The sequence below is a fragment of the Leishmania panamensis genome (genome assembly GCF_000755165.1).
Source record: "Leishmania panamensis strain MHOM/PA/94/PSC-1 chromosome 6 sequence".
NCBI classification, from domain to species: Eukaryota; Euglenozoa; class Kinetoplastea; order Trypanosomatida; family Trypanosomatidae; genus Leishmania; species Leishmania panamensis.
Window position 1 is genome coordinate 318,466 of NC_025885.1, and position 67,578 is coordinate 386,043.

General features: G+C 61.9%; 13 protein-coding genes across 13 annotated transcripts in view; all 13 read left to right on the forward strand.

Moving 5' to 3' along the window:
* Positions 1 to 2,297: 2,297 nt before the first annotated feature.
* Positions 2,298 to 6,272, forward strand: LPMP_060760 (hypothetical protein; the record flags this gene model as incomplete). The annotated part of the gene is made up of 1 exon (XM_010705655.1): positions 2,298 to 6,272. The coding sequence occupies one exon, from the start codon at positions 2,298 to 2,300 to the stop codon at positions 6,270 to 6,272; it is 3,975 nt and encodes a 1,324-aa protein (XP_010703957.1).
* Positions 6,273 to 9,014: 2,742 nt separating this feature from the next.
* Positions 9,015 to 18,992, forward strand: LPMP_060770 (hypothetical protein; the record flags this gene model as incomplete). The annotated part of the gene is made up of 1 exon (XM_010705656.1): positions 9,015 to 18,992. One exon carries the CDS (start codon positions 9,015 to 9,017, stop codon positions 18,990 to 18,992), a length of 9,978 nt encoding a protein of 3,325 aa, XP_010703958.1.
* A 635-nt stretch (positions 18,993 to 19,627) lies between these two features.
* Positions 19,628 to 20,860, forward strand: LPMP_060780 (Qb-SNARE protein, putative; the record flags this gene model as incomplete). The annotated part of the gene is made up of 1 exon (XM_010705657.1): positions 19,628 to 20,860. The coding sequence occupies one exon, from the start codon at positions 19,628 to 19,630 to the stop codon at positions 20,858 to 20,860; it is 1,233 nt and encodes a 410-aa protein (XP_010703959.1).
* Positions 20,861 to 22,561: 1,701 nt separating this feature from the next.
* LPMP_060790 (lipin, putative) lies at positions 22,562 to 26,791 on the forward strand (the record flags this gene model as incomplete). Its single annotated transcript, XM_010705658.1, has 1 exon — positions 22,562 to 26,791. One exon carries the CDS (start codon positions 22,562 to 22,564, stop codon positions 26,789 to 26,791), a length of 4,230 nt encoding a protein of 1,409 aa, XP_010703960.1.
* Positions 26,792 to 27,894: 1,103 nt separating this feature from the next.
* Positions 27,895 to 28,611, forward strand: LPMP_060800 (hypothetical protein; the record flags this gene model as incomplete). Its single annotated transcript, XM_010705659.1, has 1 exon — positions 27,895 to 28,611. The coding sequence occupies one exon, from the start codon at positions 27,895 to 27,897 to the stop codon at positions 28,609 to 28,611; it is 717 nt and encodes a 238-aa protein (XP_010703961.1).
* A 2,353-nt stretch (positions 28,612 to 30,964) lies between these two features.
* Positions 30,965 to 41,713, forward strand: LPMP_060810 (hypothetical protein; the record flags this gene model as incomplete). The annotated part of the gene is made up of 1 exon (XM_010705660.1): positions 30,965 to 41,713. One exon carries the CDS (start codon positions 30,965 to 30,967, stop codon positions 41,711 to 41,713), a length of 10,749 nt encoding a protein of 3,582 aa, XP_010703962.1.
* Positions 41,714 to 43,017: 1,304 nt separating this feature from the next.
* Positions 43,018 to 44,583, forward strand: DHFR-TS (dihydrofolate reductase-thymidylate synthase; the record flags this gene model as incomplete). The annotated part of the gene is made up of 1 exon (XM_010705661.1): positions 43,018 to 44,583. The coding sequence occupies one exon, from the start codon at positions 43,018 to 43,020 to the stop codon at positions 44,581 to 44,583; it is 1,566 nt and encodes a 521-aa protein (XP_010703963.1).
* Positions 44,584 to 46,396: 1,813 nt separating this feature from the next.
* PRMT7 (arginine N-methyltransferase, type III, putative) lies at positions 46,397 to 47,674 on the forward strand (the record flags this gene model as incomplete). The annotated part of the gene is made up of 1 exon (XM_010705662.1): positions 46,397 to 47,674. The coding sequence occupies one exon, from the start codon at positions 46,397 to 46,399 to the stop codon at positions 47,672 to 47,674; it is 1,278 nt and encodes a 425-aa protein (XP_010703964.1).
* Positions 47,675 to 49,761: 2,087 nt separating this feature from the next.
* On the forward strand, positions 49,762 to 51,012 carry LPMP_060840 (acyl-coenzyme a dehydrogenase, putative; the record flags this gene model as incomplete). Its single annotated transcript, XM_010705663.1, has 1 exon — positions 49,762 to 51,012. One exon carries the CDS (start codon positions 49,762 to 49,764, stop codon positions 51,010 to 51,012), a length of 1,251 nt encoding a protein of 416 aa, XP_010703965.1.
* Positions 51,013 to 53,526: 2,514 nt separating this feature from the next.
* Positions 53,527 to 55,779, forward strand: LPMP_060850 (hypothetical protein; the record flags this gene model as incomplete). The annotated part of the gene is made up of 1 exon (XM_010705664.1): positions 53,527 to 55,779. One exon carries the CDS (start codon positions 53,527 to 53,529, stop codon positions 55,777 to 55,779), a length of 2,253 nt encoding a protein of 750 aa, XP_010703966.1.
* Positions 55,780 to 56,532: 753 nt separating this feature from the next.
* LPMP_060860 (acyl-coenzyme a dehydrogenase, putative) lies at positions 56,533 to 57,783 on the forward strand (the record flags this gene model as incomplete). The annotated part of the gene is made up of 1 exon (XM_010705665.1): positions 56,533 to 57,783. One exon carries the CDS (start codon positions 56,533 to 56,535, stop codon positions 57,781 to 57,783), a length of 1,251 nt encoding a protein of 416 aa, XP_010703967.1.
* A 2,421-nt stretch (positions 57,784 to 60,204) lies between these two features.
* LPMP_060870 (protein phosphatase, putative) lies at positions 60,205 to 66,573 on the forward strand (the record flags this gene model as incomplete). Its single annotated transcript, XM_010705666.1, has 1 exon — positions 60,205 to 66,573. The coding sequence occupies one exon, from the start codon at positions 60,205 to 60,207 to the stop codon at positions 66,571 to 66,573; it is 6,369 nt and encodes a 2,122-aa protein (XP_010703968.1).
* A 961-nt stretch (positions 66,574 to 67,534) lies between these two features.
* The window catches only part of LPMP_060880 (aminoacyl-tRNA hydrolase, putative), a gene marked incomplete at both ends in the record, with an annotated part of 663 nt that continues 619 nt past the window's right edge, over positions 67,535 to 67,578 (forward strand). The window contains one exon of the mRNA XM_010705667.1: positions 67,535 to 67,578. This exon is cut by the window's right edge and continues 619 nt beyond it. Within this exon, the coding sequence (XP_010703969.1) occupies positions 67,535 to 67,578 (44 nt within the window).

The following is a 67,578-nucleotide window of genomic DNA, read 5'->3' on the forward strand; positions in this document are numbered from 1 at the left end:
CCAACACGCCTTATGACGACTGTGCTGCCGTCCTGATTCCCCCCCTCTATCGTCATCACTGTCTTTTGAGTCTTGCGGGGGCACCCAATCCGCAATTTCCTTTGTTTCTGTTGCCGAGGGCTCTGTGCTCTCTCTCTCTCGCTCCCTCTCCCCCTCTCCCCCTCTCCCCCTTCCTACTCTTGCACACCATATTCCAGCCGCCCATGTATGTCTGCCTCCTTTGTTTCTTGCCCTTCCCTCCCTCCCCCCTGAGCGTATGTATCTATCTATATATATCTCCATCTCCCCCCCTCTCTCTCTCTCTCTCTCTGCACTGGTGCCACTGTTTCCCTTCGGCGGTGCGTTGCACCATCGCTGAAGCCGCCGCCGCTGCTGCTGCTGATGACGACGACGTGCACACCTGAAGAGGCTACAGGAAGACGTAAAGCGCCACAATAAAATTCATTAGCTGCGTAGAAATCAGCGGGAAACTTCTCAACTCGCTGCAGTGATGGTGTGCAGCGACGCTTGATGGAGGGATGCGATGACTGTTGTCTGTGTGTCAAGTACCCATGCTCATGGACAGACGCGCGTCTGCGAGGCGAGGGGATTCTCAGACAACGTGCGGCGCCTCTTCCCTCCTCCTCCTTCGCATGGCTGCTCTCTGTTCTGCGCTCACCCAGCACTGGAAGTTTGCGCAGAGCGCCTTCCCGCACTGGACAGCAAGGGGGGAGGGTGGGGGGGGGCGAGGTGAGACAGGTTATGCCTGCGTGTACTCGCGGTTGTGTCTGTCTGTCTGTGCTGTTGGCTGATGTTGGGTGTCTCTCTCAGCTGTCGTCGTGCTCTTCTCCCTTTTTGCTCTTATTGTCATTTGTTTTGCGCGCGTGTGTGTGTGTGTGTGCGCTCAAGTCACCCGATATTTCCTCCGTCCCTCCGTCCACTGTGGGTGGGTGGTGTGGGTGTGAACGGCACTCACCAGCATTGCCTGCTTTGCTCTCGTCTTCATCGCTTTTGCCTTCTTCGTCCCTCGTGTGCCGTTACGAGAGAGAGAGAGAGAGGCCCATTCCCTCCTCTCTTTCCACTCGTCTTTGTATGCGCTGAGGATCCTGCCAGCCTTGGTGGTGCTTGCGACAGCCCCCACACGTGCACCCACACGCTCAGGCGCGCACGCCATGACAGGTGTTTCTGTTTAGGGGCTCGCATGCCTGTGAACTTCTCTCTCATTCACCTGAACATCATCTGTGCCCCCCCCCCCCCCCCCCCCCCCCCAGCCCCACGCATGACTCATCCACCATCTCTGCTTCTCACTCTCATCCTTTGCCGCTATGCAAACGTGCAGGCACATTGCCGCTGCTGCTGATAACTAACCGCAGCACACTCTGCCAGTGCTGGCACTCGACCCCACCTTCGTGCAACGAGGAATTGCCATGGCAACGATCGCGTCAAAGGCCGCCGCAGTGACGGGTGCCGCGGGACTAGGGACATGCATGGATTCGGAGTTGCTTGCCCTGGAGTCGCCCACGAGGGCGAATCAGCGAGGGCTCAAGTGTCTCGACAGGAGCTCTGCAGCGACGGTTGCAGCTGCAGCTGCGGAGACGGCGAAGCTCAGCACCTCCGCGTCGGCCATGGAGTCTTTTGGCGAGACTGCTCTCACCTATCTGGGGAGTAACGACGCAGCGCCACCAGCGCTGGCGCAGGCATTATCATCGAGGGCGGCGCGGCAGTTTGCTTCCTGGGCCGTCGCTGCTGGGAGCAAATCAGCGGTGTTGCTAGCCGCCGCCCCAATCCTGCCAGATGATGTGGTGGCAACGAAGTCAGCGCATGACCTTCCTACCGAAGAAGGCGTGCGGCGACTAGCCATAGGCAGCAGTGGTGTGCAGGAGGATGACACCGCCGCCAGTGGTGGCGGGTTCCGCTCTTGCACCAGCTCTGTGGTGATCGTGGAGGCCACTCCGGATAACCAGCCGGTCTCTGCGCTGAGAACCCTGAGCACTGCCGCCTCAAAGTTTTGCTTACCCGGTGAGTCCCCGCAGCGTACACCACCATCGCGGGCGCAGGAGCTCCATTCGAGGCACTCGAAACTGCCATCTTCTTGCCTGTTGACGCCACCTATCCAGTCGCCACAAGAGGTGTCGTGTCTCTCCGGTAGCGGCGGCTGTGTCAGCTTCAGCCCAGGGGGCGCATCGGACAGCACGGGTTCCACAGCGGCGGCCACCTCGGCGCTGAATAACACCACACCAAACATCTTTCCCGCCTCACACTGGATCCAGGCTACACTGGACCTCACTGCAACGCACCCTCGTGGCGACAAGGAGACGATGGTTACATTTCTGCCGCCTTCACAATCAGTGACGTTGAAATTTCGCAAAGACGCGCTTGCGGCGCAGACGGCCGTGTCACTGCACGAACGCCGCGTCGCTGCGGTGCTCCACTCCCAAAAAGAGATGCGCGAGTTTACAGCGATTATGCGGCGCGTGGAGGCGAAGGGCGGCGCCAACGCGTCCCGTCAGCGGCAGAAGCGACAGATTGGAAGTGTCGCTGCTGCCGCTAACGGCACCGTGGCGGCTGGAAGGGTGGGCAGCAGGGCAAACAATAATAGACGGCGGCAACTACATCCCCCCAGTCGCCGCGAAACAGGCGGTAGTGTCAAGTGTGATGCTTTATTACATGAGAGCGCGTCCCATCGGAGTAATTCACCCTATGGAAACAGCAGCACGACCAGCCGTCCATCAGGGCAGCTGCCACTGCCTGGCAGGGCTGAGGTTGGCGGCTGCGGCCGCTCCAGCATGGACAGCGCGGAGTCATATACAGAGGAGGTAAGCTTCTCCAGCGTCTTTTCCGAGATGCCTGAGCTCGACGGCGACGGGAGTCCTGATGCCACTGCCAGCTCCCAACTTCACCGCACTGGTGGTCCAACGTCTGTGCAGTCTAAGCAGCGTTGCGGACATCTCCCCGGAGGGGGCGGCGCCACGGCAGTCGCACAGTCAAAAATGTCAGCGGCGGCTGACAACATGGCCCGCCTGGCGCTCTACAAGCTGCGCGACCGGACAGCGCGTGGGTTGATTACACTGCAGCACCAGCGCGTGGCACACATGCGCGCTGGGACGCCGGTGCTCGAGCGCCAGATGCAAGCGAGTCGGCAACGCCTGCTGCACGCCTACAGGGCTGGCGCAGGCAAAGGCAGAGGCGCCGGTGCGCAGACGCGTGCTGCGCTCCATGAGGCAATTAGGGATGCCGCAGCCGCGGAGGACAGGCTGGTGGACACGACTGCACTGCCCGATGAGGCACTGGTGCACTTTCAGATCCCGATGCCTGACGATCTGGCGGAGCTGAAGGTCTCGTGGCGCGGCATCCCCGACGCTGTCGGTAGCGACGACGACAGCGATAATGGCGACTCGTTGAACGCAAGGCAGTTGTCGTTGAATATGAAGTGTGTGACGCAGCTACCAAAGGTGGGCGGCGAGGCAGACAGGAGGGGAAAAGACAGCGTCGGCTGCCCTCGTATCGGCATCCATAGCGGTGGCAGTAGTGGTGGTGGCGGTCGCCAAGGCACTGACTCGCGTTGTGTCGGCGCTGAGACCCCCGTTGTGCCGATCGCGGCACCGGATCAACGTGCCAAGTCCCTGACTTCCACCTCTTCTCTGCTCAGCAACGGCACCTTGCGCCCCGCCAATGCTCACACGTCGGCGTCCGATTTGTATCTTGGAAGCGACGAGTTGAGTCTTCCGCCGGTGGCTGACAGCGCCACATGCTTCACGGCGGGGGCGTCCGTGGCTGCTGCCGCGCTGGAGGCTGCGGCGGAGGCCAAAGACGAGCAGCGCCTGCGCAACGAGCTGCAACGACGCCTGGCGCAGGCAAACGAGTCCACAGTTTACGGTCTGGACGGCGCCCTGCGTGGCACGCGAGACGGCTGCCCATTCAGGACTGCGAGAGGGGCGGCGGCAGCTGCTACAATACACTCCAGCGTCGCCGGTGGAGGTGCTGACGCAGCCCCGCACAGCGCACGGAAGGTAAAGCTGAATCGGCATCGCCTGGGAGAGAGTGCTGCTCCCCCGAATCTGCAACCGCCGGCGCGGCTAGCTGCAGGGCAGAGCATGCCTGGGCAAGTCCCGCTCGTCCGAGAGACATGCAACGTCGGCGTCAGTGTCCCTGCGTCCGTGGCAGTTGCCGGCGTGCAGGAGCGGCGCACCGATCTATCCTTCGTTCTCCCTGACCCCGGAGGTCACCCGCAGCAGCTGAAGCACCAAGGCGGTGTCCAGCTCGGGAGTGGCCCGGCAACCTTGCTGAGCACGCAGAACGGTATCGTTGCTGCGCTACTCTCCACGTCCCTTCCACCTCTCGGAGGCAGCACAACGCCGGCTACGCAATCGCGCGCTGTGGTGGCACAGTCCACCTCTCCTGTAGCGTCTGCGCTCGGCGCGCAGGCATCCGCAGGTGGCCTTGCCGTTGCCGCCGCACTGTTGCCGCAGCCCCGTCGCCCCCGACGCAACAGCAGCTTCCTGAAGCGGAAGAAGCGGCATCGGCGCAAGCCGCTGACAGCTGCCATCGGGGTCGGCGAGCATGCATCGGCGCTACTCCAGCAGGAGTTGCTGGTTACGAGGTGGTGGGAGCTGGCGGCGGACCAGGAGCCCAGTCACGACATCGAGTGTACCTGTGCCACGCTGCAGCGACTGCGCCCGCTGCGGGACCAGCTCATGGAGCGCGACATGTGCGCGGGTACGAGGTCCCCACGCGTGGCGAAGCGTGGCGCTGAAGGACCAGAGCATCCTTTACTGCTGATGCGCGACCCTGTGCTGGGATCGCGGCCGGCGACGCCACCAGACACGGCACTCGCGACGCCCATGCCGTTGCCGAACGTGCCCTTGAATGCATCAGTCAGCAGCACCGCTGTGACTGGCACAATGACAGCGCCATCGCCACCGCCACGGCGCACTGAGGCGGACGCTGCCGTTGTGCGTTCGCACCTGGCAAAGGCGTTGCTGCGCCGACAACGCCAGCTGATCTACAACGAGGCAGTGCGGCTGGACACGACGAACCGGCTGGAGGCCCACGCCGCTTATCTTGATGCCCTTACTCAACTCGCTCACAAGCACGTGTCCGCTGTGTCGTGGCCTGCGGTGTCGGCCCTAATGGACGAGCTACGGAAGCGACTACAGCGCGAGGCGCAGCTGACGACTGGTGCCCCGGCTGCCACAGGGGATGGCGCAGCTAGCGAACTGGCGGCGCAGGCAACCGTGGCGCCCCCCAGCTCATTCTCCACAGCGTCCTCACTGTCAACGACTTCTGTGGTACTCCAAGCGACCACGCCAGCGCTGCCGCCGCCGCCGCCGTCCGCGCAACAGTATGGTGGCCTTCAGCAGCTCATCGCCACCCACTTCGGCGTACTCGAGCTGACGCAGTGGGCAGTGCAGGAGTTGTTGCAGCACCTTGCCGCGCTGTATCGCATCCCCTTGTCTCTCCTGCACGAGTGGATTGCGGAGCAGCAGCGGTGCTACTCACGATCTTACAACTACGAGGAGCGCTTTCTCGCTGTCGATCGCACCATTGTTGGGCGCGCGGTAACAAGCGACACGGTGCTGCGGCTCACGCTGCACCGCTGCTGGCGACCACCACTGGCACCGCTTCAAGGCCCGTCCAGAGCTGCAGGTAGCGAGGCCATGGTCTACGTCAGCCATTACCAGCAGGAGCAACAACCTGTTGGGCAGGGAGAGGGCCTCTACTACATTCGAGTACGGTCAGCAGTACAGTCAGTGGCGTCCACAGCGGTCCCGCTGAGTTCGACGGCAGCGACATCAATCTCGGGGACGGCTACGTCTATGCGGGACTTTCCGGCGTCATTCAGCGAAGGCGTTCACGTGTTAGCAATGGGCTCGCTCTCCGCGATAGCCTCCGAGGCTACCATGCTGCAGTCCTCATCGTCCGCAAAAGTTCTCAACTTCTTCGGTCAGACCTTGATTGTGCACCTGATCTCCACCGGCGTTACCGCCTCCGGCCGCTCAAAGGGTCCTGAGTGCCGCACCGCGACTAAAAGAGCGACCGGATACCACAGCGATGGCAGCGGCGTCAAGGACACTAACGCCGAGGTGGACGACTCTGTATTGGCAGTCGAGCTAATGCAGGCAGGGGCCACCTCCCCTCTGGCGTGCGGCAAGCTTGACCTGTACAGGCTCGGTTACAACACGGGCAGCACCAACCATGGCGGCGGTCGGGTGTGTGGGCAAAACATACAGATCACACTGAGACGCAAAGGCTACCGAAGTGCGGAGCTGAAGGCGACGCTGGAGATACTATGAGCTGGCCGTACTGGCGTGCGTGTCTCTGTGCGCATGCACCGGATCGCCTCGGTGCTGTCACTGCACGCCTCATCTCTTCCCTTTTCGTTTTCTGTTACTCTCTGTGCGTGTGTCTCTGCTTGTAGGTAAATGAGTTGCGCTATCGATGTAGAGGGTGAGGTGGACCAACTTACACCCCACGCACGCACACGCAGCGACTTCCCCTTCTTACCTTTTCCTCTATCTCTCCCCCTACATGGGACTTGAACACCGTCTGTACTCCCCCTCTCCCTCTCTCTTTACAGTTCCCCTCCAAGTTGGTGTTGGTGTCCGACAGAAGCGAAGGGTGAGGGGGGGAGGCAGACAGATGCGATTGGCGAAGGAAAGCGAAGGGAGAGAGGAGGAGAGAGGTAGCCAGGCGGACGTCGCCCCTCTCCTCCTCTCTCCCACCAATGGCCTTTTGTACGGTAAACACTTACGCAGGCAGCGGCGCACGAGACGCGTGTCGGCCCCCCCCCCTCGCATTGCCCGACGTTGATGTAGATATTTGTCCTCAATCGACTCTCTCGTTTACTTATTTATCCCCCGCCCTCCTTCCCGCCTCCACGCCGGTGTGCACTTCGCCTTCTGCTCCCTCTCGCTCATACCATAGCCACTGCTGCGTTGGGTAGTGGTGGGGGTGCGTCGGCCTTTGCATTTTTGGCGTGTGCTCGATGATCTCACAATGTATAGGCCTGATGTGCCAGGCCGTCTCCTCCTCTCCTTCCCCTCCTCCTCGTTTTTCCCCCCTCCCCTTTCTCTCGTCTCGCTGGAGCGTTCGCGTGTGTGCGTGTGTGTGTGAATACTCATCAATCAAACTGAAAGGGCGAGACCGGGGACAACATTTCAGACAAGACCACGCAAGAGAGAGGGAGAGGGAGAGAGAAAGAAGAGGATGCATACGGGGGGAGCGGCGGCAGCGGCGAGGTGTGTGTGTGTGTGTTGAGATCCTCCCATGTGCTTGTGTACGCAACCCCGCCGCCGTGGTGCGCCCTTGCCCCTGCTGCCTCTTCATCCCTCCCATCCACCCACCCTCCCTCTCTCTCTGTTTTTCCTCACCCTCGCTGCCTCTGCTCACCCCTCTTGCCTCCCTTTTCTCGTCTCGCGACACACCCGCCCCGTCCTCTCTACACATTCATCACGCGTGCCGCTCTCCACCACCACCACCACCACCTCCTCCCCCTCCTCCCCATCAACGCCCATCGCGGCGACGCAAAGCAACAGTGAAAAACAAACATTCCCCACCCCACCCCACCCCCTTACTAACAGCGCCACCACCGACACGATCGTCTGTGTGTAGTCTCTTTTCTCTTTGTGTGCCGCTCGTTGACGCGCTCGGCTGGCCTCCACCTCCCAATGCGCCACTAAAGCGTACGCCTAACGTAGCGCCAAGAAACGAACGTGTAAGTGCCGCATAAAAGGAGGCGGAGAGGAGGTGCACAGCCATGCGCATGACTGACGAGCACAGCAACACAGGTGTACATACAACCCATCATCTTGTCAGTCCTGCCGCGCAGGGTTGGGGAGAGTGGCACGAGCGGGTGGCGGCTTACCGTGACGGAGGTGCTTGGCGCTGTCGTTGGGTCGACTCTCCTCGCGCGTCGGTGCCTTTTCCCTTTTCCCGTTGTTACCCCTCACTCGCGTGCACGCAGCGTGTCGTGCTGTGTGTGAGCGCGTGAGTGACTGGTTGGCGCGACACTCCTTTACCCACCACCTCACCCCACTCCCTCCCTCCCCTTCCCTTCCCTTCACACTTCGCCTTCATCTTTGCTTTCTCTCTGCCCAACCCCCTGTGCGCTTTTTGGTGCGCCTTCTTAGTAGCGGACTCGCGGCACTGGGCAGCGGGGGAGGAGCGTAAAAGGGGGTCAAGAGGGAGAGGAGGAGGGTAGCGGAATGCAGCGTCGTGCTTCGCGCCGTGGCCATGCCGAGCCAGGGCTCTCGCCAGTGTCTTGGTTGTGTAGGACACGTTGCACTTTTCCCTACGCGTCATCTCTGGTGGCGCAGGGCGTGCTGGTCTGTTGCACTGCTGCCGCTTTGCCAGAGAAGACCCCGCAACGGGCAGACGCAGCGGCGCAGGCGAGATGTTGTGCCCTTAGCCGAGGCCGAAGCGTTACCACAGTGCCACGGCAATCGAGCTTTCCACTTTCCAATCGGTGGCGGCAGCCCTTCCGGCTCGTTGGTGCCGTGTACCTCGTCACCCAGCAGAGCACACTGCACACTGCGTCGTCGCCGCCGGCGTTTGCTGAGCTCACACCACCGGGCTGCAACGGCAGTGACAGCCATTTTTCTGCGCCGATCACACCAGCAGCAGCAGCGGAAGCGGGCTCGACGCCGAGGGGAGTGGGTCCCCGCAAGCGACAGGCAAAGCGAGCGGTAGCAAGCAGTGCGGCTGTCGAGACCAGCGCCGAACAACGAGAGGAGAAGGGCAATTCACAGGGTCGTCAGCTGAGTGACGCCAGTGGCGAACACCGCCGGCCTACAGACCAGTCCCTGTCCGCTGCCGCACCCTTACAGCGGGTGTCCCAGTCAGCGGGGAAACGCGAATCGGCCTCGGACTCTGAGTTTAACGTTCTTGAAGCCCTCCGCCTTCCTGCCCCACCGACGCGAGACACTGCCACACCGGAGTCCATTTGCAGCTACCTCCTTACTCTTCGCCGCGTAGTTAGTGTGAACCGCACCGGTACACATCTCGTGAGTATAACGGGTCGAGCTGCTCTGGTGTTTATGCGTCAAATCCTGCCGTCGCTAATGACAATGCCGCCGGTGCCGGAGGCGGATCTGCTGACGGGGGCCATGGCGGCAACAGCAGCTCCTGCTGGGGTGACATCGATAACAGTATCAGGGAGCGACGCCACAGTCAAGCGAAGTGACCCGGAATCGGGGGCGGACAGTCAAAGTGCCGACACTGCGCGCGGAATCCGCCACGCGGCGACGTTCGCCCACCCTTCTTTCCCTCCTCAATCTCTGCCGCGTGCGTCTCGTCAAAGCACGCACGAGGCGTCTCCGGTCAGTGCAGATGTGCCCAAGTGGTACAGGGTGTGCGGCACGGGGACCGTGCCGTGGACGGAGCCGCTTGCGGAGGCAGTGCTACTGATGTGCAACAGGCTTAATGTCGAGGTGCGTCACCTGTGGATTGCGCGAGCGGCGCTGCTCTACCTTGCGTCCGTAGAAGGGAAGGACTGCGCCGATGCCCGGCAACCGCTGCCCACGACGTTGGGCGCCACCCCGAGCAGCCTCACGCGCACGCTAGCGAGTGCCCTTAAGGACAAGGCACAGCTAGCGCTCGCGCTGATGAGGACGCTGGACCGGAATCGTCGGCAGAGTCGCCTGACACGCGAGGTGCTGCGGCCGGTGGCAATGCGGTCCGCCCTGCGCTTACGCGCAAAGCAAAATGGCGCGGCATCTGCTGGCGGACTCGGTGGCTGTGATGGTGGTGGTGGTGCTGCTGCCGCTGTGGCAGCGAGCGTGGGGCCAAAGCGCGGTGATACCCGTGTTTCTGGCATGGATGGCGACGGCAAAGTGCCCACACCCGCATCATTGGCACCGCACGGAGCTGCCACGCTCATGCCCCAGCATGCGAGCTCCTTTGTGAATCTTGAGCGCTACCTTGCCGATAAGTTATTGCCGCTACTCTACGGCGAGTTTGTTCACTACTGCCACGCCGTTGAGCAGTGGCGCGACAACAACCTCCGTGCAGCAACTCAGAGCACTGTGGCGGCGGCAACGGTGGCCGCTGACACAGCAGCAGCAGCAGCAGCAGCACCAGCTGCTTCACGACTATATCAGCACGCTCCCAGCCCGGGCGCACTGGACGATCGCGCGTTCTTGCCTAACATTTCGCGCTCTGATCTTGAAACATTTTCGCTGCTCTCGGCGGTACTGCACCGGGCGATCGGCCTGCACGGCGTCGTGCGCTGCGGCGACGAGGTTCACTTCGACTTGAACGAGCACAGCCCTGATGCGTACACCCCCGTGGGACCGAGGTCTCTCGGGATCGTCAGCGGCCTGAGCGGTGATGTGGGGCCATCTGCCGACCACCCCCCATGCGGACGAGAGCGGCCGCGCGGGTTACTGCCCGCTGCGGGATCTGTTGGCGCACTGCCACCGCCGAGGAGTCCGCAGTGCCAACCGGCAATTCCGCTGCGTTCATTCCGCATCACGATTGAGGCTGTTGCCGCACGGCTGGATGCGGCTGGCGGGCCCCACACTGGTGCGCTGGAGTCGATCGCATCTGGAGGTGTGCGGCCGTATGGGATGGACGGTTACGCGATACAAATCGATTCCCCACCACCGTTTGTGCCGCCGCACTCCGCGACAGGCGCTGGGGTTTCCCGGTCACCCAGTGACGGCAGCAGCGGTCGATTCCTGTCGTCGTCGTCGTCATCGTCCACATTGAGGTTTGGTAGGCCTGCAGCGCCCTCTCCTGCGCGATCACCGCGTGCGTTCTCGGCTACGGCGCCGTCGCCGGCGGCCGGACACAAGGAGCACAGCGATGGTAGCAAGGGCCAAGACGGTGCGACGAGAAGCAGCGGAGCACCGCACACGACGACGACGACGGCGCCACTGTCGTTCAAAGCCTTCGGAAACTTCAACGTCGATGGTTTTTTGCCTATTCTCAGCTTATGCCTCCACGACTACTCTTTCCATCTCTTCCTGACAGCTGCAGCAGACGACACCCGCGCCCGTGATGTGGTGAGGTGCGCAACCGGCAACACCAGTTCTGTAAGTCCAGCGACAGCGGCGGAGGTCAGCGCATTGGTCGAGGAAGACGTGTCGGCGCTCGCTGCCGCCGTCTCGAGGCTCCTCCTCCTCGGTGTGTACTGGGCACCACTTTGCCGGACGTACCAGCTGCCCGCAGTGTTGGCGCTTTTCGCTCGCGTGGCGACATCGGAGCCGACCCACACCAATCCAGAAGAAAGCGCGTCAGCAGCAGCAGCAGCAACAATGGCTAGTTTGCACCCTGCTTTGTCTCCACCCACTGCCGCCTCACTGAGTACAGGGGCGACACCGGTGCCACTGGACACGATGGTTCTTCGGCGAGTCCGAGGTACGCTTCTGCCCCCAAGTGACAGTCTTGCGACGCCGTCGTCGCCGTTCGTTCAGCAGCTGTGCCGCCTGGCATACTCGAGCGGCTGCTACATGGAGAGGGTAAACTTTGACACATTTGCGCGCCTCACCAGCATTCTCGATCGAGTGCTATCCCAGTGGCCGATGCAGCATGCCGACGTGACCGCTGCAGCCTCGACGTGCTCCCTCAGCGATACCACCAATGCAGGCTTTGGTGGCGCAAGCGGCGACGGCGTGAGCGGCAGCGGTGGTGTCGCTGCTGCAACGGCCGCCACAGTGTCCAGCGGTGGAGAGTTGTTGTTATCTGCCGCGGCAACCTCGGGTCAGAGTCGTGACACGGTTGCCCGAGCAGCCGGCACAATGTCAGTGACCGGTACTGTCGGTACGGCGGTATCCCATGCAAAGGGGTCGTGCGCCGTCTTCTGTGCCCCACCGGCAGCTGGGATGGCCGTGTTGCACTTTTTCACCCCGATCGCGGAGAGTTTCTGGTCTCGAGAGCGCGGGCGGACGATGTGGCAATCTATCCCCAGGCGAACAAGGCAGCACCTGACCGCCACGTCCAGCGTCCCTTTCGGGCGCGCGCGTGAGAAGGGATTCTTAGGATTTAACACCTACACCTACCCATACACACAACTGCGGGTGTCCGTGCCGCATGTCGCCGGTGACACTACGGCGTCCCCGGATGGGGTTCGTGACGTACTGCCGATGCCCCTCTACGTACTGCGGCAAATGGGAATGAATGTTGGGGGTGCCGAGCGCACGAGCACGCCGGATGAGCTGCTAAGGGTGTACCAGACGAGCGAGCGCGTGGAGTCGTACATGGCGGTGCTGAACGGTGTCGGCTGCGCTACGGCGGCGCGCCCGTTTATCTGTGAGTATCTGAGAAGCGATTTTATGTGGCGCGCAATCCCGAATGACGCTTTCGCGCCGCTCGTGACGGCTGTGATGGAGTTGGAGTTGACCAGCATGGCGGTACCGGAGCTTTTATCGCTGAGCGGCAGTCTGGAGGACAGCGCTGGGCCAAAGCATCACCACACCGCCAGCTCGAGCCTGCCGGGCCGCCTTAGTGGATGCTTGTCGCCGCAAACAATGATGAGTTTGAATGCGCGCGTCGAACCCCACGAGCTGCGACTCCTGACGGCAGACAATGAGGATACTCGTACTCTGTACGAGGAGACCGATGTTCGCAAGCTGCTAGAGACGGTTGTCACGGACTCTCGTCACGGTGGTGGCAAGCTACCACTTCTCCGCTTCACGCTGCGCCGGATCAGTAGGAGCGGTTGTGTGTTGGAATCGCCGCCGTCGTCGACGACGACAAGCGCAGCGGGTCCACACACTGATGGTCCAGGCGGTACCGCGTCACTGTTTACCCTCCGACCCGCTCCCCATCAAGGCGCTGAGGGGGCTCGAAAATTGAAACGCTTTCCCGGAACACCGACGTGCCACAGCTTTGAATGGATGGCAGACTTGCTGTGGGAGCCCGCCTACTCAAGGTCATCCGATGAGAGCGCGCGACTGCCACTGGCAGCCCTCCCGCCGATACTTCGAGCTATGACGCTGCTGGCGGAAGCGGAGCGCCGTGTTGATGGCGCCTCACCTGGCAGTAGGACGTGTTACTCAGGGCCAGAGTCCCTGAACGTTCACAATGTAGAGCTCATCTTGCGGATGGCTTACCGATTACTGTTCGACACCGTTGCTGAGGCTTCAGCTGGTGCTGAGCCACCTACAGTGGTGTCACTGGAGGCCCTCGTGACGCTGTACCTGAGCCTTACTAGCGTCGCGAGTCAGTGGGGGGCTGCTTCGTCGCCCATGCGAGCCGAGCACTCGCATGTCGCGACGCCCAAACCGGCGGAGAAGCCTCCTGTCGCGGGTGAGCGAGTGCGCGAGGGTGGAGGTGGGACTCGGTCATCGGGCCTGGTGTTCATGTCGCTGGCAGTGGAGTGCTGTTTGGCGCACTGCGAAGATGCGCTGCGACCGCGGCTGATGGCGATCGCACATGACACGCTCGTTAGCGGCATGGATGACGCCGCGCCCATGAAGCGTGAAAGCGTAGCAACTGACTTGCGGGCATTGCTGCAGCTGGCGGTGCTGGCGGAAGGGCTCCTGCCGTGCCTGGCAAATATGTCCGTGCCGGTGACAGCGGCAGCGGGTGCATCGGTCAACGAGCTTATCCATCGGCAGCTGTTTCGTGAGTTGGGAGCGAGTTTGCGCGAGGCGTCGCTGCAGAAAATTGCGGGAGAAGTGTCGAGGATGCTGTGGTGGGTCACACGGCGCGCGCACGCGGAGGTGAACGTAGAAGGCGCGCTGCCACTGCCACCCCTGACCTCGTGGGCTGAGACACTTCTGCAGCAGGAGATCAGCGCAAAGCGACTGCCGATGGCTGACCGCGCCATTACCGCTGCTGATGCTACCGCCGTGCCATCGGCGGCGTCGTGGTGCTCAGGCATGGGCCGCCAGAGCTTTGACCTCTTTGAGTGGGCGCTACTGCCATTTTACGCGAAGCTGGAAGCACGTCAGAACGTCTCCAACTCCGCCGCGTCCGCCATGACAGTCGATAGGACTTCGGCTGCGCCGCCGCGGCCACCTCCGACGCCAGCGCCCATGTTGGACGACTTCCTGTTTCTGGAAGATGCTTACAGCGAGCCTGCTGCTGAGCTTGCTACACATGTGTGGCCGCCGCAGTCGTCTTCGCATGGACTTGCCACCGGCTTCTCCTCGGGAGCCACCACGGGTGGCGCTAAGGTCAGCAGCGACGGAAGCACGACAGCGTTCTATCCCAGTGGCCCATCCGCAGCGCCGCACACGGCGACGCTCGAAGCTGCTCTCCACGCCCTGCCATTTCAGTGCGACTCATTTCACGTCCTCCTGCACATTGTCCGGCAGCTGTTCCTGTCGCACCCGGTCCTGCTGTCTACTGCACCCGAGGCCGTGCTCTACTATGAGCTGCGCACTGCCCGTACTGCGGCCGACGATGAGAAACGCATCACGGATACATCTATAGGTGCTTCAGCACCGGAACACATTTATGCGGCGACGGTAGGACGGAAGGCGTGGGCAACTTTGCCGGTGCAACGAGCGGAGTTACCACACGGCCTGCGGCAGCGCTACGTCGACACCCTCTTCCGTTTCTTCAAGCGACTTGTGCACCACCACAGCTGCACCGCAGAAGAGCTGGTGGAGCTGCTCCACCTACTGTGGCTGGCTGACCCACATGCTTCCCACGTCACTTCCTCGGGTCTGTCGTCGTCATCGACGACAGTGTCGACGTCCCAGTGGCCGAGCCTCTTTGCTCACTGCAGCAGCTTTGTGAAGGCGTCGCTGGCTGAGTTGGATGCTGCTGCTGCAATGCGCGACACTAGTGACAGCTTTAAGGGTGACAACGACCCCGGAGCATCATCTTCACTGCTCCGGAGCGTGCCGGAGGTGCTTCAAACCGTGTACCGTACAGCTCACTATGGCCTCGCCAAGAGCATCACGGTCAAGTCGCGAGAGATGCACTGGATCTCAGTCAACGCCGCGGCTCTTCACCCACGATCGGTGGTGTTCTTTCTGCAGTGCCTTAACACCGTAGTCAGAGGCCTGGGAGAGCATCGTCAGCAGCGCGTCTCCGCGCCGCAGTCGCTGTCGATGCCGCGGTTGCAGCACCACGAGCAGCAGGAGCGAACACATCATTCGTTAAGCTGCTCGCACAGGAGCGCACTTGAGTTGTTTCAGCCCTTCATTATTTGCGCCTCCATCACCGGAGAGCCGATGGCTGGAGTGGCAAAGCTGTGCTATGTGCCGTTGATGCTGGAGGCTTTAAGCCAGATGGACCCGAAGCTGTTGCTCGTCGTTATTCAGACCGTGTTCACTGGAGCAGCGTGGTCCGGTGAGGGTGGAAGGGATCAGCATGACGACGGCGGCGGCGGTGGTGGTGGCGCTGTCAACAGCCGGCGTGAAGTAACAAGTGCAGGGAGTGGGCACTTTTATCGTAAGGCGCTCGCTGGCTCACAGACAGGGCTAGGCAGCACGCGGATGCGCGAAAAAGGCCACATCCAGTCCACTCGCCCGTCCGTTGCTGGAGGCCTGCAGACTTCACAGCGACTTTCAGAGAGCATTGCAGCAACGATGGCAGCGCTGCTGATGGTGGCCAGCTATGCGCAGGCCTCGTCAAGGGTGTGGGTCCCGAGCGGAGGAGCAGGAGGTGACGAAGATGCTGATTCGACCGTGGCCACCACACCCGCCACACCGCAACGTATACCGTTGGCGCGCATCGGCAGAGCGCAGCGTTCTGCACTCATTTTCCTTCGCAGTTCACTTTTCGAGCTCCTCTCTCTGGCCCGCTCGCGCCACCCGCTGCAGTGCGTGTCTGCATTCACAGTTGTTCAGGTAATGCAGCTGACGGTGGTGCAGGAGAGCCCGCGACTGGCGAGGTTGCTGGAGTGGATACTCTTGTCTCAACTATTGCCACCTGTGCTGAGGGTGGAGAGGGACATCTTCCCTGCTGCCACAAATAGGCCGCCTCGCTGCGGGAGTGGGTATGTCGCAACGCCTTCGGCGACCCTCCCCAAGTTCTCCACCCCCACTTCTACTGCCGCTACGCCTGCTCGTCACGACAGCCTCAAAAAGTACGGCGTCACCATCACCGAGGACACCATCGGGAGGATGCGCTTCCCAGCCACGCACCAATCCGTGCTGCTGCTTCGCCTGTTGCCGGTTCAGTGTTGGCGGTCCCTGCTTCATCGCAATGTCTGTTGGCCTAGGTACCGCGGATACTCACTTCAGGTGTCCAGCAGACGTTTGCGGTCGCCGGTGGTGACGAGAGGTGAGACCCACACAGCGGACACAGCGCGAGATCGCTCGATTGCGAAGTGGAATGAAGTTCGCAGCTCGTTGGCATCTCTCCTTCTTTCGCTGGATGTGGAGTCGATTGAGTGTCTCGTGGCGGAGGCGATGGGGCCGATGGTGCTGTTGGTGGTGACGACGGAGCTACTACGCGTGGTGGCGCGGCAGCGCACCTGCTCGGGCGACAACCTCACCACCTTACGCAAGGATGCAGAGGGCCTGACACGCGCCGTAGGCGCTACACTGCGAAGTACGCCGCACGCCGATGATTGCCAGCTCTCTAAAGCGGACAAAGGGCCAGCGAGCATCGCTGAGCCAAGTGGCGCAGCCAACGACACCCCCTCGCCCGCAGCGTTGACGTCGTATGAGGCGGTGCACTGTTATGCTTCTCCTGGGTCCGTGCTGACCGACGAGGCAGTGCAACCGTGGCTTAAGGCAGCTTGCAATGTGATCGATCAGCTGGCGAGTACGCGGCACACAGACTTCGTGGCGGTACTTGAGCGAGAGGCGGCGTGGCAGCGGCGCGTGACGGAGGCCTCCACGTATCAAGGCGGGGCAACAGAAGATATTCCCCTTGGCGTTTACAAACAGACGGCTGTTGAGGCTATGAAGGCAATGAGAGCAGTGGTAGGGGCTACCAGAGGTGGCGCTCCTGAAGACGCCGCGCCGGTACTTGACATTGGAGAGGATGGCTTGGCTGAGGTGAGCGACATCGGCGATAGTGGTGAGGGGCACGAGAGGGCCTCGCTTGGTGCTAGCGCAGGTGCAGCGGTGACAAGGGACGACCTGAGTGCCCTTGGGAGCAGCGGTGGAGGCGGTGCGACGACGATGGGTTTCGTCGCTACGAAGACCACTGTGCAGGACAGCGGCGTGAACAGATGGCTTGGCGACTCAGACAAGGTGGCAGCACAGCCGCTCGTGCTTGACTGGAGGCCGATTGCCGAGTTTATGCGCGTAGTGCGTCAGGTGGATCCGGGCATCTCGCAACGGCAGGTGCGACTGGAGTGGTGGATGCGCCAGCCCGCGCTGGCGACGGGTGCACTAGTAGAGACGCCGGTCGCTCAGTCAGCATCACTCGCAGAGGCAGCCTTGGTGAGTCGTGTGGATGATGCACATGATGTGCTGCACAACGCTATTAGCGCCACCCTGCAGCACACACGCCAGCACTGGCAGGCAGCGGACAGAGTGGATGGTGTACAACCGTTGTTGGTGATGAACTTACGCGACGCACTGAACATTTACCCTTCGAATGAACAAAACGTCTGCAGTGGAGACGATAGCGCCGCCGGCGGGCAGCTGGCGATCCCGATGTGTGAGGACGGCGCAGCTGAAGCAGCGAGCCGTTTAGGCGCCTCCGCAGCCCAGGGCATCATTCGGGACTCCGTCGAGGTCGTAGAGCAAACTCGCTGGTTGGAGTATGGTGCTGACAGTAGCGTCTTCGTTGACGGCAGCAGCGATCCCGCTACGTCCTTGAGTGGCTTCGCCACGACGGTGGTGCTGGGGCTGGCCCGCCCCTGCTCTGCCCTCTCGGTGTCCTCCATTCATTCGGCCAGCACAACGAGTAGTGCAGCGACGGTCGACGAGCACAAGCGTCGGCGGCTTGTCCTGCTGCGTCGCGCCGGTGTGTTAGCTTCGGTGCAAGAGATGGAGCAGCGTTATCGCGCGCACAGGCTGAGCGGCGCGATGTGGCGTGACGGCACGGTGGCGTCGGAGGGCGCATGTGAGGCCAATTTTTGGCGCCAGAAGTCGCAGCAGCTGCAGCGAGAGATGCTCAGGTGTATCTTCGGTGGCGACGATAGCACGGCTGGCGCACTCCAGCGTTCGCATGCGTCGGACAGTGGCGTTGCTTCGAAGGACTCTGCAGGAGCGTCCGGGGAAGAAGTAGCATCTGCAGCAGGGCAATCTAGGATGAATAGATGCATGTCTTATCTGGAGCGCAGTGCTCGTCACCGACTCCAACTTCTCCGCTGCAATGACCTCGCGCAGCTGCTGCTGCTGCTGCTGACGTCGGCGACATCGGCGGCATCGCCACCACAGGGTGCACAGGATGGAATGAAGGAGGACACGGATGTGTCGCCTTCGCTTCGTGGCCTACAAATACGAGTTGTGATGGACACGATGGCGGAGTTACTGCCGAGCGCCTCCACAGGCGAGCTGATGCAGGTGGCGCTCGCGCTTCTCAAGCTCTCCATCTCAGCAACAACGTTGACTGGCACCGCCAGCACCGACGTGACTACGCCACAGCTGCTCCACGAGGTGCATCTCGAGGCGCGGCGCCTGCTGGCAAACGTGGCAGTGCTCGTCGCGAATGACGTAGAGCGCTTCACTCTTCACGAGCTTCTCTGGCTCATCACGCGGCTGCACACTCCGTGCATTCGGGCGGCGCCAGCGGTGGCGGTACCGCCTCATGCCCAGACGACTCAGCAGGGTGATAGCGAAGCGGCGGGGTGGAGAAAAACGCACCGGAGGCCTACGCACGACAGGCTGCTGGGAGATGAACCTCTCGATGTGTCGATGTCGTACGTGTCAGTGGCTGTCGCGCGCGCCATCCGTGTTGGCATCGAGGGCTCCAGCGCCCCTACAGGCGGTGAGCGAGGCGACAACGCTGACGCTGACGATGAGGATGACGATGGAACTGGTGGCTCTTGTGACGAGGCAGCTGCTCTTGACGGCGACGTGAGCGTCCACGCGCAGTCGGTGGCACCCGTGACAGTTGCTCAGTGGGTCAACGCCGTCGCCGCCGCAGAGCGGTTGCAAGGGAGGTCACATTTATGCCTCGTGCTGCGGCTGGTGGAGCGCTCGGCGGTGTGAGTGTGTGCGCTGCGCTTTTTCACCGACAAGACTCTGTGCGCCTCGGCTTGTGACTTCCTCGCGTGACTTTCACAGATTTGGTGACTGGAGCCAGCAAAACAACGAAGAGCGACTGGTGGCCCAACATCGGTGACATCTGTCGCAGCCAGCAGCGCCAACAGCGAGGCGGTGCGAAAAGAGCGTTGGGGGAATACGAGGCGGTGTTGACGCATCCCCAAGCAGCCGAGTAGGCAAGCGCGCAAATACCTCCGGAGTGGCCCTGCTGCTGCTTCTAAGGATGGTGGTAATGGTGGCCAATGTCGGCTAATTTCCTCAGGACGCATCAACTGTGAGGGTTGGGGTTCACATGATGTGTAGGCGCGCCTGCATCATCCCCCCCCCCACTGTGCACCTGACCTCACGAAAACAATAAGAACACGCCACCTTGCTCTTGGCATTCCTCTGAGTTGTCTGCACCCCTTATCACTCCCCATGTTTCCCGTCTCTCCTCCCCTGTACTCGCTCTCTTGTGCTGTCCGCCCCCCTCCCTCCCTTCCTCGTTTCACGTCCATCGACCAATTTGTTCTCTCTCTCTCTGCGCGCGCCTTTTCCTCCAGCCTTTTGCATTTCCGCCGTGCGTACGGTCGTGCTGCGCGATGAAGCGCGCCATCCGAACACTCGAACAGATTCAACTACGCTTAGCGAGTGACACGGCGACCGCCTCCAGCGGTGGCGGCGGCCACCGCGCCGGAGTCACCGCTGAGCAGCGCTGCGCTGCCGAGGCAGCCAAGCAGCAGCAACTGGCAAAGTTGACGCCGTACAAGCAGGCCGAGTACTGCTGCCTCGAATGCGTCGCAGAATTGCGAGAAGCCCTGCGCGATGTCGAGGAGCTGGAGGACGCGTTGGGACGTGGACCCAGTGGTAGCGTCACTCGCTCGAGGGAGGAGAAGGAGACTGAAGATGTTGTGGGCGAGGACGATGACGAGGACACAAAGCTGCTCTGCCGACGTGAAGGGCGCTCAGGGTCGTCGCGGTCCACCGATACCGCTCTGCTAGAGCAGGAGCTTGCTCGTAGGAGGCAGCAAGCAAGGCGTGCGCATCAGCACCTTCAGCAGCTTCAGCGTGAAGCTGCACGACTCGCCTCCACGGCCGCTGCTACGGCACCGGCAGTTACGTCCTCCGCTGCCGTCACACCAACTCCATCCGCAGCGCTGGAGGCACTTGAGTGGCAGCGCGCCCTGCCGCACGTAGAGCGGGCGAAGCGGTGGTATCGTGAAGTGTTTCGCATTCATGTAGTGTCGTCTCTGAACGATCCGGTGCTGCAGCTGAACAGACCCGCACAGCCGCAACAGTCGATGGGCAGCATGGCGTACTTCGGCAGAGGCGCCAATGCCGTCCCGTCATCTGTGACTGCTGCCGCTGTGTTCTCTCCCCCTTCGGCACAGGCGCCGAGTGGCGGGAGCGCTGTCGGGCGGGTGAGCACACAGGAAGGCAGTGAGGCACGCGCAGACGGCGGTGGTGCCGCTGTGTCGACTGTATCGCCAATGCATGTGCTCCGCAGCGCCCGTGAAGATGCGGAGTTTCGCGAGTTCTTTGCCTCTGTGCAGGCTAACGACGCGCTTATCGACGCGGCTATGGATCGCCTCAGCGACGGCGTTGGCCGACTCCTGGAGAACGCGCTTGGGGTGCGGGACGAGCTGGCGGTGCAGGAGGCGCTGCTGCAGCAGGCTGAGGCGTCTGTAGAGGCGAACGAGGCGCACCTCATGCAGATGAACCGCCGCCTCCGCCGCGCCATTCGCGACACGGAGGATTCGTCGATCTGCATGTATGTTGTGTGCCTGCTCTTGCTTCTACTTGTGCTTGGGTTGCTGTTGCATGTCGTGAGCTGAGGTGCGCCTGTCTCCCTTGATACTCCGGGGGCACCCGCACCCGTGACCCAAAAGGCTTTCTCTTCTCATTTCCGCCCCTGTGCGCTTCCGCGTTGCCTCACAACTCAGCATCGCCTCCGCTCTCTGTTTGGGGGGGGGGGGAGGCTTTTGCCGTGCATATTGGACGTTCTTGTTGCTCCTCCCCCGTTGGGATGGCGACGTGCGCAGTCGCCCGCCTGCTGTGCCTCCGCCACGCGTGTGTTTGTGAATCGTTAGCGCCTCCCTTGGCGCTCGCCCTCTCCGTCTCTCGCTCGCTCTCTCTCTCTATCTCTTTCCTCATGCGCGGCCGTGCGTGTGCGTTACGAGCGGTGATTGCCGCTTCCGGTGAGCATCCGAGAAGGCCGGCGGCGAGAGGGGTGCAGGCGAAGGAAAAGGTGAAGCAAACCAGGTAGAGAAAAAGAATGCCCTCTGCATTACCCAGTATAGAGACCGAGGTGTACGGCGTAGCGACTGTCGCTCCTCCTCTTCTTCACCCTTCCCCCCTCTCTCTGTATGGCACTGTCGCCGTGTCATGTCGGAAGCCTAGAGGAGAGGCGGGCACATGTGTCGGTGGAGGCGGAAGGCGGGGTTAATGGGCCAGCGGATTGTAGGCACTTGTGCTTGAGGGCCTAAAAGCGCGCGCATTGCTGCGTCTCTCTTCATTCCCCCCTTCTCTTCTCCCGTTGCGTTCCAGCAGCTGTGGCGATGTGTGTAGAAGTGGCTTGGCTCGTTCACAGAGGGGAGATGACTCGGGTGTCGCGCCAAAAACACCGCCAGCTGCCTCCCTCCCTTTCCCTTCTCTCTCGCTATTGCCACTCTCCGCACCTTCAGAGGAAGTCCCACCCCCTTCCCCCACCCTATCCGATGCCCCGTTTCGTGTCCCCGCCCAGTGCGACCGGAAGCTGCGTTGGACGGGTGGCTCAGCACTCTCGTCAGTACACAAACCCCTCATACACGCGTGTCTACGCTCTTGTGTAGATGTCGCGCTCTACTCCCTGCGGGTATGGCCTCGGTGTCACTCTCTCTCTGCCTTCTTCCACCACTTCTCTCACCCCCCACCCCTCCTCCCACTGGCGGAGTCGCAGTAGCAGTCACATATTGGCCTTTGACTACGACCTCATAAGTGCTCTCCGTGACCACCCCACAGGCACACCCACACCCACAGACTGCGCACGTGCACGCAGGGCGTACGCGGATTGCGCACACCCATCGACCGCTGTACGAGTGGCTGACTTTGCACGCCATTCTGCTGACACTCGTCTTTGTGTCTCTCCGCCCTTTCAGCTGAGTTCATCTTTCTTTCGTTGTTTGCTCGCCTTGGACTCCCGCCCTTCACCATCACCTCCTGCCGCTGCCGCTGCCTCTCTTTCTTTTCGCCTATCTCTACTGCTTCTTGCGGCGTGCGCCATCACACACGTGTTCGGGGACGCCTCTCCGCGCACGTGTGACTTGTGCGTGCCGCTCAAGTGTCTTGCAGTGCGTTGCGCAGCTTTACTCTTTTAGTCTCGTGTGCTGTTGACGTGCCTTCTTGCAGGCGCGCGCGCTCTCTCTCTCTTGGCGTGCCTAGGTGTCTTCACTACATCCAGAGGGCGTAGGAGTGCTGTGCGACTGTGCTGGCATTGCGAGCTCGGCTTCTCTCTTCTCCTTCTCTTCCACTTTCATCCTTCCCCCCACTTTGCAGGGATGATCTCGACACTTGGTGAGCTCTTCAACCTCAACCACTTTGATCAGTCGAGCTGCGCAAACGATGTTATTGTGATTCGCCACAAGGATGGCTCGCTGCACAGCACTCCCTTCAATGTGCGCTTTGGGCGGGCGCAGATGTGGAGCTATGTCGGCCGCGTCGTCCAGGTGGAGGTGAACGGCGAGCTGACAGCTGCCGTGATGAAGATCGGCAAAGGTGGCGAGGCCTACTGGCTGCAGCCGACCTACGGCGTCTTCGGCGACGCTAGCCACGGTGCGACGATGGCCAAGCATTCGGAGAAAGCCGAAGGCTGGATGCCGCCTGCCGCTGCTGCTGCGGCGGAGGTGTCTGGTACGAGCCGTGGTGCCAAGGGTGATGGCGAGGAGGTGGACATGACGGGCTCTTTCGGCAATGCCGTCGGGGAGGGAGAGGCGCTGGCGATAGACGCGGTGGAGCTGCAGCACCTTCCCATCCTCCCGGAGTCACCACCAGAACTGCCGTACTTGTCAAGATCGGATCGCGCCGACTCAGAAAGGTGCGAGGGCACAGCCGCTCTTCGAGTTTCATCACCGTCGATGGTGCTGTCACCTGGCCTGCAAGACTCCGTCATCGGCTCCCCGCAGCTCGCTGAGGAGAATGGCGCCAGGCCGCTTTCAAGCGATGCGGGCCACAAACGACGGCTCGGCAAGCACAGCCCTGGGCTTCAGGACACCGACTCCAACCTCCCGTTTCTCCACACGGCGGATGACGGGCATCTTACCATCGAGACGCGCGCTATCCACTCGGCTGGCGACGCTCAAGAGGCTCGGCTTGCCCTTCGAGCCGTGGCGGCAGCAGAGAAGTCGCGAAAGCGGTTGTCGAGGATGGGCTTTGGCGATGACCCGTACCTGCTGAAGGCCGCGTGGGAGGAAGGGCACCTGGGCACTGGGGATGACGACAAAGGTGAGCTCGGCAGCCGCCTTCCCGAGGCACCCGCGGTGGGGATTGTGGTGGACGCTGCCGATAGGTCGCCCTGCTTGTACGAGGCGGGTGTGAGGGCTGCTGATAATGGCAAATTCGTGCAAGGATTGTTCGACCCCACGTCAGTGGCTATAGATGATGGGACTGTGGTGCAGACCACCGAACAGCTTGCGGCACAACCCGCCGCGGAGCAAGAAGGTGAGCCGGTGGGCCCAGTCCCCGTGCCGTCATCGTCGCAGGCGCTTCTCCGGAGGGCCAGTGCAGTGTCGTCAGCCACCTCGGTAACGGGGAGCACAGATAGCTACAAGGTGGAGGAGGATGACTACTTCCTCGACCCGATTGACACGGACACCGACTACGGCGCGCACTACAGAGAGGAGGAAGTGGCGCTGCTGAGCGGCATGTCCTTCGAAAGCAGCGTCACGAGCGGTGTGTCGCTCCCGGATATTTCCATGACACCTGGCACCACCGCTGGTGACGCTGTCGCCACGCTTCTCAGGTCACCGAGTCCCAGCGAATGTGGGCTATGTTCTGCAGTGGAGGGCAATTGTGCGAGCGACGCCAGTGCGGCACTCCTCCTGGCGCCCCAGACCGTCGCAGCAGCAACCGCCTCCACCAAGCCGCCGCTGTCGCCAGTTTTACCATCGTCATCACCACAAGCGGCCGGAGAGAACCAGGGTAGCAGTCGTGCCAAGGATGCCGGCAAGGCCGCTGCGTTTCACACGAGTATCACCGACGTGGGCACCGCCAAGGCGGTCATGGAAGTTGAGGGCCGACCGGTGAAGCAGGTGCCTAGGGTTGGCGGCGCGGGTGGTGGACCGTACTTCACTCGCACCCTTGTTCCGGTCGAGGCGGATCTGTGGAAGCTGCACCTCAAGGAGGGCTGCAACGCGGTTCGCTATCTCGCCCGCAAGGACAAGGGCGACATCGTCTCCATCTCGTGCAGTATTTTCCTCTGGAACTGGACGGACCGCCTCGTCGTGAGCGACGTGGACGGCACGATCACGAAGAGCGACTTGCTCGGCCACTTCTATGCCATGTTGGGCAAAGGTGCGGACTGGACGCATCCCGGCATCTGCAACCTCTTCTCCAAGATCGAGCGCAATGGGTATCGCATGGTGTACCTGACGGCTCGCAGTGTGTCGCAGATTAGTCAAACGAAGTCGTACCTCTTCACCCTGCAGCAGGAGGGGGTGCGGCTGCCGATGGGCCCAGTGCTGACAGCCCCGCACCGCTTCTTCACTGCCCTCACTCGAGAGGTGTCGAAGCAGTCGCATGTCTTCAAGATCGCGTGCCTGACGAGTGTGTGTGCTGCCTTTCCGTCCAACACAAAGCCCTTCTTCGCTGGCTTTGGCAACCGCTACAGCGATGTGATCAGCTACGACGCAGCGGGAATCCCGACGCACAAGATTTTTATTATAGACCCCTCGAGCGTGCTGCACGTCTGCCTGGTGCGGCACACGTACCGCGACCTTGGCCACCTCGTCGACGTTACGTTTCCGCCGGTGAAACGCCACCCCGTTGTGCTGCGCGCCCCACGACATCTGCAGCGAGCCCAGGGCACAAGGTGGGCCACGTCGCCGTCTAGGGCAGCAGCAGTAGCAGCTGCGGGACGCGACCGACACGCCTACGCGCATAGTCTGTTACACGGGTCCTCCTCTGCGTCTGTGACCTCCTCTGCGGCGTCGTCGACGTCGGGTTCCTCGGATGTCCACGAGGCGGCAAGCGGCGGCTCCTCCGAGTCAGGGGCGGAAGGTGCCTCAGCAATGCCACCGCACCACTACAGCTACCATCTGCAGCATCAGCATCACGATGCCCCCCACCACACGTCTGGGCCTGGGGCAGCCGAGGGTGACGACGGTCGGGTGAGTTTCCATGCATCCGCAGCGTTCAGCCTGGTGGACTCGGTGAGTGTCGGCATGCCTGACCCGGGTGCACTTGGTGGCTTCGCTACCAGCTCGGGAGTGCCGCCGGAACTCACCGAGGATGGTGGCCCCCCGCCCACCGCAGTGGCTCTTGGGTTAGCCTCCGCGCCGCCGTTTCCAACAGCGCCAGCTTCCGTAGCGTCCTGGAGCCGTCTGCCCGCGGCCGAAAACCCAGGTGCTCCCTGGGCAGACTCTGCGTCGCCTGCGGTGAAGACGAGCACTAGCGCTGGCGTCGTGCCCCACGCCAAGTACAACTACGGCCGGCACCCAGTCTTTGCTGGGCTGAACAACGGCGACAGCGGTGCCACGTTCCTGGCGGAGGAGGAGGAGGAGGTGCCAGCCGACCCCGAGTTTTCATCCTTTGTGTACTGGCGCCTGGATCCGTGTGACCTCATCACAGCCCCTGCGACGACGTCGGCGTCTTCTGTCGCTGCGCCCCGCGACGACACCAAAGGGGTCTCCGAAAAGGGGAGGCCCACAGTGGCGGTGAATGACACCGAGTTGCCCAAGAAGGCTGCCGCAGCTTCTACCGAGCAGAACAAGCGCGCCCCATTAGCTGCAGCAGCACCTACAAGAAGGGGAGGCGCCGCTGGAGACGCGGCGATTTCAAGTATGACGTCAACGAGAGGAGTCTCCACTGCGGCGTCCCTGACGGTGGCAGCAGCAGCAGTTGGCGTCAACGGTGCGGCCGACGCAGCAGCACCGCCACTGGGCGTCGGTGACAGCAGCGGCAGCTCGGTTCCTGCGCTCCCAGCGTCGCACTCTGGCAGCAGATCACCGGTGCCTGAGTCGACAGACTTGGTCAACGAAAGCCAGATGAGGGCCTTTGCCCCAGACGCGGCAGCGGCGACGACGGCGCTGGCTTCACCTGAGACCGGCTTAGAGGCGCAGGCGCGGTTTCTCAACGAGCCCGACGACAAACAAGCCGCTGACACCAGTCTGTACGATGACTCGACAGGAGTGGCGGAGACGAAGGCGGATACGGCCTGGCCACGACCTCCGCAGCAATCACTGCCACTACCGTCCGTGGAGCAGCCTGCCACGGCTTTGCCGCCCGCCACCGGAGGCGGCGGCTCCCGCGGGTTCTTCGCCGCTTTCTCGTTCGGTCGCCCCCGCGTCGTCGAGCTGCCACTTTCATCGACTTCGCAAAAAATAGCGCAGCTGCGGGAGGAGGCAAGGCAGCGTGCGCTCTCACACCCCGATGCGCGTGACTACTACATGGCGCAGCAGCAGCAGCAGCAACAACAGCAACAACAGCAACTTGTGTCGCAGCCGCCGCCGCTCCCTGGCAACGACGCACCAGCGATGCCGAAAGTAGGTACCTTGGCACCGCTGCACAAGTGAAGCGGACCAGGAGAGGAGAAGAAAGCGATGCTGTGGCTCAGCGCAAAGTTTGCCGGTGATGCCTCAGCGTCCCCCCTCCGGCATCTCTTCCTGGCGCCTTCTCCCTTTCCCTTCCCTCTGCTGGCTTACCGATCCCTCTCTTTCCGTGCTTGAAGGCGGCTTGCACTGATTTTTCATACCCCGTGTCTTCGCCCCCTTTTTTCCCCTGCCGCTTCCTCTCGCCCCTCTTCCTCTCACCTTCGGTTCTCCCCGCTGCGAGTCTGAGCAGCACGTGCCTGTGTCTCTCCCACGGATATCGCTGTTGGGCGAGCGGAGGGAACGTGTGTGTGCGTTCGCGCGAGGGATTGTGCCAGAGATTGTGGTGTGTTTCACTGTGTTGTCGCTGTGCTCGCGAGGCCGAGCAGCAGCATGTCAGCTCCCCTCTCGTTCTCGCGCTCGCTCGCTTTATTAGCCATCTCGCCTCAAAAGTCCGCCATCCACGCCCCCCCCCCCACCCCTCCTCCTCCCCGTTTCCTGTCTCCCCAATACCCCGCGCCTAACCCCTGCTCGTCCTGCCCTCTTTCATGCCCGAAGCGGAAGTCATCGATGCACTCGAGGAGGCCCAGAGACGAGCGCGCTCAACACAGGGAACAGGAAAGGCCATGTGGGGCAAACAGGCAATGGTGAGGAGTGCTGCTGAGGCGCATCATGCACGTGGCAGATAATGCGCTCGCTTTCTTAAATTCGTGTACATGGCATCCCGCTCTCCGTCTCTCTCTCTCTCTCTTGTCTTGCGGACTGTCACTTCCTGTTAGCGACGTACCTCTCACACCTCATCACAGCCGCCGCCGCCGCAGCAGCAGGGGACTTATTCTCAGCTTCCACCGAGGGCGGCGCTTCTTTGTTTCTTTTGAATTCGCAGTTGTCTCCCTCTCCAGGCGTGTGTGTGTGTGTGTGTGTGTGTGTGTGTGGGGCGTCCATTTTTGGGGCTGAACTTCTCATCCTCCCGTCCATTTGCCTCTCTACGACGCGAACTAAGACGCGTGGAAGGCGGCGCTGGCTGTGCTGCCCCCCTTTCCTGTGTCTCGCTCCGAACTCAAAACACGAACCCCCCCGTAAGTACCATGGACGTAGACAGTGAAGTGAAGCCGTTGCTGGGGGAGATGTCGAAGAGGCTTGACGTGGTGCGCGCAGATCTCCTCCCAGCACTCCGGCAGCTGGACGAGGATACGCTTCTCTCGTACTACACCGCTGATGAGCAGGCGCGCCTGTACCTCTCTGCTGCCTTTACGTTGACGCTGTCTCTATACTCGCTGGACAAGATCACCCATCGCCAGGTGGCAGCCGGGAGCGGCGCGGCGCCGCGATTGACAGGATCTGGAAGTCGTGGTGGCGCAGCTTCATCCGCCTTGGCAGCCTCATCGCCATCGTCGTTCACTTCTACAGACCCACAGCTTGTGCTCAAGATCGAGCGCATTACGGAGTATATTAAGAAGCTCCAGGAGCTGGCAACACTGGAGCGGCAGAAGAAGATTGCCACCGCCGCCGCCGTTGATGCATCGACTGGTGCTGTCGCGACCACTGCGCCTGGTGGCAAGCGTTCACATGCGGAGGCCTCGGTCGACATCACCGCCACCACTGTTGAGATGCCTGCGAAAAAGGCGAGGGAGGATAACGGCGCGAGCGCCGAGGCGTCACGGGCGCGCGGCGAAAATGACGACCTCGGCGATGCGCAGATGTTCAGCGTCGTGTCGCGGGTGGCGGGCGAGACCGGAACGCTGGTGAGCCGCTTGCTAAAGCAGACCATGTCATTCACGTCCGCAGCGAGCAAGGGCGAGTAGGGCGGACAGGTTCTGAAGTAGCTGAAGCGTTTCTTCGCCTCAGTGGCTCTCTCTCTTACTTGCTCGATACTCGGAGAGGCCCAACTAAGGAGAGGAAACGGGATAATGTGCATTGTCTTTAAGTCGGCTGCCCCCCCCCCCCCCCCACCTCCTCCTCTGCTAACCGCCTCTCTCCTCCCTCTTCTTCTGCCGTCTTGGACCGCTCGGTGTTTCGTTGAGTAGCGGGGGTGAGACGGATGTGAAGGCGGTGCAGGAGATCGGACGAAGATGCCGCAGCGCGTCTATTGATATCTGACGGTGGAAGAGGAAGGGAGAGGGAAGCGACGTGCAGTGCGGGCGCCACGCGGAGGGCGAACGTGTTAAGTTCGGCGCTACCGCAGAGAAGGGGCGCCAAGGCACAGCGATAAACGATCGAAAATCAACTCTGACGGAGCCACAAAAGGGAGCAGGCAAAGCGAGGGAGAGGGAGCGACAGGGGCAATCGTCTCTGTCTCAGCCGGGGTCATTTGTGCGCGGCACCTTTTTCTTCGTTTCCTTTTCCGATCCCCTCTTCAACCCTTCATTTTCCCCTCTCCTGCCCTGCCCTCCCCTTCCTCACTGTACTCCGAGAGCGCACAACGCGCCTGCATGGTGAGCTTTCATACTTGCACTTCTCTCTCTCTCCCTCTCTGTGCGGGTGTCTCACTGCTCACACACTCATGTCTCTCCTTGTCTGTCGTGGCATTGTTTTCTCCTCTCTTCTCTTGCGCTTCCCCCGTTTCCCTTCTTACACACACCCACACACACACACACACACACAGTGACTTGGGCTTCTTCGGTGCGGGTCATTACGCATCTCTTCCCCCATCTTTCGGGTCTTGGCCACCCACATCACCCTCTGCTCGCTGGGGGGGGATGGCGGACACATGGGCTGACACCATCATCGCTCAAGGCAATACCCACTCACCCACCTGACGCTAAACAGGAACACGTGTCTGTGCGAGCGCGCGAGAAGCAACGCTCAGTGTAGAGTCGCAGGCAAATCCTATTTTTCTCTCCTTTTGGTGATTTTATAAAGTGGAGTGTCAGCGTTCACGTCTGCGCCTCTGTCGCGCGCGCGCGTGCGTGTGGGGACACTCCACTTTGAATTTGTCTTCCCTCGCGCTCATCCCACCACCGTCGGTGCGCGCGTGCACGACTGCCCCATTTGCTTTCGTGTATATTCAGACACTCGCCTACATCGCTGTAGGCGATTGCCCCCCCCCCCCCCCCTCCCCCGTGTGTGTGTGTGAGGGAGCGGGAGTGCACCAACACAGACAACGGCAACGGCAACATACAGAAGTAGAAGAGCGAGTGAGAGGCGCCCGCTTTCTACTTTTGTATTTCTCACGCCTCCTACAACCTCAATCACCTCTCGTTTTCTCAGTCAGCCCACCCACACCCGCACGCACACGCACACGCCTGGTCGATTATCGGGGGGGGGGCGCTTTGAATTCGTCGGCTTTGCTTTGTTCATCTTGTTTTATCGGGTGTCTGTGCGTCTTTCTACCTCCGCGTGCTTAGCGTCTGCGTGGATCGACAAGCGTATCGCCCACGCACCCGCTCGCTTTGTGGGGGGCCTCTACGCCACTTACCGCTCTTGTCAACCCCACGACGGAGAAGCCTTTGTGCACGGTTGGCTCTAGGATACAGACGTGCTCTTGTGTTGCCGCCTGCTTCTCGCTCTCTTGTGTTTTTTTCTCCGCAAAACCCTCGCCCCTCCTCCTCCTCCTCCTCTTTCACCTCTTCTCGCTGACTCTCGCTCCGCAAGTCACCGTGGGTTTCCTACCCAGGCTTCGATCAGTCCCTTTCCCCCTTTCCCCCTCTCACCCCTCCCTCTCCCCCGCTTTACAGTGCTCTCAGTGCGGCGACGCTTGAGCGGACGACGCCCACGTAGGTGAATATCATTCAACTACGAACCAATACGAGAGGGAGAGAGAAGACGAGCTTGCATCTGTGTGAAGTGAGTAAGTATTCCGCTCCTCTCCTTGTTACGCTCCCCCTCTCGGGCCACTGCGTGGGACGACTCCGTCGACGACGGCCCCACAACGAAGGAAGCGACCTCTCACCTCCTTGCCAGTTGACGTACGTGACCGATAGGGGAAAGCGCACGTGTGTGTGTGTGTGTGTGCGTGTCTGTGCTTCTGCCTGTATGCTCCATTGGGTCAGCGAGAGTGCGAGCTCTGAGCAGGCGTGCTGAGGAGCCGCCATTGCGATGCGGGCAGGTGCATTGAAGGGAACAGCGATCAAAGACTGAAAGCCGCAAAGAGGAACACCCAGCCAGATACCTCTGCCCCTCTTCCTTCCCCACTCGCATTCGCCCCCCCTCCTCCTCATGAAGACGGTATTCGTGCCCTCTCCGTTGCCAGCATCCTTGATGTCGGCACCGTTGACCACGCCTGCCTCCCTCACGCGGCTACGGACATGTCTTGCCATTGGATGTGGGGTGGGGCTACTTCTCTATGCCGGCGCTGTACTGCGACGCCACCTCGCCTCTCCACGACCGCCGCCTCGGGTCACATGCCCGATGGCGGACAACACCATTGCGCTGCTACGACATCTACACGATGGCCCGTTTCGCTTTGGGGACCCAACCCCATTCGCCATGGCGGCGCGCGCAGAGGCGACACGCCGCATTCGTCGTCAGCAGCGAGAGCGCCGACGGTTGCGTCGGCGCATGCGGTCGCAGTTGCATCCCACGAAGAGTCCTCACCACCAGCCCACGCGGCATTCTGCAGGAGCCGCTGAAGCCTCCGTGGCTATCAGCAACGTCTTCGAGACCACCAACCAGAAGGCTGGTCTTTCCGTTCCCATGAACCCATCACCAGCGCAGCAGGAGCAGCATGTCCCAGGCAGCGAGCGCACGTCCAGCGGCGCCGCTACGGCGGCTGTGGCGAAGGATCGAGGCGACCGCGCTGCGGCAGCGGTGTTGTCAAGACGAGCACGCGGCACGCTGCCCACTACGATGAGTGGCGGGCTGACCTCTGCCAGCGCCGTCGCTTCGTTTTGCGCTGTCGAGTCCGATGCTGACGACAATGACCAACGCGAGGGCGACAGCTACAATGAGGGCACGTATGCTACCAACGTACGACTGGTGGCGAAGAGGGACGGGGCCAGTAAGATGACGTCGAGCGAAGCGTTGCTGCTCTCGTCGTCGTTGTCGATGAGCCGTTCCTGCGACTCAGACTACTCCGACTCGCAGAGTACCAGTACCAGCACCACCAGCGGCAGCAGCTACGACTCGCGAATCAGCACTCCGTCGTTCGTGCAGTCGGAGGCGTCGTCTGAAGCCTCGCACGATAGTGCGGGGTCTCTGTTGGTCATGACGACAGGCTCTGTGATGAGCCCCGACGGCATCCCATGGGTGAAAGCCACGTTTGACAATGGCAGTGTCCGCGGCGGCGACCCTCGTGCCTCCCACAACGTACCGCAGATAACTCAGCAACAAAGCCAACGCCACCACAGCCCGCCAACGTCGAGCAATCCAGCCAGGAGCTACAGCAACCTCTCGCAGCACATTGTGTTCGGATCGAATTCTAACCCGCAGCTGTCCTCGTATCCACACTCTATGACCGGCGCAATGGCTGCACAAGGGGGCCGCTACCCGGTGCAGCCGCTGTGGTTTGGCATCGCCTCACCGGCCACCAGCATGCACGCATTCGGTGGGACGACGCAGCTGGGAGCGAACACGACACCCTCGCGTACCTTCGGCGGCAGTAACAGCCGCCGCTCCCCGGAGGTAGCGTACGCGACGACTTCTGCCTCCATGCCCGGGGTGGTGCCATCGGTGCTGGCCGGTGGAGGGGGCGACGAAGAGCTCCATCGATATGTGGCGTCTGCCTGCATGTATGGGCCGCCGCTGTTTTCGACCGAGATGGACGTCACGGACGCGCTGGCGGAGCTGCGCAGCTCCGCCTGCTGCAGTGGGGACCGGTATGGGAACAGCTGCCTTGGAGGTGGGACCTCCAGCACAACAAACACTGCCTCTTCTCCCTGCATGAGCGCGACTGTCACTAGCAGCGGCGGTGGCATCATGGCCCTTATAGGCTCCTCGATGAATGCGACCTCTTTCCAGCAGCAGCCGCAGCCGCAGCCGCAGCCGCAACTGGGGATGTCGTCGTCTTTGGCGCACCACCGTTCTCATCACCACCACCACCGCCATCCGCCGCAGGCGAGTTATGGCCATCACGCTTCGGCTCACCTGCGAGGCCAGAGCTACTTCTCGGGCACGTCGATAGACATGGTCAGTGCAAGCGCTACAGTCCCCCTGCTCGCTCGACGCGCAGTGCACTACCCAAGCGGTGGCGGTGGCAGTAGTCGTAGCCAGCCGCTGCAACAGAGCCACTACCGGCGCAGTAGCAGCGGCTGTCATCGCGTTTCCTCGCGTACGAGCTTTCGACGCAGCGTGAACGGGTCGCCTGTTAGCTCGCAGTTGTTGCCTGAGGCGTTGTCGGTCGTGTCGCCTGGCTACGCCAGCGACGGTGCAACTGGCGAGAGTACCGCTAGCGCAGCGAACGATTCTTTCATGAATGCCCTCACTGCAACTCCCATTTCGCCATCGTCGTCAATCCTACGCCGCTCCATGGCGGACGACGGGCGCGCACACCACTCATCAGGACCCGGTAAAACTCATAGCAACGCCAGCCGCTTCTTCCGCTCCATGAACTCCGTCTTGCGCTACCTAGGTCTTTACAGACGACACCGCGGCGGTGGGCGGCTGCGCCGGTGGTGTCACAGATGCCGGCGACAGGTACGCCGTCGTGTGACCGTCAGTTGCGCGACAATCAAGTTTTGCGTGAGGCACGTATGGCTCGCGATGCGATGCAGCTGGCATGCTCTCGACAGAGCGTGCGTGCGAGGATGGCGCTGGATCCAGCGTCGCTGGCGAGAGAGTACCTCCGCCGCGTCTGCCCAGGTGCTGGCGATTCTGCATCGACCATCGTGGTCCTTGGCAAGGTCGGACGCGATGGCAGCTGCTGATGGAGGCTGCACCGCGGCTGTTCCGGCGCTGTCGAGTGAAAAGGACGGGAGTACTCCGTCGCATGTTTCCCCAGTTGTCGACGCCGCAACGGATGCGGCGGCGGCGGCGGAGGCCAGGCGTGGCGGTCTTTTAATGACAGACACGGCTGACGAGGCCATTAACAAGATCGTGCAGCTGCTGGAGCCGACACCCGGGCGTGTGCCAACGGTGGCTGTCATTCGCGCCCCTCTCGGCTACGACATATCAACTGATGCGGCGAGTCTCTGGAAGGCGCTCCACTTCGACAGCAGCTCGTCCGAAGAAGGCCTGATCGACATCATTATCATGGAGGAGCTCAAGACAGGACCGTTGCCACCAGCGCAGGCGAAAGCAGCAGCTGCAGCGGCAGGGCCTTCAACACCGGTGCTGCCCTGCGTCGGCACCTCTAACGGCGAGAGGACAGCAGCGACCGCGTTGCCAGGGGGGAACGAGGGTGACGTGTCCTCTGGGCACCCCCACAACTCACTCAGCTTCGCGTCTTCATCAGTTGAGCCGGCGATGTCACTGCCACCGCAGAGGCGGCAACCACCGGAGCCGTCCGCGCCATCGACTGGCGGCGCTGCGACGGCGGCGGCAAGAGCCCAGGCGCAGCTGCGCATCTCCTTCGAGATCTACCCAGCACACCTGTTCTACTCCTTAATCTTCCGCGCGGCAGTGCTGCAGGAGAAGGACTGGGCGCTGCGACGCGCTGCTGCTGAGCTCTTTGGCGGTTCTGCGGAGATCGAAGGCAGCGGCACGAGCCTTGGCACCAGCACAGCGGCTAACAGCGGTGCCGGTGGCAATGTTGGAGCTGCGCTGGGGTCGCCCCTGTCACTCGCACGCGCGTTGTCCTTCACTTTTGGTGTTCCGGGCTCGGCAGGCGAGTGCCACAACAGCAACAACGCGGTGACCTCCTTTAGCCACCACCCCCACCACGGCGCGGCCGCCGTGGTGGGCAGCAACGTTGGCTTAGAAAGCTACTGTCTCTCCCCATTATCGTCGGGGCACTTCTGTCGAATGCCGGTCTCCCCAAAACTGACAACGCCGGCGCCGCATGTGGGTCTCATCGGTGGTGGCGGTGCGGCCGGGGTTGGCTTTGCCAGTGCATCCCCTGGGACGGCGGGTGGCACTGTCGCGTCGCCTGTGACCTTGCCACCATCTGCGCAATCCCCTGGGGCGGTGACGTCATCGCCTCAGGTCGTGGTACGCCTCTCTGAGAGGTACAGCTTTCCAGCGCTACCGCCGCAGATGGTGATGTCACCGCTTCTAGGGACGCAGTCCGGGCTCGGGGCGCTGCCGGCAGGCTTGAGCGGCTCCGCATACGGCGCCGGCGGTAGCGCACTCGCCGGTGTCGGCACCGCCACTGGCGTCAGCGGCCCTGCTGCTGCGGGAGCAGCGACGATGCCGGGCTCTGGACGTCGCATTATCTCAGAGAAGGAGGTTCTGTTCTACATCCACGTGCTGCGTACTCCTGTCGGTGACGGCGTCACTACCACGGCGGTGCCATCGAGCAGGGCTTCGGAGGTGGAGGATGTCGCTGTAGGTATAGAGAGTGCGGCTGCGACGGCAATGGACGTGCAGCGGGGCGGTGCCAGTCCCGCAAAGCGAAGTCCTCGGACACCGAGTGACATCCGCGATGCAGTTCCTGTCCACTGCAGCGGAGAGTATGCTCTGGAGGACAGTGACGACGACAGCGAGGACCTCACCTTACTGGAGCTGCGACAGCGCGAGGTGGAGTCACAGGTGCTGCTACGCTATCGCTTCCGTGTATTCCAGCAAGGCTCTCGCTCCCGCAAGGCCCTCGACGCCATCGTGCTGTACGCGCAGGACCACGTGGAGCCGTGGTACGAGGAAGCGAAAGCGATGCTGCAGGCACTGCCGGCCACGAAGAGCTTCCAAGCCTTCTCCTCGTCCTCCACGCCGTTGCCGCAGGGCAACGAGAGCATCCCTGCACAATGGCCGTCCGAGAGCACGGGGCGACTGACGTCACTGGGCGGGAGTGGTGAGGCGGCGACGGGTTTTGCCGCCGGCCGCCTGCAGCGCCGTCCCTGTCGGCGGCCGGCGGGACTGACGCTGCTTTCTCTCGGCACAGCGCCGCTGGTGAGAACGCCAGAGCTTGACCGAATGGACTCCTGCACCACCGCAGCGAGCAGTGGTTTGGTTCAGCTGCCAGCGTGGGCGATGGAGGTGCTCATCCGGCGCGAGAGCATGCGCGAGACGCTGGTGCGAGACCTCAAAGAAAAGGCCTTTCGCGTGTGTGCCGTCCCACTCCCGGACATGCGGGTGCACTGCATCCTGCCGCCGGCTGTTCCGCGCTACGTCACGGCCCACGCGCGCGGCTTCCCTCTCAGTCGCACTTTTGCTGAGGAGGTTCTCTCGCAGCAGCGTGCGCTACAGCTCATTTTGCTGCAGCGGGAGGAGGAGAACCAACGCGTCATCGCCGCAAGAATTCGTCAGGAGCAGCGCCAGAAGGCGCGCCGGGAACGGAGGCGACGGGCGCAACAAGAGCGACAGCAGCGGAAGGAGAACCTGACCTCCCGGAGGCGCGTATCAGGCGACGGCGAGAGTCTGAAGGAGCGGTTGACAGGGACGATGAACCCGGCAGCCCTCGTGTCGCGTGTCGCATCCATGGTGAAGCACGCCAGCGTGGGGGCCGCCGGTCGTGGCTGCCGTGGCTTAGGCAACGTGCGCTCGCACGAGTCGCCCCCGGGCAGCGATGGCGTGTGTAAGGCGTGTTCAAGGGCCGACGCAGCTTGCTGGCAAGGGGCCTCAGAAGCAGCAGTGCCGCTTGGTGAGTCAGGCGTGTGTACCCATTCACCAACACGGCGGCGGCGGCGGCAGTACCGACACGACTACTCGGCTTCCAACGGTGGTGTCTACAGCACCTCCTCTTCAGCACGGCCACAGAACGCCGCACCAGAAGGCAACGCGCAAATTGGCTCTGCCCTCTCCCAAGACGAGCGTGATCGCGTCGGCTGCGGTGAGGCGGAGCTCAGAGACGCCACCACTATTGCCGCAGCCCCCATTGACAATGCTCAGCAACACCAGTGCTGGACTCATGAGCCGAGTAGCTCCGGGCAGGTGTGCGTGATGCAGCGTCTGCCTGGACTCCAGAGCGTGCACGCTTCCCATGCCACCGCCGCGGCGATGTCTGCGCAGATCTCGCCGCCGACGACGGAGGTGGACATTAACTTCCTCGGCGGCAGCTCCAACAGCGTCTCCATTGAGGCCCCCTCTGATGCTTCGCGGGCAGTGAATGTAAGCGTCTCATCCTACGCCGCGGAGATGGAGCCGCATTCGAGCGAGCGTGGTGTGGGCTGCGACAAGGGCGGCAACAGTAGCAGCCGCGTGTTCGCCTCAGTTGAAGCGCTAATTTCTTCACCACCAGCACCGACTTCGTATACCGGCACGGCCCAAACCATGCCACTGACGCCACCGAAGGTCTACTCAGTGTCTCCGCCGCTGCAACCGCTCTCATCGGCCCCAGAGAACGGTCTCCTGAGCAGCCTACCGACGCCGCCGCAAGCCCCTCAGGGAGATCGCGGTGGTAAAACCAGCAGCTGCAGCGCTGCCCGACCAATTTCTCTGGTGTCTGCAAGCACCACCCGCAACTCCCACTGGACTGCCGTACACACGGCAACCAACGCGAACACTTGTGTCACACCACCGCCTACCTCCTCAGCCACCTCCGGTGCCGGAAGCCCCGCGGCGCCGGTCGACGGTAGCGGCAACAGTGGTGGGCACGCCAGCAGCTCTGTTAGCCACGTTCACGCTCAGGTGACTCCCGCCTCAACGAGCAACACTCTGCAGAGCCACCTCAGTACGTGCCCAGCGACAACACGGGTGACGATGACGTCGCTTGTTAGTGGGTTCAGCAGCACTACACCCAGCGTTAGCGGCATGAGCGCCGCCGCCGACTTCCACACTGGCACCACTTCAACATCGGAGCGTGACTTTCCGTCGACGTCGCTGCTGCCACCCCCCCTACCGTTGCCTCTGTCCCCATCGCCACTGCCCACCTTCAGTACCTCTTTTCCCCCCGCGCCTGGTGCGGGCATCTCCCCCTCCTCGCTCAAGCTGTTCCTGCCAGATGCATCCACCGCGGTGTTTGCGACTACGCGCAACGCGAGCCTTGACGCCTCCGCTGGTGGCCATGAAACCCACCAGGACGCAAACGTGCCGCTGTCGCTGTTGCCACAGCAGTCACACACCGGTCAGTCGCATCGCTTGCTGCAGAGCCCGGCGTTTCCCATCCCCGCCACCTCGCTGCTCAATGTGGAGGACACAATGCACCCCTCCGTGGGTGGCGGTGCTGCGCAGAGCAACATCAGCAACTATGCCAACACCAGTAGCTTGAGCAACCACCACAATCACTTGCTAGAGCGACCAGATGATGGGGGTGTGCCGGCTGCCTCGCTGACGACCTCGTCGCTCACGATGCCCAACAACGGCATGTACGGCACGCTTGACGCGTGGTACAGCCATAGTGTCGTGACGCCGCAGGCAGTGCTGCTGCGCCAGCAGGTCTGGGCAACTGCAGCCCCCCTCGTGTCCTCATCGTCCATGCGACCGCTAACCCCTCCCCACCACCGAGCCGCCGCCGCCGCTGCTGCCCCCTTCTCAGCAGCCATGACAGTGGCGGGGGAGAGAGGCGCTCGAAAGGGCGAGCCGCACCACGGCGCGTGCACCAGCGATCCAGACGTCAGAAGCACCGTCGGTATGTGCAGCAACGCGGCGTCGCCACGAGCTATAGGGGCGTCGGCTGGCGCTACTGAAGGTAGTTCGCAACCTCTGCAGGCCTCACGCAGTGGGTCGCGGCGAACCGGCTCTGGGTTACTGCCGTACACGTACTCTGCCGACTCGGTGAGTAGCATGTATGGTACGACGCACTACCCGCTCTACCAGTACCCGGAAGGTCCGAACAGCGCAGCCTCAGCGGGGTACATGGGAGTCGCCCCACCCACGACATCGATGCCGGGGGCGGCAGTGATGGGTGGCAGCGGTGGCGCCCCAGCGGTTGGGCTGGCAGGGTCGAACCATGCCGGTACTACGGGCCTTTGCGCATACAACTCTGCTGGCTACATTCGCAGCCACGCTTTGGGGGCAAGCGCCCCTGGCGTTACTCAGGCCTACGCGTCTGCTGGCAGTTCCATTGCGTTCTCCGGCTGCGGCGGTGGCGACCATCGTGCAGTGAGCAGCGTCGGCGGGGTGGGCCGCCTCGAAAACTGGAGTTCTCCCTCGCAATCGCCGCACATGCCGGACTCGCTGGTGGACATGAACCCCAACACCATCGCCCCACCGTCGCTGCCGCACGCGCAGGACACGCACATGAACCGTCTGAAGCAGTGCAACAAGCTCTTGTCCGACCTTCTGGGCGTCGCAGGAGGCCCGATGCGCAGTGGGATCTCCTTCTACTACACCTACGGCGATGCCACGGCACTTCTGTACAACGCGTCCATCCGGGCCCCCTGCGACGAGAACATTCTCGAGCTGCTAGAGCAGCAGCAATGGGCAAAACAACAGGAGCAGCTTCAGCTATTACAGACAGACTGCGGCAGCGGCGCCTGCTCCGACTCTGGAGGCGCGTCAGACGGCAGCACGTCGGGCGGCGATAAGATAGCAACGGACTCCAGTAGTGGATGCTACTCAAAGCCTGGCTCAGCGTCGGGTGGCACTGGCGCTTCGCACGTTCCGTTCACCTTAGCCGGAATTGGGGCCTCTTCTTCCCCATCATCTACGCCTCAGCAGCGGACTACGCCCCAGGGCAGCGGCATCGCGGCTGGCGGAGGTGTAAGTACCAATGGTCAAAGGGTGCGCAACGCTTGTGAGGCCTTCTCCGCGACCCTCACCGCTGCTGCCCCGGCATCCGAAGACGAGGGCTGCTCGTACCTTGATTACGGCGATCTCGCCGGGCTGCAGGACACGATGGACGCTCTAGAGGCCGAGCAGATTGAGGCACAACGGGCACGCAACACGCACTTTTACTCCATCTTTGAGCACCTCCACCACGCATACCACGACACGCTGCTGGAGGCAACTGACAGCGGCTCTGCCAAGTCTGTCGGCGTCAGCTCCGTCCCAGCCACGGCCGCGAGCGGTTCCCTCTACGCGGGGCTCATCGGTGGCGTTAGGATGGAGTACTTCTTCCCTTCCACCGCGTCTGCCGCAGGGGCAGCGAGTGAGGGGCGGCACGCTGCATCTCCACACGGCGTTGGCCACGTCGCCGTTCCAGGAAGGAGTACTCCTTCACCTGGCGTGCTGTACGGTGGGGAGGGTGGAGCAGAGGCGACCGACCTACCGCGCTGGCGACAGCGGCTGTGGAGCAGCGTGTGCGGGTTTGTGGTCTGGGTGGGATCTCTTGTGGGCCTCACGCCCAAGCCGCGCGGTAACTCGACCGCTGTGGGTGGCACCACCGATAGAACTGCCGCCACGCAGTGGCCCTCGCCACAGCTCACCCCAAACGGGGCAAAGTTTGGGTTTGATCTGGCCAGGCTCGCTGAGTACTTCCCGGGGGAACGCATCGTGACTTTTGGCGACGAGTGGTGCATCGCCTCGCGGCTCGATATGCACAACGGACACTTCGGTCTCTCGCCTCTGCAGGTGTGGATGGCCACGCGCTACTCGCGTCGCTTCGCCGGCGAGGTGTACCTGATGGACGTGATTGCAGCTGGCGGCGACCCGTACTACCCGGCTGTCCGTGTCTTGGATGAGATCGTCGCGCATGCCGTGCTCTACTACCACAACCACAGCCTGCGGGACTTTGTGGAGGACCTGGAAGCGGAGCTGGGGCTTGTGTACGCGCCCCAGACGCTCTGGGGCAGGCGCGCGCTGGGGCTGCCCGATAACGAAGCAGAAGTGCAGGAGCTGGATGGGCTTCTGTACACTGCCACTCGACGCCGGCAAGACCGCAGTCGTCGTCAACGCGCACAGCGCAAAGACGGGCAACGCCGCCGCTGTAGCGACGGCGCTGCCAGCGCTTCTGTGAAGGATCGCGCGGCGACGTCGCGAGTTCCGCCACCTGCCACGGCGAGTGCGTTACGCTCGACTGCCACTGATCGACTTCACACTGATGGGGGGCCGCCGTCGACATGTGCGACACCCGCTGCCGACGCGGTGCGCGACGGTGAAAGGAAAGGAGGTCTGATGGTCGGGAGCCGCCGAGACGGACGCTGCTTTTCTAGTCCCCAAACTCAGAGGATGAACGGCGCGACTACGCAGGGAGGCAGCGGCGCCAGTGATGCCCGGACAGTGCTACCGGGTTCGGTGAGCGATGGCGACGATGTTCCGTCTGTCGCGGTGACCGCGGCAACGATGACGCCCCACCGCCCCACACTTCTTCAGGAGCATAACTGTCTTCGGCGCCACGATAATGACCGCCTCGAGGATGAAGAGATGGCCGAGTACACCTGGATCCAACTACAGGGAAAGGACCAGGAGGAGGACGAGGAGGTATTCTACGGCGCAACTGCCGCGGCCGCCGTGGGTTTTGGCGGTGGAGACATCAACATCGCGCCACACGTATACGACGCAGTAATGGAGCGCGAGATGTATGACGAGCGCATGCTGCTGCGCGAGCTGGACTACTTGAAAGAGTTCCTCGTCGACAATCGTAACGTCCTGTCGTCGGCGATGCTCACGACGGCTGGTTCGAACTCGCTCGAGGCTGTCTTTGGTGTCCCGGCGACGGTATTTCCCTTCTTGCTGTGCGCGCGCGAGAGCGTGCCGTTCATCGCCTCCATCTTCGAGTCCCTTTCGTATCACTACGGTCCCCTCACTTACGACAGTTTCTCCAAGTACACCTACGATGTCTACCACCGCGACCGGCTAGACGTGCTGCGCCACACGCCTCGCATGTTCCGCATGGTCAACAAGAGTCGCCGCGGGTGCATAACGTATGAGGAGCTCTGTCGATGGATGGCGCGGAAGCTCAGCTGTGGCAACAACGTTCAGCCCAACCGGCACCTGGTGGCAACAAGTATGTCGCTGCGGCTGCCGCTCGCCCTCGTGGCCGAGTCGCGCGACGAGTGGGATGCGTACCGGTGCGTTCTCAAGTCTCTCTCCGACGGCGAGGACGAGGAGTACTGAAGTTCGTCGATGGCGACGAGGTGCCTGGCGGTCGGCGTTGGGTGTGGGTCGAAATCCAAAAACTCTGCGTGTGTACGTCTGTGTGCGCAGTGAAGGTAATTTTTGGCAATGAAGGGGCGGATGCTGCACCGCCCTCTCGAGGCTCATCTCCGCAGACGTCGTGAGTACATAGGCGTGATGGCCTCCGACTAGTCGTGGTGGCCCACTAAAAGGGGGAGGGAGGCGACTGGTCATGAGCCCGCTGATTTGGTGATGCGCAGGTGCTCTCTCTTTTTTTTTTCAGCTTTTCCCCCAATCGTTACGCGAATGAGTGGTCCCCCCACCCCCATCAGCGCGGTATGCATGGAAATTTGTGCGTGAAGGATGACGTAGCACATCTGCTGATGCAAGTTGCCTGCATATGTCGGCGTGCGCACTTTCCCTGTGGCTGTCTCTCCGTCTGTTCCCCTATACCACCGCCCCCCCCCTTCCTCCTCATCGATCCCTGCCTCCTGTGTGCGTGTGTGCGTCTCTCTCGTTTCCTATCGCCCGCTTCGTGATGCTCTTCGATGAAGTGAGTCGATGCGCCACTACGCGAGTGCCCGTCTATGTGTTTGAGTGCTGTGCCAGTCCTCCTTTTAATTGCCCCTTCAATCGTTCGTGTCCCCCCCCCCCACACACACACGCGCGCGCGCGCAGGAAACGGCGTGAGGACGCCCTGCGAGATGCACCGAGACAAGACGCGCATTTTGCAGTTGTGCCATTTTTGTGTGGTGTGTGAGTGTCGGGCACGCATTCCGGGCCACGCGAGGAGGGGTCCGTCATCACCACTGCTGTGCGTGTGTGTGTGTGTGTGTGTGTGTGTGTGCGTGTGCGTGTGTGTTAGGTGGTGGTGGTGGGGTTACATGTGTGACAACGCCCACGCTGCTTGTTTCCCACATTGTCCACCCGCTCAGCTGCGGATGACGTTTCGTTGAAGCCTACGCCCAGCCTTGTCACCCTCTCCCTCTCTCTTTCTCCCTCCCGGTAACGCACCCCGCTTCAGTCACTCCGCCTCAGTCACTCCGCCTCAGTCACTCCCTGCATATCCCCCCCTTTCCTTTCCCTTCACACGTGTGCGCATGCATGCTTGAGAAACAGGAAAGGAATCCATAGACCACAGCCCCCCTCATTGCCCCCACCACCCCTATGGGCATCCGCACAGGCACGGAGGCCTATAGAAGGATACAGCACACACAGCCCTCCACTCTTGATAGATAAGGCAACCGCACTCCTCTTCCTCCCCCTCCACCTCCACCTCCGTTCTTCCCTGGGACCGGCAAACGATGTCCAGGGCAGCTGCGAGGTTTAAGATCCCGATGTCGGTGACGAAGGACTGCTTTGCCTTCCCCTCCCTTCGCTGCTTCTCCATCATTGTCGCCGTTGATGAGCAGCACGGCATCGGCGACGGAAAGACAATCCCGTGGCAGGTGCCGGAGGACATGGCGTTCTTCAAAGACCAAACCACGCTGCTACGCAACAAGAAACCGCCGACAGAGAAGAAGCGCAACGCCGTCGTGATGGGCCGCCAGACGTGGGAAAGCGTTCCGCTCAAGTACCGGCCACTCAAGGGTCGGCTGAACGTGGTGCTTTCCTCGAAGGCCACCGTGGACGAGCTTCTGGCGCCACTGCCGGAGGGAAAGCGGGCCGCAGCGGCGCAGGATCTGGTGGTGGTGAACGGCGGACTCGCCGAGGCGCTCCATCTCCTCGCACGGCCGCCGCACTGCAGCTCCATTGAAACAGCGTACTGCGTCGGTGGCGCGCAGGTTTACTCCGACGCCATGACGGCGCCGTGCGTTGAGAAGCTGCAGGAAGTGTACCTGACCCGCATCTACGCGACGGCGCCGGAGTGTACGCGCTTCTACCCGTTCCCGCCCACGAACGCCGCCGCCGCCGCGTGGGACCTGGCATGGACTCAGGGACGCCAGCGGAGCGAGACTGGCGGTGTCGAGTACGAGATCCGAAAATACGTGCCACACAACCACGAGGAGCGGCAGTACCTCGAACTGATTGACCGCATCATGAAGACTGGTATTGTGAAGGAGGACCGCACCGGAGTGGGCATTCTCAGCCTCTTCGGCGCGCAGATGCGCTTCTCCTTGCGAGACAACCGCCTGCCGCTGTTGACAACGAAGCGCGTTTTCTGGCGCGGCGTGTGCGAGGAGCTGCTGTGGTTCCTGCGCGGCGAAACAAACGCCCAGTTGCTGGCGGACAAGGACATTCACATCTGGGATGGTAACGGCTCGCGCGAGTTTCTCGACAGCCGCGGCTTGACGGCGAATAAGGAGATGGATCTCGGTCCTGTCTACGGATTCCAGTGGCGCCACTTCGGAGCACAGTACAAGGGGTTTGAGGCGAATTACGATGGCGAAGGGGTGGACCAGATCAAATCCATCGTGGAGACCATCAAGGTGAACCCAAACGACCGCCGCCTCCTGTTAACTGCCTGGAACCCATGCGCGCTGCACGAGATGGCGCTGCCGCCCTGTCACTTGCTTGCTCAGTTCTACGTGAACACGGACGCGAAGGAGCTGTCCTGCATGCTGTACCAGCGCTCGTGCGACATGGGGCTCGGCGTCCCCTTCAACATCGCCTCCTACGCGCTGCTCACCATCCTTATGGCAAAAGCCACGGGTCTGCGGCCTGGGGAACTCGTGCACACGCTCGGCGACGCCCATGTCTACCGCAACCACATCGATGCTCTGAAAGTGCAGCTCGAGCGAACCCCGAACGCCTTCCCGACCCTCGTGTTCAAGAGGGAACGGGAGTTCCTGGAGGACTACGAGTTGTCAGACATGGAGGTGATCGACTACGCGCCATACCCGCCTATTAAGATGGAGATGGCCGTATAGGGAGAGGAGGGTTGTGTGTGTGTGTGCGCGCTCGCTCTCTCTCTCGCAAGTGACTGCAGCTGATGCTCCTTCGATACTCCCTCTTCATGCCCCACCCAGGAGGGGAGGGACTGCCGTTTCGGCTTTGTTTTTTGATTGTTTGAGCTTCGCTTTATCGATACTTTCACTCCTCTCTTCTGATCGCTTCAGTGCGTCGCCGACTTCGTGGGCGCAGGTATGAGCGCATGACGGCCGCAGTGGTGGTGGTTGCGGGCTGTGAGAGAGCGATAGACAGTGAGAGGGACGAGGGGAGAGAGGGCATGCCGGTGATAGCTTCAACTGGCCTTGTTGCACGCACCGCGCAGCTTCGGCTACTTACAGGGGAGTGCTCTACGCTGCACCGACGCCCAGATGCCCCCCGCCCCCCACGCATGCCCAGGCAGCCGCCGCCCCGCTGACGCCACCACCACATTCTCCTTCTTCCTCCGATGGAGCTCATCTCCTTTGCCTCTTTCGTGCGTCTCTGGCGCGTTCTGTGTTTTTTTTTTTTAAGTTGGTTTGGTGCTTTCCCATTTTCAACTACCTCAGCCCCGCATCCCACGGGTGCCCTGCCTCACTCGTTCCCCCTTTTTCCCCTTCCCCTGCACGCGCGTCTCGTGAGGGGACTTGTGTGAGTAAACACCCGATACGTGCACAGAGAGAGTGAGAGTGAGAGAGGGAAGGCGCGGCAATTCTTCGTGCGATCTCCCTTTTCTTTCCGGGGGTTTGCCGTGCCATGGCCCTCGGTGGGTGACGGCAGAACAGGCACAACGCGCGCGCGTATGTAGGTATGCATGCATGTGTGTGCGGCATGGAGGTAGACGTGCTCGATAGTGTCTGACAGAGCATGGACAATCCAGCGAGCGAAGAGCCAGTGCAGGACGCGCTCGCATGCATGAGAAGAGTAGCATGACTCAATAGACCGACAGCGTAACGTGCGCCTCCTTCGCCCCTCCTCGCTCTTGCTCTCGTCAGCTCGTGCTGCTCTCGTGAAGGACCAGTGTGGAGCACGCGGCGACGGAAGGCACACACATGCATACACACGCACACAGACGTAGAAGGCGGGCGAGAAGGGTGGGTGGGGAGAGTACGCCTCGGAGGGGGCGGTCAGCACATCGAAGAGAGATAAAAAACAGAACGTTTGTGGCAGACATGATGGGGCACGATTTACCTCCAGTACACACGCATGTGGGTGTGTGGCTGTGCTTATCTACGCGTTTGTAAAGGTCACTGCAGCGATGGACAATCGTCTCACCGCTCTCTCGTCCTCTACCTTCCGCCTCTCTCCATCTACACGTGCCCCATCATGGACCCCTTCTTGGTGCTTCCTCCTCCTCTTCTTCCCTTTACTGCGTTCCTCTGATGACCTCACCCCATTCCTCACTTGAGGCTTCGCGACACTCATAGTGATCGTAAAACTGCTCACTCTACTGCACCACCGCCGTGTCCCGCGTCTCCCTTCTTCCTTCCCCTTCCATGGGCTCTGCGTGTTCATCGTTGTGGCGCTCTACGCTTCTCTCTCATTACACACGTTTTCTTTGCTCCTCGCGCCTCTTCAGCTCCACCACGTCGTCGTCTTCACGACTCTTCTGAGCGGGCGCTCGCCTAGTCCAGGGCCCACGACGCACTTGTGAAGGCTGTACGCGCGTTCCCACGCTTGGACAGCGCCGCTTCACTCACAACCGCCCACCGCCCGCCCGCGCACCGCGCCCGTCGGGGTTTTCTCATCACTGTCACCCCTCCTACCCAGTCGTCTAACAACTCCTTCCGTTGCCCGCCGGCACGCGCACGCGTTATGCCATCCAAGCAGACTTCCGCTGGGGGGCCCAAGAAGAAGCAGGCCATACCCACGGCGAGTGGAAGCGCACACGCACATCCGCAGGCAGCCATCGGCTTCCTACCGCCAGGTGCGAAGTACCCGTCCGAGGCTTCCCCGAACCACTGCAAGCATCAGAAGTCCAACTCTTCCTCCCAGGGGAAGCCGAAACACCACAACCGCACTAAGGACTTTGACTACCGCTTCGAGCAGCACATCTTCGTGCCACCACGGCTGCGTCGAGTTCCAGCGGTGCTCGTCGAGGCCGTAAACGACTTTCACTATGCAATGATGAATGACTTGCCTCGAAACAAGTTCTACTACAACTTGCTGAAGAAGCACATCGTGCCTGGTGAGTCGGGCGTGCTCGAAATCGGCGCCGGCTCGGGTCTGCTGTCGATGATGGCGGCGAAGCTAGAGGCGAAGTGGGTCGTGGCGGTGGAAGGGTCGTCAGAGATGGCGGCGCTGGCGCGGTCGAACATTGCTGAGAACGGGCTGGAGGGAAAGATTAAGGTGCTGAACCTGCTCAGCACAGAGCTCACCCCAAGTGATTTGCCGGAGCCACCGAGCATCCTCGTCTCTGAAATCTTTGGTACACTGCTGCTGGGCGAGAGCGCGCTGGACTACATAACTGATGCCCGCCATCGCCTACTTCGACCGACAACGAAGATACTGCCACAGCACGGCGTTCAGTACGCTGTGCCCATCGAGTGCGAGACACTGAGTCAAATCTGCGCTGTCTCCAGCTGGAACGGCATCGACCTCTCGCACGTCATGGCCCTGCAGGACACGACAAGCGTCGTCTTCACCAAGCAGTACGGCTTCCGCATGTGCTCCGTTCCATTCTGCCGCCTCGCCGACCCGATCCCGCTACTGACGATCGACTTTGCCGAGACAAGGCGCAATTCCTTTAAGAAGGTGTTTCCGGTGGAGGTGACGGCGACGACAAGCGGCACGGCGCATGCGTGGCTCTTCTACTGGATCTCCACCGACGGCGAGGAGGTGATGTCGACAGCACCCGAGGATACCGTGAACAACTTCTCACGCGATATGCAGTGGGGCCAAGCGCTGCAGCTTATTGATGCCGGCTCGACTGCACGCATGCCCACCGCGCTGTCGATGTCCTCGGGCGAGTCCTATAAGTTCGAGTGTGCACTGTCAAGCGACCGCGTTGTCATGAGTCTCAGGTACATAGGTGGCGGTACTGCCACCGCACCGTCAAAGGTGGACACCGAGGCGGAGAGCGAGCCACAGTAAGCGGGGTCAGTAGCGCACCGGCGTTCCTGGACCAACGGTGGCAGTTAAAGTATAGGCGCGCTCTCTCCAGCATGAGTTCACGCTCGGCGCGTAAGCGTTTAATCCCCCCCTCCTCCGCCCCCACCCACCCGCAAGGGGCGCGCACACGGGCATGCCTGCGGCGTTGCTGTATCGCTAAGAGTACTGCAGTGCCAGCCCCATTAGCGTGTGGGAAAAGAAAAGCGAGCCAAACTCAAGAAGGGCAGTGAGTGAGTGAGGGGGAGGGGGAGACATTGGGGGGGGGGGGAGAGACAGCGGCGGAGCCGGCGAGTATGCACCCACAGGCTTTAGCAGCATTTCTCCTTAACTACACCTTTACCCTTCCTCAATGCGTTGCCACAACCCCCCACCCCGGACATTATGTTCTTGAGAATGACTGTGTCGGGGGGTACATTTTCTGCTCGCTCGCTTGTCGTTCTGGGAAGGCGGAAGAGGAGCCGCGTAACATCAACGGGCTCACAACCTCTTCCGTGTGTGGGGATCTGCACTTGTGTGTCACGCCTCCACTCACCTGCCTCTCTGTGTGCCTCTCTTCTCGTCTCTGTCTTTATGCGCGTCGTTATGTCTGTGGTGCGCCGCATCAGCCTCAACTTACATCGTTGCCGTGCCTCACTCTTCCCCTCCCCTCTTCTCTTCCTCTTCCTCTTCCTCTCTAGCGACAAGAGGGGAGTCTTTGCGTGGTTGCATGTGCGCTCTCGGGTCGTTACGCAGAACGTCCCACGCGCATATGCTCAACAATTTGGATTCACCAGTGCATTAGCTTCGATGCCTCTGCGTGACGGCGGCTTGACGTGCCTGCATGACACACAGTCGGCCTCCCCCCGTGCTCCTTCACTCCCGCCTCGCCCTATGCCGCTGCATTCGCGCCTGCACATGGGTGAATGAGTGAGCCGGAGAGAGGGTGTGTGTGTGTGTCCACAGTGGACATCATTCGTGTGAGCTACTCACGCGCCTGTCGGTCTCTCTCTCTTTCGATCCTCGTCTCAGCACATACAGCAAGGATACCCACTCTCCCGCCTGCAGACACACACACACACACGCACCCCACTTGCGATTTCGCCTGTGATGCTGTTGAAATCTTCTCCCTGTTTGCAGGCGAGTGATGCGCTGCTGCTCTCATCCCGCACGTCTTAGTTGGCGCCTTTCGTTTTACGTCTTCAGCATTACGTGCGTGACGTGATGTGCCCCTCCCTCCCCCCTCCCTCGCTCATTAGCGCTCTTCTCTTCCCTTCTTTTCCTAGCGTGAGTGTGTATGTTTCTCTTTCTCCCCCTGCTCGCACCCACCCCACCCCACCCCTCCCCTCTCTTCGTTCCTCTACCCATTTTGTGGAGTGTGCGTGCGCATACCGGCGCAAGTGCGGAGGAGGCACTTCACGCGCACAGCGACATGCATCATCGCCTCCACTCTCCTGCTTCCTGTGCCCCTTTACGCTCTCTTCTTCCGCCCTGGCTCCGCACTGCGTCGTTGAAGGACCCCACAAAGACAACCGAGCGAAGTCTCCGCCCGCATATGCTCCTGGGCCTGTATCACCCATAACACAAATGAATTTCTACACTCGTTGAGTCGTGCAGGAGCGCACACCTCCCCCACTCTCTCTGTCTCTCTCTGCGGAGAGTGGATAAAGGTGCGCACGACACCACCTCTTATCCACCCTACATGCACACAACGCTGCCATCACGGATCCCGCCTACCTTCTCTCAACTCCGGGCTCCACCCTTCCAACATCTCTGAGGGTTCAGCTGCTCCGCGACTTTGTGCGTCTGTATGAGTCTGAGCACACAGAGACGCGGTGGCCGCCCATCTACTCCTCCACCCTCTTTCCACCTCCCTCATCTTCGAAAGCAGCACACAACCCCTTTCTCTCTCTCTCTCGCGCCCAGAAGTGTTCTTAGACCTACCCGTAAGCTCCTTCGCCGCTCTTCTGCTCTCCACCCGTGAAGCTGCTCAGCACATCTCCCCTCCCTCTCCCCGCCCCCATCGCCGCCTCTCTCCCCCGTTCTGTCGCTCAGCTGCCACTTGCCGTGCTCGCGCCTCGGCTGCCCGAAACATGCGCTCCACTGCGAAGGCGATGGTGGCGCTGTGCGGGACGCCGCTGCGCATGGCGGGGTCGGCGGCCACGGGTGTGTTCTTCGGCGCGTCGATGCCCGCGGCGCAGTCCGCGACCGGCCTCTCGTTCGGCCTCACGGAGCAGCAGCTGCAGTACCAGGAGACGGCGCGCAGCTTCGCCAAGGATAAGATGATCCCGGTGGCGGCGGAGTACGACCGGTCGATGAAGTATCCCCACGAGGTGTACAAGCAGGCGTGGGAGCTTGGCTTGACGAACATGCACATCCCTGAGAAGTACGGCGGGCTCGGCGCCAGCGTGATGGACGGATTGATTGTGCAGGAGGAGCTGGCCTACGCGTGCACGGGCATGGCGACTGCGTTCGATGGCAACAACCTCGCCGAGGCCCCGCTCCTGATCGCCGGCACGGACGCGCAGAAGAAGAAGTACCTTGGCCGTATGGTGGAGGAGCCGCTGCTGGCTGCGTACTGCGTGACGGAGCCGACGGGCGGGTCGGACGTGGCTGGGCTGAAGACGACCGCGAGGAAGGAGGGTGACCGGTGGGTGATCAACGGCTCGAAGATGTGGATCACGAACGGCGGCGTGGCGAGCTGGTACTTTGTGCTGGCGCGCAGCGAGGGCGGCTACACCGGCTTCATCGTGGACGCCAACGCGCCTGGCGTGACGCGCGGGGAGAAGGAGGTGATGCTTGGCCAGCGCTGCAGCGACACACGCGGCATCACGTTCGAGAACGTGGTGGTGCCGGAGGAGAACGTGGTGGGCGAGCCCGGCAAGGGCTTCCAGGTTGCCATGAGGGTGTTCGACTTCACACGCTCCTCAGTGGCCATCTCCGCCGTCGGGCTGTCCCGCCGCGCCACGGACGAGGCGACGAGGTACGCTCGCGAGCGCGTGACGATGGGCAAGCCGATTGCGCAGCATCAGGCCGTCGCGTTCATGCTGGCAGAGATGGCGGCTGGCGTGGAGGCGTGCCGGCTCATGACGTACCGTGCTGGCTGGGATACGGACCAGGGCCGCCGCAACACATACTACGCTTCGTGCGCCAAGATGATGGCGGCCAACCTTGCGGAGAAGTGCGCGGCAAACGCGGTGCAGATCTTTGGCGGCAACGGCTACAACACCGGCTACCCGGTGGAGAAGCTGTACCGCGACTGCAAGATCTTCTCCATCTACGAGGGCACGACGCAGATTCAGCACACGATCGTCAGTCGCTACGTGACGGGCATGCGCTGCTGAGCGCAGCGAGCCACGGGTGCGCCGTCAAGCGTTCCGGCAGCGCGCAGCCGTGCGGCTTCATAATACCTCTGGAGCGTCTGCACGTGTTGCTCCCGTGTGGTGGACTCGTTTGAAGTGTACTGCGCACCTCTCTGGGTTGTCGATGCTGAGTGGAAGCTGAGGTGTGTTGCTTGCTGTACTTGAGAGCATACCGAGCGCGGGAGACGGAGGGCTCGGGCTAGCGTGGGTGCTTCTGCCACGTGGCTGGCACTGATATGAACGGTGTTCCAACTGTCATCGTTTCCACCGTCGTCAGCCGGCACGCCTGCGCCTCCCGTAAAGCGAAAGTGGTGTTTCTGCCGGAACAGTGCTGCCCCCCGCCCTCTGAGTGGTTCACACACCGGTCAGTAGTCTGTTACACGTTTGACTGTCAGTGCCTGCTCTGCTGCGTGCTACTGTATATATATAAATGACCAAATCTGCTCTCCAACGCATGGGTCTGCGGTGCGCGCGGGAAAGTGGAGGGAGAGAAGCGAGAAGTGTGCATGGGTGGCGGAGATACAGCGGGTGTTTGTGTGTGTGTGTGTGGGCCAAGGAGGTGTATCGAAGAGGGAGAGAGGGGAATATCAGCCCTGTGTGTTTCTCGCCGTTCTTCCAGCCATGCATCCCCTTCTCTTTCTGCCCTTGCCGCTTTCGCGTCCCTCGTTGATGGCTATGCCGGCGCCTCTGCGCTTCGCTTGCTTTTATAGCCGCCTTTCGGTGCTCCCCTCTTTCGGTTGCCTGGGCGTACGCGTGCGTGTCCTGTTGGAAGTGCACACGCCCACGTATGTGCGTGGCATTTCGGCGTCCTTCGCCTTTGCTTTAGCCATGAAAAGGGCTCCTCTTTCGCTTTGTACTGCATACCGTGGGCTGCAACACGGGTGTCTGTCTCTGTGTGTGTGTCTCAGCATTGCTCAGCTCATGAGGTGTGGTGCTGCCCAGGCCCACGCCGCCCCCCTCCCCCCCTCCACCCACGTGAGCGTATCAAACTATACATCTGTGCCCACTCATTCGTGCAACGCGTGTGGTAGCGCTTTCTTCCCGTGCTGCTTTCTTTTTTTTTTTTTCACGTCGTGACTCGCCTTTACTGACTCGCTTGCGTGCTCGATCACTGACACGTCTTCGCCATTCTTCTTCCCTTCCTCCTCCTGCTCTTGCCACACACACACATTCAAACTTATCTTGTGCTGGCCGAGTAGATGGCGCCGCTTGTTTCGTTATCTGGGCGCGCAGGGAGCGAAGTGTACTGCAGTGACACGACTGCCTGAGGGCCACGCATACGCGTGTGCGCGAGAGGAGCGGACAAGGGGAAAAAAGCGGCACGGTCTGGGGAACATTAATGATTCGGCGTGTATCGTCTTCTCGTGCCCACCACTGCGGCTCTCTCCCTGTTACTCTTAGGGTCAGGTGCGCCTTGGGCAGTGAATGCTGAAGACGAACTCCCACTCTCGCCCTCTTTCTCAGCCAGCAAGTGTGGGTGCGCCAGCCTCTGTGAAAGACACAATTTCTCTTGTTTTGTGTTCGCGCTTCTCACGCTGCTCCTGTGCGCCGCTCCCCCGGACCTTCACGGTGCGACGTGATGGAGGAGGGTGGCGGGTAGGGGTGCGACCGATCGAGTTTTCGCCTTGGCCCTCCCTTGCCCAGAGGAGGTGCGATGCTTGTTCTCTCTTTCAGGGTAACTCCTCGCCTGCATTTTCTCCGAGAAAGCGCCCCCAGCTGCCTCCCTCCCTTTCCCTTCTCTCTCGCTATTGCCACTCTCCGCACCTTCAGAGGAAGTCCCACCCCCTTCCCCCACCCTATCCGATGCCCCGTTTCGTGTCCCCGCCCAGTGCGACCGGAAGCTGCGTTGGACGGGTGGCTCAGCACTCTCGTCAGTACACAAACTCCTCATACACGCGTGTCTACGCTCTTGTGTAGATGTCGCGCTCTACTCCCTGCGGGTATGGCCTCGGTGTCACTCTCTCTCTGCCTTCTTCCACCACTTCTCTCACCCCCCACCCCTCCTCCCACTGGCGAAGCCAAGACAGTGTTTGCCTGTGCTCAACACAGACTCACAGGCTTGTCGAGTAGCTTTGCGCTGCTTGACAATCTTTCCCCTCCTTTTCCTGTCTCCTCGTCTTTTCTCTCTGCTTCAACCCACACCCCTCTCGACTGCAGCACTGAACACACATACCCCCCGCCCCCCTCACACACACACACATCAGGAATAGAACGAGTGAGAGTGGGGAACGCATTGACAGCTGCAGCGGGGTGGAGGGCGTGCACGCTTTTTATCCTTCGCGTCTTCCTCCGTGTCGGCCGGCATCACAGCGGGCATTGCTTGCAGCGGTGCTCACTTCGCCGTCTTCTCTCTCTTTTCCATCTGTTGGGTCCGAAAAGGCGCCAGTCTGAGCGATTTCATCAGCGGCGACAGCCGAGTGTTTGCGCAGCACCTCTCCCTGGGCTCAGCGTGCGCAGTTGCCCCCAAAGTGAAGGCCTCACCCTTTTGAGCGCGTGATGGAGGTGAAACTGGGCACCATCATTAGCCGCTTCGCCTTCATCCTTCCGAGTCTCTACGATGATGGCCGTGATGACTACGGCGCTGTCGTGTCTTCTTCAAGCGATGAGGAGGACACCGAAGACGGCCGTCGCTGTGCCTGCAGTAGTGCGACATACCGTGATGAAACGGAAAGGACTGCAGCGGTGACACCGACCGGCTCGAGAGTGAACCTCACATCGTCCGGCACGCCGGTGCCACCGGCAGAGAGGTTGGGCCTCACAGGCGCATACGCGTTCGTGGGTTACGGCAGTGCTTTATCGTCTGCGTCGTTGACCACGTCATCGTCATCGTTGTGTGGGCTTGATCGTGGTGCGTCGCTGCACCTTCCGGATCTTGTTCTGCTGGCGGCGCGTGCTTGGAACGTGGAGCTTCACCGCGGCTCAACGGGTGCTGCGAGTCACTGCGTGCTGCGGCTACCTCCGTGTGTCGTCGGCACTACGCTCTACCGCGGCCCGGTGGTGTGCGTGCTGGCATCCGGGGTAGTGCGCATGACGACACACGGAAGTGTGGCGGCAACGGAGGTGCTCGCGCGTCGCGTCCGCGGCGTACTGCAAGAGGCCTGCAAGCCGTTAGCGGTCCGCAGGGCAGCGCGGGAGGAATCACAGTTGCTGCGGGCAGTCCTGGACGACTCCCTAATGAGCATAGTGGAGGACGAAGACGAAGACGAGGTCTGTGAGCGACGTCCCTACTCTGCTGTACTAAGGGCTGAGATGGGGCTACCTAGCAACGGCATGCCGCGGACAACCACGCTGGCTGGGGATGCGAGGACGAACAATCAACGCAGCCGCAAATCTGCCTGTGGGTCTTCGTCGACTGCTGCTAGAACAAGGGCCCTGGCAGCTGACAAGGCGGGCCATGATCGGTCAACGCTCGCCTTGACTCCATCGATGCCCTGCACGGAGTCGTGCACGATTGACTTTGTGCAAGCGGTGGCGACCCCGCGCTGGGACGAGATCGCTGGCTTGCGCGCCGCTCTCTTCACGCCAGCCTCCGGATCCCTTCGCAGTGAGGACGGCGGCGGCGTCGATGTGGCCAAAGGGGATCGGGACGCCGGCGCAGTACCTCGTGTGCCGGTGCGACGCGCGAGTGTAAACGTTCGTGGTGATGCGCCGATGGAGTGGTGGCGGTGGTACCTCGACGTGCAGGCCGATGACCGCGGCGTCGGTGCAGGCGACCTCAATCGCATTGCCCCCAGTGGGGGAGGCACCGTGTCCGCTGCTGCTGCCAATTTAGGGAAGCCCTTGTTTGGGGGCCTCGGTGGGGCGCCATTGCAGGCCGTTTGTCTGCAGCGGTCCGGACTTAACGACGATGCCGTCAATGAAGGCATCCCAGCGGAGAGCCGTCCCCACGAGATGACAGGCTTCTGGACCTGCGCTGCGTATGCGGACGCATCTCCGGCTGCTGCCTCGAAGTTCGTGCACTTCCTGCAGCGCCGACGCGCGTTGCTGGCACACCACGTCGTTTCCTTCAAGCTGCGCCGTCAGGCCACCCAGAACAGTCTTCAAATCCTACTGAACTGGCGAACGACCACCTCACCGTCATCATCGCTGCCCCTCTCTGCAACACCGCCGCCGCTGACGGTGCCGCTAGCAGGACACCCGCTGCTCGCTCGAGGGTTGGTGGGGAGGTCGACGGCAGCGACGCAACCGCCGCCTGACTTAGGCCCTCCGCCTGGCCCTGCTGCGGAGAGCACAGAATGCAAAAGTGACAACGCCTGGGTGACCGAGGCGAGCGCGGCAAACTTCTTCATCGAGTCGACCTTCATTGCCGAGTCAACGGCGCCGTATGGATTGGAGAGCGTGCGGAGGTCGACGGATCAGAACTCGCCTGACGAGCCCGCGCTGCCAGCGAGCAGGGCGCCGGGCGATGGGAAGGCAGAGAGCGAGGCGTGCCGTACTGTTTTGACCTCGGGTGGCGGTCGTGACAGCATGTCGCTGTTGCCCGAGCATGATGTGGGCCACTCCGTGGTGCGCTACGACGACAGGTCCGTCACCAAGGCTGTGCCCGAAAAGCGCGGGCGCGGGGCTGCGGCGTTCAGAACATCGGGGACGAAGAGAGAGGCGGCGACAGTGGCGGTGGAGCATGTCACGTGCGTCATTCACCGCACCGGCCGCGTGCAGATGACCGCCGCCTCGGAGCTGGCGCTGCGGCAGATGTGTGCCACGCTGCTCATTCCCTTCTTGGTGGCTACGGCGGAGGTGGAGCTCTGATGCATGTCATGCAGCGACACGACCACGCACTCCTCCTCTCCCCTTCCCGCACCAGACTTGTCTTTCTTTGCTTGCGCGTGCTGTCGTGGACAAGGAGTGGCCACCGGGATCACTCGCCCTCATTTTGCATTCCTGCCGTCATGATCAGCGCTCTCTGAGTCTTTGCTGTGTGTGCGTGTGTGTGACAAGCGGCAAGACACCCATGATGAGCCTCCGTGAGCGACACCACGGCCACTCCCACTGTGTTCCTTCCACATTCCTGGGCTAACTTCTACGACTCCTCTTCGTCGCCGTTCTCCTCCCCTATCCACCGCATCCGCTTGGCCCCTTCACACTCGCGCTCGCCCACCACACGCCCTTCGACCCGAATCCGCCGCAGAAAGAGGAGGGACAAGACGAGAGAGGCGAAGGGCGGCACTGTCTCCAACGGCACACAGCTGGTGCTGCCTGACCATCGCCTTGCCACTACGTCAGCACTGCCGGCGACTCCGCCTTCACTTTTTTCACGCCACGCGGCTCCCCGGTACATCTGGCGCGTCTTTTCCCGAGCTCACCGGAACACTCGCCGCGGGTCGCTAGGCGGTGTAGCTTGACGCTTAAAGTCTCTTGGCTTCCTTCGCCGCTCTTCTGCGCTCCACCCGTGAAGCTGCTCAGCACATCTCCCCTCCCTCTCCCCGCCCCCATCGCCGCCTCTCTCCCCCGTTCTGTCGCTCAGCTGCCACTTGCCGTGCTCGCGCCTCGGCTGCCCGAAACATGCGCTCCACTGCGAAGGCGATGGTGGCGCTGTGCGGGACGCCGCTGCGCATGGCGGGGTCGGCGGCCACGGGTGTGTTCTTCGGCGCGTCGATGCCCGCGGCGCAGTCCGCGACCGGCCTCTCGTTCGGCCTCACGGAGCAGCAGCTGCAGTACCAGGAGACGGCGCGCAGCTTCGCCAAGGATAAGATGATCCCGGTGGCGGCGGAGTACGACCGGTCGATGAAGTATCCCCACGAGGTGTACAAGCAGGCGTGGGAGCTTGGCTTGACGAACATGCACATCCCTGAGAAGTACGGCGGGCTCGGCGCCAGCGTGATGGACGGATTGATTGTGCAGGAGGAGCTGGCCTACGCGTGCACGGGCATGGCGACTGCGTTCGATGGCAACAACCTCGCCGAGGCCCCGCTCCTGATCGCCGGCACGGACGCGCAGAAGAAGAAGTACCTTGGCCGTATGGTGGAGGAGCCGCTGCTGGCTGCGTACTGCGTGACGGAGCCGACGGGCGGGTCGGACGTGGCTGGGCTGAAGACGACCGCGAGGAAGGAGGGTGACCGGTGGGTGATCAACGGCTCGAAGATGTGGATCACGAACGGCGGCGTGGCGAGCTGGTACTTTGTGCTGGCGCGCAGCGAGGGCGGCTACACCGGCTTCATCGTGGACGCCAACGCGCCTGGCGTGACGCGCGGGGAGAAGGAGGTGATGCTTGGCCAGCGCTGCAGCGACACACGCGGCATCACGTTCGAGAACGTGGTGGTGCCGGAGGAGAACGTGGTGGGCGAGCCCGGCAAGGGCTTCCAGGTTGCCATGAGGGTGTTCGACTTCACACGCTCCTCAGTGGCCATCTCCGCCGTCGGGCTGTCCCGCCGCGCCACGGACGAGGCGACGAGGTACGCTCGCGAGCGCGTGACGATGGGCAAGCCGATTGCGCAGCATCAGGCCGTCGCGTTCATGCTGGCAGAGATGGCGGCTGGCGTGGAGGCGTGCCGGCTCATGACGTACCGTGCTGGCTGGGATACGGACCAGGGCCGCCGCAACACATACTACGCTTCGTGCGCCAAGATGATGGCGGCCAACCTTGCGGAGAAGTGCGCGGCAAACGCGGTGCAGATCTTTGGCGGCAACGGCTACAACACCGGCTACCCGGTGGAGAAGCTGTACCGCGACTGCAAGATCTTCTCCATCTACGAGGGCACGACGCAGATTCAGCACACGATCGTCAGTCGCTACGTGACGGGCATGCGCTGCTGAGCGCAGCGAGCCACGGGTGCGCCGTCAAGCGTTCCGGCAGCGCGCAGCCGTGCGGCTTCATAATACCTCTGGAGCGTCTGCACGTATGTGTTTGGGCCTCTGCGGAGAGGCCAGGAGGTCACACCTGAGCTGTTGACGTGTAGGGTGCATGGTGGCTCGTTGCCTGCTTTAGCGGTGGCAAGTATTATGCTGCTCAACAGCGTCGTCTGGTGGAGTTATGCTCCAGGTGAGAGAGTGAAGTGGAGTGGTGAGCGCGCAAGCCTTGCTAAGCCGGTGACGTTGAGGTTGCGTTTTAGCATTGGCGTGGATGGGTGGCCGGGGAAGCTGAGCTTTTCTTCGCGCCCCTATCCGTTCTGTTTGCTTCTCTTGCTACCGGGGCACTGCTGATGAGGCAAGTGAACGTGCTAGCTCCCAGACGAAAGGCACCAGCGCGTGCACACACACCTACCCACAGACACACACAAGGGGCAAGGGGAAGATAAAGCGGGAGCTGTTGGGACAGCGGTTGCGGGCGCTGGCCGGTGGAACTGGAGTTGGTCAGTTTGGTTTTATCTCCGTTCTTTCTCTCTGGATGCAGAGTTAGCTGCTAGGCAAAGTCACTGTGTTGATATACCGTTGCCACGGTCGAGGCGGCAGGCAGTGGAGCCATACACGTCTTAGCCGTTCAGCTCTTGAGGTAGCCACTCTCCATATTTCTCGTTCTCTCTGTATTTCCTTCGCTGGCCTTTTTAGCCACAGCCCACTCCCTCCCCCTTCCCTTTCACCTGTGCAGATTTCTACGATCAGCTGAATGTGCGGGCACATGCGCGTTTGAGCGACCCTTCGTCTCCATCCGCACGGCCCACAAGGGCAGAGGCTTAAAGACCCGCCATCGCACAGACCGACAGCCCTGCGTAGGTCACACAAAACGCCACTTGCACTCACGGGAGGGGAAGAGGGGGCGGAGCAGCGACCATGTGCGAGTGCTTAAGAGAGAGAGGGACCTGCTGAGGTATTGGGGCTGTCAGGTCCGATGTAGTGTCAAGGGAAGCGAGGAAGACAGCGAAGCCGATCTCCGCTTTTCTCTGCCCCCCCCTCCCTCCCTCTGCATCCTCTTGTCCCCGACTGTGTATAACTCGCTGTTTCCCAGAGAACACATTTGCCTCATCGCCGTCTTCGTCGTCATCCTCCTTCTCTCACTTCCCTCTCCTGACATTTCCCTCTCTCTCTCTCTCTCTTGCGTGCGCGAAACCCCTACACACCTCACGTCACCCCGCCCTGGGCCCTTTGGTGTCAACGGTGGCCCGTGTCTCTGCCGCTTATCGCTTCCGTGTTGGTTTACTTCCGCAATCGACGTAATGACACACGCCGAGGCAGCCGCCGCCGGTACTACACGGCGCATTTTTGTAGACAAACTCCCCTCCCCTCCCCTCCCCCCCGACCACCATCACCACCACCATAGACGGAGTGGATAGGGACGAGTGAAACGACGCTTGCTCGTCCCCCTGCCACTCCTTCCCTCTCCTTTCCTCTTCTCCCCTCCTCCCCCCTCTCTCTCTAATTCTCGCCCTCTCGAGTTCCATCGGCGAGTCATACGTACACACCGGCAACAACAGACAAGAAACACACGCGGGTCTGAGCGTGCGGGGGCTTTGCCGCAGCCTGCACGTTGATACTCATTCCTTTCACAGCCCCCGTGTCACAGAGAACGAACTCTTCGCTTCCCCCTTCTACTTCCACCGCCACCTCCGCTACTCACACTTCATACCGTCCACCCCCAGTCGCTGCTGTCTTGCGCGCGCGCTCTCTTTCGTATTGTGCGCGTTCTTCACCTTCCTCGCCTCCGCTTCGCGGGTGATTTTCTGTTCCACAGAGAGCCGCTGACGGTGAAGGCGGCCCGGAGGACTCCTTGTAAAGCACCGTAGGGGAAGGGGGAACGGAGACTGAGAGGGACGGCGTAGTGGGCCTGCGCACGCGCTTCAGGGGGCACCGCACGGGGCCACGCACACACACACACACACACATACCGCTGCTCCTTTTTTGTGTTCACGCTTGGGTCTTCAGCAACCCAGAATGTGCACATCCCGTCCCTGCTACACCAGCACGTACAGCCACGCCAATTCTTCATACCCCTCCCTCCTCCCCTCCCCCCTCCTCTTCTCTTCTCTTCGAGAGAGAGAGGGAGACGCACACACGGGGAGACGCGTACGCCCGCCTCCCACACTCCCCTCGATACGATTCATTACCTTCACTCCTCTATCGCACTCTTCACTTCGCTGCGCGATCTACTCGTGGCCATTTCTCACTTCGACCACGACCGCCAATCACACAGCGTCACTCACATCGTTAAGAGCAACTCAACTTCCACCCGACCGAGCGTGCTCATCCACCAACTCATTAACTCACCCTCTCCCCCCTCCACTTTCTCCTGGCGTATGAGGGATGGATCAGCCGCGCATGTCGTCGACTTCGCTGCTTGTTGCATCACCAGTCATGTGTACAGCGACCCGTGTTGTTAGCAGCAGTACAGCTGATCGCGAGGAGGTCACACTAGCCTCCGTGGCCTCTGGAACGTCTGCGCCCGGTGCGACGAGGTCGTCGACATCACTTCCAACGCGCTTCGTTTCTGAGGCGCGAGGCTCAAGCCCTACGCCGTCGACTCAGCTCTTGGCGGGCACGAGCAGCCTCTCGCGTGATTCGACCTGGGCAACGCCTGCGCCGAATTCAAACCACAGTAACCGTGACAGCAGTAGTAGTAGTCGTGGGTGCAGGCCCCTATCGCCTCCACTAGTGCAGACGACGCCCGTTTCTACCACAGCTACCACTACCGCCACCCTGCAGGTTACCCATTCGCAGCAGGTTTGGCGCGCTGGCTGTGAAATGGCGACAATCACGTCCTACACTGGTGATGGCGTCCGGAGCGTTGCGGGTCCCTGCCAGGAGGCGGAGGCGTGTAGAGGCTGTAGTACGATATATCGATGCAGCGAGCCGTCCGCATCCTCCTCGTCCTCATTTGTCTCTGCCGCGGCCACCACCAAGGCTCGTGCACGTAGGTCGGAGCGGCGCCCTTCTTGTGTTGTTCAAGCCGAGTTAATGGACTCAGCCAGCCCAGGTGAGGTACGGAGCAGGCACTGTGTGAACGCGGCAGCAGCAGCGGTGCCGGTAACGGTGCGGGGCTTCGCATCGAACAGTATTGACGTGCCGGCCGATCTAACAGGAGCACCGCTATCAGACGAGCTAGTGCCAGTGGGAGCGCCGGTTCGCGAGCGCAGTGACCTTCACGCGGTATCACGGGTTGCTGAGGTGGACTCCATCGCGGTGACAAGAACTGCCACGAGCCCTACGTCTTCTTCACCTCTCACTCTAAGCGCACCCTTTCAGCTCCGTGACACCGGCACCTCCGATGTGCCGTGTTGGCAAATGAGTCCTGGGGAGGACGGCAGTTGCCCTGAAGGAGCCGAATACATCAACCTGCTCGAACTCCTCACTCGTGCGTCATCGACGCATGAGGGTCTCGATGCTGCATCCACCGACGAAGTCGTACCACCTTTGCCTGGCATGGACACCGTGGCGCACGTGGAGGAGCCAGCAGCGTGCTCGCCGTCACCTGATGTGCCGCTCGACAACGCGCTGTCAGCAATCCACATTCCCAAAGTTGGAAGCGTTTCGAGGAGCGACACAGTCGAACGTGCTGACGTCAACAACCTCGAATTTGGTGAGCACAAACAAGCGCCTGTATTCCGCTCACTCTCGCTGTCACACGGGCTCATCGACGATGATGCGGCGCCACACACTGGACGCGCTAAGGAGTGGCAGTCGGCGGTAGCAAGTAGCAGGAGCCAACACAACATCGCAGCAGCGCTGGCGTCGTCTGGAAGGACGGTGCAGGAGACAGGCAGTAACAGCAGTGATGGGCCATCAGTAATGCTGCTGCACAATCTCGTCGCACCGCGACTGTCACCTTGGGGCACGCAGCTCGAAAGCCGCGGCGACATGGACAACGATGCCTCCGCTGAGTCGGCGCGGCCCACACCATTGCTTGCTCTGAGTGAGGCTCACCATAACGGCAGTGGCGTGTTCGCCGGCAGACAGCTGCGCGCCGGGCCGTCTGGTACGGCGGCGACCACGTTTACCGACGTAGCGGCGCCAGCCTCCACCGCCGCAGTAGTACCGGCAACCGCGCGCAGTCAGTCGACCACCAGTAGCACACCCCTACTCGACTCGTTCCGCATCGTCCTCTCCCCATGCCCCAGCAGTATCGCGCCATCCTTCTCGCTCGTGCCGTGCCCTTCAACGTCGCGGGTGTCGTCGCCGGTATCGATCTCAGCAAGAGTTGTGCAGCAGCGATGGCGTGGTCAGGTCCGGGCTTGCCCGGGGGTCGGGGCTGGGGATGCGTGTGGCACCTCTCCCCTCCCTGTCGCCGCCCATTCACTCGAGCTCGCTGGCGGGCGGGCTTTGGGATCTTGGCTCCCGCCACCCCTTGCCCATGCGGCGGAGACCTCGCGTAGCGGCAGAGTAGCCGGCGACGGGGCCTGGGGCGCGGTGCGTGTGACACCTCTGCAAGACTGGGAGCGTTCACCATGGCGGTCGTCAGGTGATGGAAATGCGGCAGATGAGGTTACCGAGCCGATGCCTCTCCACCCCACCTGCTGGGGCACCACAGCTAACCTGTCGGAGGGCGTCTCTGGGCTGAGGCGAGGGTGCGTCAGTCCATCGACTCACGATGCGCCAGTGTACAACGGTCCCCGCAGCAGTTGCAACCACGCGGCCACGCTGTCGCTTCGCAGTGGCCTTCCCCAGCCAAGGCTCGCCTCCCTCGACGCAACGCCACCGCCTGAACCTCGCCCGCAGCAGCTCCCCGACTGTGCCTGTAACTCTCTTGCTTTGGCAAACGCCGCCACAGAGGGCCTGTCGCGGGTTTCACCGGCAGCACACGCGTTGTCGTCGCCATCGCTGCCGCGGCAGGCCGAACCACTTCCGTTGCTGCGTCCAGACCACGGCCAGCGTGACGGCTCCTGCAGTAACGGCGCAGCGCCATGGACGCGAGACCTGCTTAGTCCCCCCGCGCCGCACATCACCGCATTCGCGCCCCCGACAGCGCTGCAGCCCAGTGGTGGCAGTGTCGGCCCTGGCATTCCAGCTGCTGCGGCTATTGCCGGAAGATGTGGGGACACGTGCAACTTACCTTTGCTGACGACCGCAGCCACGACAAGCGTACTCGGTACTTCTGCCTCGGCATCGCCCTTGACCACGCGCTGGTCAGAATTCTACACACGCGCTGAACATGTGGGATGCACGCATCTTGGCCAGGCTGAGAGCGGAGATGCCTACAGAGCCACATCGTGGTCCCCCACACCTGTGATGACTGCATACCGCTACGACAGCAGTTTCCGCCTCTCTCCTACGGATGCGTCATCGTACTCGAGTAGCGCCTGGCGGTTGCCTGCGCAGCCTGCTCACTTCGCGACGACCGCCTCATCCCTGTTGCAGATCGGCTCCTTCACAGACATAGCCTGTAGGTGCGTTGCGGACGAGGCGACGTTGACAACAGACACGTCGCTCGCAGGAGCCGACGGAGAGGACTTTGTGTCAACTTGTTCGACGCCACCGCCGCGGGCGTCGCTTTCGCTCCTCTCGCAGCGCGTGCCGGGGTGCACTTCGTCAGGCAGGAAAGAGGATGTGTGCCTGTGGCACGCAACGGCGACCAGTGCACGAATGCTGACACGGACATCTTCTAGTCGGCCCCGTGGCAGCCCGTTGGCCGGTGCAATGAAGGCATCGACCGAGTCATTGTGGTCCCCGTCACTCTGCACGTCCCCCACAGCAGTGACAGCTGTCGGCGACTTGGGGAGCAAAGGAGGAGTTGGGCATACGTGCAACCGAGGCAGAGGACCCTGCTGCTCTGACGCGGTGTACGCGGTTCCTGCGGACAGCGACGGCCTCGTGCACTTCGGGGTGGAGTCGGAGCTCTGTGGGCTGCAGCGCGATGTGAATGCGAAATTGCCCTTCTCAGGCAGCTTGAGCAGCGCCCTCCTCACGTCCACCGGGGTTGCTCTTGAAGTGCATCAGCAAGCTTCCCCTACCACGCCTTGCGTTGACAGCGAGCGTGGCGGAGCGGATTGTAATGACGTGGGTAGCTCCAGTGTCTACGTGCCATCCGCACTGCTACTGGTGCCACCTCCGCCGTTGGTGGCCCTCCCTGCACACTGGTGCTCCTTTTCGATATCCTCTCCCCGCGGCGGCGACTGGACGACACCAACGGTGGCCATCCGCACTGCTGACACCACAGCAACAACCTCTGCCTTTTACGCCTCGTCGCCACGGCGGCCCTCGCCGGTGCCGTCCATCCCTGAGCAGGGTGCCCTCCTGGCAGCGTCCATGGCCATGAGCGAGTCTCTGGTCGAAGGCGGAGGAGTGGCTGCAGCGCTGGCAAAGGGTGATGATGAGGCTGAGATGTTCGCGACGCTCGACGCACCGACTGACGTCACCATCGTTTCTGCCGAAGGCGTGTCCTCACTGTTGCCCACGTCGTCGTCTGCCGTGTCTCCTGCTACGCAGTTCCAGTGCGCCTTCAGCTCGCTGCGTGGCTGTCGAAACAGACAAGAGGACAGCGTCATGCTGGTAGCCAACCTACCGGTGCGCATGCGTAGTAGCGCCATCGCAGTGCCGAGCACTGAGGCTGCGCATACGGCACCTGCGTCAGCTCGAGAGGGAAGCGGAGCGAGTGCCCGAAGTTCAACCGGGGCAGTGGGTGAACACACGCAGTGGGCCGAGGACGACTCGATCGCCGCAACAGCGGTGACGCAGCACATCTCCAGTGAGCAAGATGAGGTCGTCTTTGCTTGTTTTGGCGTCTTTGACGGTCACTGCGGCGACGCTGTTGCGTCGCTGGCCTCGCAGTTCTTTCCGGAACACTTCGAGCACGCCGTGAAGTCTTATCAGAGGCAGTGGGAGCAGGACCAGCGAGATAGCAGAGGTGCGTCTCGTGGTGCAGGCAGCTCCGCGCAGCTGGGGAAGGAAGTCCTCGGGAGCTGCGACTGCCGCCCAGAAGGGCCCGTAGCGGAGGAGCTCCGTGGCCATCGCGAGGCAGCGCCGATGGAGGCAGTGAAGTTTCAGCGAATCGTGAGCGCTGCCCTTGTGCAGGCACTGGTGCACCTTGACCTGACGTTGTACAACGTCCTGCATCGCGATGCACACGGCCCCTCCGTCCAGCGTCGCGATGCAGGGTCAACGGCAAGCGTGGCAGTGTTTTTCAAGCTTCCGACTGCAGCTGCGTCGTGCCATAGCGACACGAGAGAGGTGGCGGGCAGCTGGGCGAATGGCACATCGCTGTTGCCCACGGGTAATGGTGATGCGCCGTCAGACAGCGATGGCTCTGCCGCCACTCGCCCACCTGGAAGGCAGGAAGAACCATGGAAGCAAGGGGAGCATTGCGAGGCACCCACATCACCGATGCCGGCTGCACAGGCAGGGGACACGTATCGACTCTGCATCGCAAATTTGGGCGATAGCCGTGCCATTGTCGGCAATCTGCAGACAGGCGAAGTTGTGCTCCGAACCACTGACCACCGCATCTCCACCTACCCATCCGAAGCAGCCCGGATTCGGGCTGCCGGCGGCGTAGTGGAGCTTGACCGCATAGACGGCAGCCTCGACGTCACGCGAGGGCTCGGGGACTACCGGTACAAGGTTGAGCCGGAGCAGTGGTGGGACTCCACTGCTGCAACAGCCGAATCCTCCGCGACGGGTATGCCTGCCAGTGCGTCATCGGCGTTGCTCGCGGTCTCTGCTGCAGCCGCTGCCGTCACATCGTTGTCATCACACGCTGAGGTCGTCGCGGGGTCGTTGCCACCTGCGAATACGCCACGGCGCAGCGATGCCTTCGAGGACGCCCTCGTGATGAGGGAACTGCGCTGGCCGTCAAGCTCGAGTACAACGCTTCGGAGTTTGATGAGCGACGACGTCGATGGTGGCGGAGCTACGCTGGGGGACTCGCAGCGTGCGAGCAATGTGGGATGCACTGATGGCGAGGCGCAGTCGGTGTCTGCGCCCCTATCACAGGAATCGCCCCCATCCGACTCTGCGGAAAGGATGGGGGATGCTCATACGATACAAGAAGAAGGTTCGCAGCAGATACTGGCTCCTAGCTCTCTGCCGCCCCTCTCGCCATCCTCGCCGCTCTCCTCGCGGCCTACGTATGCGTCGACATCGGCTGTCGCACTGACCAGCAACGCCGTAAGCAACATCGCCGACGTGTACGAGTGGGAAGTCCACCGCGGCGAGGTGTTGATCATCGGCTCCGACGGCGTCTGGGACCGCATGACATCCGAGGACGCGCTTTCCTTTGTGCGACGTGAGCTACTTACAGCCGAACAGCAGTCCAAAGCGGCTGCGGGGAATTTGATTCACAGTAACGACACGCCAGTGGAAGCGTCCAATGGCGTGAGGATGAGGGCATGGAAATCGCCAGGGCTTGATAGGGCGGGTCCAGAGGTATCGGGTGCAACCGGGGCGCCGCTGGTATTTTTCAGCGAGACGCTCGAGGGTACACCGCCGCGGCAACAGTCGCCGTGCCACCAGCAAAGGCGTACGAGTGCCTGCTGTTACCCTGCTGGGCTGCTCTGCTCCCCAGATGGCAGCGGTGCGGCCTCGTACGACCAAGACGACGCCGCGAATTTGCTGGCGAGTACGGCCGGCAGCGCGCCATGTTTGTTTGCTGTGCAGGCGGCGGCGCGGCGGTTAACGGAGCATGTCGTTAACAACCTCTTCGGCAGCGACAACACCTCCGTCGTGGTGGTGGCATTTGACTGACGAGAGGTGGGTGAAACACCCAAGCTCTCTCTCTCTCTCTCTCTGTGTGTGTGTGCGACATCGGCTTTGAAAGAGTTGGATCGGCGAGCGGGGAGACTCTGCTGGGCTGCACTCTCCTTCTCCGCGTACACACCGCACTCCCCCTGCCGTGCGCAATGATGGGGAACCTCTACATTTCTGTTCTGTTCTTCTTTTCCGTTCCCCACGCCCATGCACGGAGACGCGCATGCAGCCAAGCATGCGCGCAGGGGAGGGAGCGGGAAGAGAAGCGCAAAAGGATGTGCGAAACATGACTCCCGCTGGGCACTGAGGACGGCCTTTGGTTTCTCTCCTCTTTCTCTTCCCACTTGTGTGTCTCTCTCCCACCACCTCCGCCATCCTCTGTGGTGTGCGCTACCCTGAAGGTGTGTGCGCCTGTGCGTGTGTGTGTGTGTGGGGGGGGAGGAGGGGGGGTGGGGGTGCCGGCTGTCTGCTTTTCCCGGGGTGTAGTGGTGCATCTGAGCGCATCATAACCCCCTCCCTCCCCGCCCACCGTTACCACTCGCCTGGAAGGCCTCGACGTCAGCGGTATTACCGTACATGTCTCACCCTGCCTCGCTGTTTCTCTCTCTCTCCCCCTCTCTTATTCATCTTTGCGTCACGGCCCCGCCTAATACCTCCGATGCACTTCCTTCAGCTCCTTTCCCTCCTCCTCCCCCGGTCGGCCGTCTGCGCAGGGCAGATATACACGCGCGGTTGCGGTCAAGCGACTACTTGGTTGAGCGGCACGCTACACTCACACTCACTCACACCCACACAACCCGTATACCGGAAAAAGTGGGTACGTCGTGTGTGTGGGTGACTGTTGCTGGAATGCCGCTACGAACATCCCCTCTTGGTGCTCTCTAAAAGCCTCTCCCCAGCTGACGTGCCGTCGCGCCTTCATTCCCCCGTCTCTCTCTCTCTTATCACAAGCGCCTTCATGGACTACGAAGCCGCGGCGACGCGCCTTTCCTCGCCCACTGT